This window comes from Phocoena sinus, chromosome 15 (genome assembly GCF_008692025.1).
Source record: "Phocoena sinus isolate mPhoSin1 chromosome 15, mPhoSin1.pri, whole genome shotgun sequence".
NCBI lineage: Eukaryota > Metazoa > Chordata > Mammalia > Artiodactyla > Phocoenidae > Phocoena > Phocoena sinus.
The window spans coordinates 71,655,529-71,723,235 of NC_045777.1; the positions used below are offsets into that span (position 1 = coordinate 71,655,529).

General features: G+C 49.6%; 6 protein-coding genes across 8 annotated transcripts in view; 2 read left to right on the forward strand and 4 right to left on the reverse strand.

The window, feature by feature from the left end:
• Positions 1 to 598, reverse strand: part of NUPR1 (nuclear protein 1, transcriptional regulator) — a 1,578-nt gene extending 980 nt beyond the window's left edge. Inside the window, exon 1 of the mRNA XM_032603767.1 lies at positions 196 to 598. Within this exon, the coding sequence (XP_032459658.1) occupies positions 196 to 307 (112 nt within the window). The 5' untranslated portion in view covers positions 308 to 598. The remainder of the gene's footprint in view (positions 1 to 195) is intronic.
• Positions 599 to 9,955: 9,357 nt separating this feature from the next.
• Positions 9,956 to 37,259, forward strand: SGF29 (SAGA complex associated factor 29). Its single transcript, XM_032604797.1, has 10 exons — positions 9,956 to 10,141; positions 24,508 to 24,602; positions 28,713 to 28,788; positions 29,445 to 29,517; positions 33,983 to 34,047; positions 34,944 to 35,073; positions 35,145 to 35,291; positions 35,532 to 35,567; positions 35,676 to 35,838; positions 36,897 to 37,259. The coding sequence occupies exons 2-10, from the start codon at positions 24,528 to 24,530 to the stop codon at positions 37,011 to 37,013; spliced, it is 882 nt and encodes a 293-aa protein (XP_032460688.1). The 5' UTR covers positions 9,956 to 10,141; positions 24,508 to 24,527; the 3' UTR covers positions 37,014 to 37,259.
• Positions 32,162 to 39,648, reverse strand: LOC116739907 (sulfotransferase 1A1). The gene is made up of 8 exons (XM_032604796.1): positions 39,467 to 39,648; positions 39,237 to 39,362; positions 39,068 to 39,165; positions 38,427 to 38,553; positions 38,228 to 38,322; positions 37,551 to 37,731; positions 37,297 to 37,422; positions 32,162 to 33,910 (listed from the first exon to the last, which is right to left on the reverse strand). The coding sequence occupies exons 1-8, from the start codon at positions 39,612 to 39,614 to the stop codon at positions 33,861 to 33,863; spliced, it is 951 nt and encodes a 316-aa protein (XP_032460687.1). The 5' UTR covers positions 39,615 to 39,648; the 3' UTR covers positions 32,162 to 33,860.
• SLX1A (SLX1 homolog A, structure-specific endonuclease subunit) lies at positions 32,164 to 44,526 on the reverse strand. Its single transcript, XM_032604798.1, has 13 exons — positions 44,025 to 44,526; positions 43,432 to 43,483; positions 43,010 to 43,339; positions 42,028 to 42,155; positions 41,779 to 41,866; positions 40,895 to 41,705; positions 40,425 to 40,575; positions 39,467 to 39,689; positions 39,068 to 39,362; positions 38,228 to 38,322; positions 37,551 to 37,731; positions 37,297 to 37,422; positions 32,164 to 34,025 (listed from the first exon to the last, which is right to left on the reverse strand). Exons 1-6 carry the CDS (start codon positions 44,210 to 44,212, stop codon positions 41,676 to 41,678), a joined length of 816 nt encoding a protein of 271 aa, XP_032460689.1. The 5' UTR covers positions 44,213 to 44,526; the 3' UTR covers positions 32,164 to 34,025; positions 37,297 to 37,422; positions 37,551 to 37,731; positions 38,228 to 38,322; positions 39,068 to 39,362; positions 39,467 to 39,689; positions 40,425 to 40,575; positions 40,895 to 41,675.
• Positions 40,284 to 45,364, forward strand: BOLA2B (bolA family member 2B). The gene is made up of 5 exons (XM_032604799.1): positions 40,284 to 43,193; positions 43,438 to 43,638; positions 44,479 to 44,732; positions 44,824 to 44,921; positions 45,221 to 45,364. The coding sequence occupies exons 3-5, from the start codon at positions 44,670 to 44,672 to the stop codon at positions 45,318 to 45,320; spliced, it is 261 nt and encodes an 86-aa protein (XP_032460690.1). The 5' UTR covers positions 40,284 to 43,193; positions 43,438 to 43,638; positions 44,479 to 44,669; the 3' UTR covers positions 45,321 to 45,364.
• Positions 45,365 to 47,417: 2,053 nt separating this feature from the next.
• Positions 47,418 to 52,962, reverse strand: CORO1A (coronin 1A). Of its 3 annotated transcripts, none has more exons than XM_032606310.1 (11): positions 52,800 to 52,962; positions 51,010 to 51,208; positions 49,733 to 49,855; positions 49,513 to 49,642; positions 49,241 to 49,425; positions 48,974 to 49,093; positions 48,670 to 48,774; positions 48,411 to 48,556; positions 48,238 to 48,295; positions 47,933 to 48,148; positions 47,418 to 47,631 (listed from the first exon to the last, which is right to left on the reverse strand). In XM_032606310.1, exons 2-11 carry the CDS (start codon positions 51,205 to 51,207, stop codon positions 47,527 to 47,529), a joined length of 1,386 nt encoding a protein of 461 aa, XP_032462201.1. In that variant the 5' UTR covers position 51,208; positions 52,800 to 52,962; the 3' UTR covers positions 47,418 to 47,526. The 3 variants fall into 3 exon arrangements, with proteins under 3 accessions (XP_032462201.1, XP_032462204.1, XP_032462202.1); XM_032606313.1 differs by lacking the exon at positions 52,800 to 52,962 and adding an exon at positions 52,571 to 52,764; XM_032606311.1 differs by lacking the exon at positions 52,800 to 52,962 and adding an exon at positions 51,835 to 52,519.
• Between the last annotated feature and the right edge of the window lie 14,745 nt (positions 52,963 to 67,707).

Below are 67,707 nucleotides of genomic sequence, written 5' to 3' on the forward strand. Positions count from 1 at the left end.
GAGTAGGACAGAGCTCACTGGATGAGGGGTTAGAAGGGGGTGACTTGAGGGCTCAAGGGAACAGGCTGGAGAAGGGTGGTGTATGGGCAGGAGCCCAAGGAGGGATCCTAGTTTGGGAAGGGGGGTGGTCAGGCCGTTTGTGAGGGTGGGCATTGGAGACAGAAGGACCAGGAAGGTGGCAGGACCAGGCCTTACCCAGGTAAGAATGAGCCAGGCTGTAGAGGTCATACTCATCCAGGTTGGGGTCTTCATCCTCTGGGCCTGGGGGCTGCCTGGACGGGCTGGCTGCTCTCGGGATGGTGGCCATGATGTCTGTCTCTGTCTCTGTCTCTCTCTCTCTCTCTCTCTCTCTCTCTCTCTCTCTCTCTCTCTCTCTCTCTCTCTCTCTCTCTCTCTCTCTCTCTCTCTCGTCTTCTAAAGCTTTGTTTGTGTCTGCTTTGCTGACACCTCCCAATTCACTGGCCCCAACTTACAAGGCCACAGTCTCCTCCTCAGCCCACAGTCTGGCTCCAACCCCTCAGGCCCTGTCTGATGCAATCTGGCCTTTTCCCAGAACCCAGCCCAGTAAACATCAGTCAGAGAGGGGAAAGAGTTGGTCCTGTGAGTCCCAGCTCCCCTAGCCCCCCTCCCTCTCACTGGGGCTCACCCAGCTGGGTATTTTTCCACTGAGGAGATCTCCGCCCCTCGGGGGTGGGGGGAGGTAAGAGGCAGGGTCTGGGCATAAACAGCCCTTGGGATGGAGGGCCTCAGGGAACTGAGGGCCTCACCTGGCTGACTCCTTCCTATCCATCTCCTGCCCTCTGCCACATGCCCCTCCTGGGCTGGGGTCATGGCCGCACAGCTGACCCTCACCCCCACCCACTTCTGGCTCAGACTCAGGACCGTGGTGGCAGAACATGGAGTGAAGAATGAGCTGGGACAGGGTACAGCACACTCTGTGTTGTGTCATTGGTTCTCACCCCGATCACACCCAACCCAACTTTTTTATAAGAAACACCTTGGAACCCCCCCTTAACATCCTGAAATGGGGGTCCCTAGGTAATCTCCCACTCCTGAGAGGGAGGCTAGCAGAGTGGTTAAGCTGATTCTGGAGCCAGATGCCCTGTATTCAAACCCTTGATCCATTACATGCTGTGTGACCCTGGACAAGTCACTTTACCTCCCTGTGCCTCCGTTTTCTCCTCTATAAACTGCGGATGATAATAATTGTATCTACCTCATAGATTTGGGGAGAGGATCAAATGAGATAATCCATGGCATGGCACCTGCAACAGTGCCTGCTACAGTGTACAAGCTGCACTGTGTGAGTTGAGCACATAGTTCCCAAACAATTCAATATAATGCCCTCCCTGTAATGTAAAGGAGACGTAGAGGAGATTAATTTAAAATAAAATAATATGTATTTCAAACCATAGATATACTGAGGTAGAAGACATTGTGAAGTAAACAGATGTTTGTGCTAATTTAATATGAATTAAAAGAAGGGGTTTGGATAAGAAACATGGAAAAGTGGAATTTTCCTCTTTTGCCTGAAGGATCTGACTGTGTGGGTCACATTGACCCAGAGAGGCCACACCCTGGGCTGCCCACTCATGCTTCAGCTGAGGCTTCAGCACCAGGGGCAGGGAAGGAAGCAGGCACAACATTCCACTTTTTTTTTTTTTTTTTAACTCTGTGGTTTCCAGTGCAAGAGGACCTTCTCAGCCCAGGGCAGGTGTTAATTCCCTGCTCACATTCCCACTTTGCTGTGAGCCCATCGAAACACTGTTTCATCTCAATGTTACTTAAACTCCATTCTTCCCCGAATAATAACCCAGTAATAACCCGGTCTCGTCCTCTGCAGAACAAGAAGCGTCACTTCGACTTGCTCTTCTCGCTGGCCTGAGCCAGAATTAAATTCAGCTTCTGTTTTCCAGATTTGGGTGATTTGTGAGTTCTTTAACACCCAGGAAATGAAAGTGAATGGGGATAATAATAAAAGGCCAGATGATAAGAGAAAGAGGAAAATAACCATAACTTAAACAAAAGTAACAAACACACTGGAACTTCCCTGGTGGTCCGGTGAGTAAGACTCTGGGATCTCAATGCCGGGGCCCTGGGTTTGCGATCCCTGGTCAGGGAACTAGATCCCGCATACCGAAACTAAGAGTCTGCATGCTGCAACTAAGACCCGGTGCAGCCAGAAAGAAAAACAAAAATCAACCCCCAAAATACAAACAGACCAGGCAATTTAGGGTGGAGAAATTAGGGAATACGGAGTTCTTGCAAAGTAGTGGGCTTTACCACTAAATGTAGTAGCAAAATCATTCCCTCTAGCATGACATGAGATGGGGTGGGGTCGGGTCACTGAAATTTTTTTTTTTTTAATAGCTTCGTGAATGTCTAGCAGGACAGTCAGACGTCGTACGGGATGTGGGACAATTCTGTGTGCGACCGACTGTCCTGCTCCGACCTGAGATCATTGTGACTACGGAGAACGCGCTCACAAATTCCCGAGCTACCTCTAGGGGACGGTCTTTCACTCATTCACTTCTGCCACCAGGACTCCGGGTTACCAGCTGCGAGATCCTGAGCCCACTTATTATTATTATTTTTTTTTTGCAGTATGCGGGCCTCTCACTGTTGTGGTCTCTCCCGTTGCGGAGCACAGGCTCCGGACGCGCAGGCCCAGCGGCCATGGCTCACGGGCCCAGCCGCTCCGCAGCATGTGGGCTCTTCCCGGACCGGGGCGTGCCCTGAATCGGCAGGCGGACTCTTCACCACTGCGCCACCAGGGAAGCCCCTGAGCCCACTTCTGAGCTTCAGTTTGCTCATCTGTAAAGGGAGAACGGCAACAGCCCCTGGTATGTGAAAGGGCCTCCTCCAGACCCGGCCCGCGGTATACTGCTATTTCCCCCAGTCTTCAAAGAAAGAAAACCGAGGCTCAGAGAGTGACTTGCTCAAGGTCACACGGCTGGTGAGTGGTGAAGGATTCCTCCCCCGGTCTACCTGACCCTAGTTCCGGGGCTCGTTCTAAGTCAGCACAGCTGACCAAACACTGGCAAAAGTTTGATAGCTGTGTGTATGGAGGCATCTGTCAGGGTTTCCTCCTTCCTCCCTTCCTCCCAAACAGTCAGTGCTTGCTTGGGACCAGGCCAGGTACTGAAGATGCACCGAACTACACACTGCGCCCTCTGGAAGCTCTGGGGGAGGTGGGTCTTCAGCAAGATTAGTGCACATTCCTATCCAGAATACCATGCATCCCCTCAGTACATTACCCTTTCATTTTACTTTCTCCAGGGCATTCAGTTATTACTAATCAAAAATCTCTTTTTTATTTGTTTACTTCTCTATGATTTGTCCCCACTAGAATACAATCACTGGTTTAGTTCAGTTAGCAGTTAAAGGAGTAGGCTCTGGGACTTCCCTCATGGTCCAATGGCTAAGATTCCACACTCCCAGTGAGGGAGGCCGGGGTTCAATCCCTGGCCGGGGAACTAAGATCCCACAAATGGCAAGCAGAGAGCCCGTGCACCACAACAAAGACCCAGCGCAGCTAAAATAAATAAATAAATAAAATAAAATAATAAAAAAATAAAGGAGTAGGCTCTGAAGCGGGACTGCCTGGGTCCAAACTTTGGTTCTACCAATTGTATGCCCTTAGACAAGTTATTTAGCCTCTCTGTGCCTCGGTTTCCTCATTTGTAAAATGAGATTAATAATTGTACCTACCTAGGAGGATTGCTGTGAGGATTAAGGGACCAGTTTTTATAAAGGCTTAGCACAGTACCTAGATCACAGTAAGCGTTAAATAATGTTAGCTATCACTACCATTATTCATGATAGCAGGAATCTTGTCTACCTTATCCCTGATGCCTGGCACACAGTCAGCGCTCAATAAATGACTAGTTGAATACATAGAGCTATGCTGAGACCAGTATTGGTTTTTCAGCTTCCAGATGCTCTGTTCTGAAGAAACAGAGAGGCCCAATCCTAGTCCCACAGAGGACTGTGAAGACACGCGACTGTCCTTCATGGAGCCAGGAAAGAAGGTCACTCTGGCCTTGATCGTGCACGTGCTGGAAGAATGAAGTCTAGACCCTAGGGGGAGGGGCAGGCAGGGGAGGATAACCCAAGAGAGAAGGGACTTTGGGGGACCCATCAGCTGGACCTATAGGACCCAAAAGATGACTCAGTGGGAAAAGTCAGGAGGTGTGTTTTCCATCCCCTTGCCTCCAGGTGTGCTTAGGCCATTAACCATAGGCCAGCCACAAGGAAGTTTATTTTCTTTCTGCTTATGACTATACCTTCGTGACATTCCAGGAGATTGCCAAGCATGCCTATTACAACCCAGTATGATCAGCCTGGAGTAAACACAGGGGGCTGGGGGAGCTCTCCGGAGGGCACCTAACCCAGCAGGGCATGGGGTGGGGCAGGAGGAGGGTGTTGTGAGAGGATCAGGGCAGACTTCCTGGAGGCAGTGAAGCTTGAACAAGAACCACTGTGAGAAAGACAGCATGACATGCCCAACTCCAGGAGTTAAACCATTCAAGTCGGGAAATCCTGGATAGCCTGAGGGATGTGCAGAAGTCTTTGGCTCGAAGGATCAGGAGCGTCCCTTGAAGGCAGGATATGTCATCAAGGTGAGTTGGTGACATCACTGTATACCAAGGGGACTCAAGAAGCTTCAGTGAGGTGAAACAAGATACCTCTGTATGACCTTATAGTCCCAAGTCCAGAGAAACCCTCAAGCTTGGCTGCTGTGCTTGGAATTATTCTTGACTGTGTGATAACCTCACCTTGAGTATAAATGGATGCAATATTGATAAAAATGCTAAACGCACATACCGCCTGAGAAGTCTTCTATAGAAATGCTCCCAGGTCTTCCCCGGTGGCACAGTGGTTAAGAATCTGCCCGCCAACACAGGGGACACGGGTTGGAGCCCTGGTCCGGGAAGATCCCACATGCCGCACATCAACTAAGCCCACGAGCCACAACTACTGAGCCCACGTCCTGCAGCTACTGAAGCCCGCGCGCCTAGAGCCTGTGCTCTGCAACAAGAGAAGCTACCGCAACGAGAAGCCCGCGCACCGCAACGAAGAGTAGCCCCCGCTCGCCACAGCCAGAGAAAGCCCGCGCGCAGCAACAAAGACCCAATGCAGCCAAAATAAATAAATAAATTTATTAAAAAAAAAAAAAAAAGAAATGCTCCCAGCCTTGTTTGTAGAGTGAAAAACAGGAAACAAATTGTCCATCGGTATGCAATTGATCAACACTCTTCTGTGAAATATTCTGTAGCCATTAAAAAAAATAAGCTATATCTCTAGCCCTGATGAGAAAGTTGTCCATAAATCATTGTTAAATGAAAAAAGTAGTCTACAGAACATCATGTATACTATAATCCAAAATTTTGCATTACATTTATTGAAATAATAGAGATAATGAGTAATACATTGTTGTCAGCGTAATACAGGTGTCACACATTTCTCCTGGTAACTAAGGAAGATACATGACCAGATAAAACAATAGTAGAAAACTTTAGAATAAGAAATTCTATTACTGGAAGTCTCCCTAGAGATCAGCAAACCCAACCCCATTTAACAGATGAGGAAGGAAGGACCAGAGAGGCTGACATTCTTCACTCTACATATGTTAGGGCATTAACCATATGCCAGGCACTTGCTTGGTGCTGGGACATAAAAGCAGAACATGGTACCCACACCCAACTAGCTCATAGACAGGCTAGTGTCCAACATGGTCCCATGCAGTGTAATAAGTAATGCGAGAAAAGCACATTCAAGCTGCAAGGTGCACCTAATCCAGACTTGTGAGTAACTCCCAGAGAAGGTCATGTGTTAGCTGTACTGGAAAGGATGAGCAGAAGTCAGATGGACCAGGAGATCGTGGAACAGTGTCCCAGGAAAGTCAAAGCGGGGAAAGTGTAGTGCATTTAGTTAACCAAAGGAGTTGGAGTACAAGGGAGTTTTAGTTCTTGATTTAGGAGACAATAGTCTCCTGTTTCCCAGTTCAGTGCTACTTTTTTATTTTTATTTTTTTTGCAGTACGCAGGCCTCTCACTGTTGTGGCCTCTCCCGTTGTGGAGCACAGGCTCCAGACATGCAGGCTCAGCGGCCATGGCTCACGGGCCCAGCCGCTCCGCGGCCTGTGGGATCTTCCCGGACCGGGGCACGAACCCGTGTCCCCTGCATTGGCAGGCGGACTCTCAACCACTGCGCCACCAGGGAAGCCCTCAGTGCTACTTTTTAAGTACTACCTGTCTCTCTAAGTCTATTGACAAATATATGATGATTCAGCACATCTGTCAATTTTCTCACATAGAGAAAATAAAACACACATAGCTCATGCTTACCCAGGTGTAGACGTTAAGATTTTCCAAACCCTGTTGCTTAAAATGTCTTTTTATTTTATTGAGGTATAGTTGATTTACAACGTTGTGTCAGTTTCTGGTATACGACAAAGTGATTCAGTTATTTATATACATATATTCATTTTCATATTCTTTTCCATTATGGTTTATTACAGGATACTGAATATAGTTCCCTGTGCTATACAGTAGGACCTTGTTGTTTATCCATTCTATATATAATAATTTGCATCTGCTAATCCCAAACTCCCAATCCATCCCCCCCACCCGCCTTGGCAACCACAAGTCTGTCTCTATGTCTCTGTTTTGTAGATAAGTTAGTTTGGGTCATTTTTTAAAAAAATATTTATTTATTTAAAAAAGTTTTTGCCTATGTCTCTTAGTTGCGGCACACTGGATATTTGTTGTGGCAGGTGGGCTCTTTGTTGTGACTCACAGGCTTCTCTCTCGTTGTGGTGTGATGGTTGGTTTTCTGTCTCTAGTTGAGGCGCGCAGGCTTGGTTGCCCTGAGGCATGTGGGATCTTAGTTCCCCGACCAGGGATCGAACCCACGTCCACTTCATTGGAAGGCGGATTCTTTACAACTGGACCACCAGGAGGTCCCTGGGTCATATTTTAGATTCCACATGTAAGTGATATTATATGTTATTTGTCTTTCGCTATCTGACTTACTTCACTTAGTATAATATGGTAATCTCTAGGTCCATCCGTGTTGCTGCAGACAGCATTATTTCATTCTTTTTTACAGCTGAGTAGCATTCCATTGTGAAGCATTCCATTGTGATATATATATATATATATATATATATATATATATCACATCTTCTTTATCCATTCATCTGTCGATGGGACACTTAGGTTGTTTCCATGTCTTATTGTGAATAGTGCTGCTATGAACATAAGGGTGCTTGTATCTTTTCAAATTAGAGCTTTGTCTGGATATATGCCCAGGAGTGGGATTGCCAGATCATATGGCAACTTTGCTTTTAGTTTTTTGAGGAACCTCCATACTGTTCTCCATAGTGGCTGTACCAATTTACATTCCCACCAACAGTGTAGGAGGGTCCCCTTTTCTCCACATCCTCTCCAGCACCTATTGTTTGTGGACTTTTTAATGATGACCATTCTGACTGGTGTGGTACCAGAGGCACCTCATTGTAGTTTTGATTTGCCTGAAATGTCTTTTTAGAGGAATAATCACTTCATAGTATAGATTTCCATTTAAGTTAAAATTTTTATATCAATCAGGTCGTGCCATAGAGCTCTTAAACGTGGAAGGGACGATAAGGGGTCACTTTGTCAGTGGCGGGAGGGGGCAATGGGAGCAGCCTGACACTCTAGTGCAGTCAATAAAGAGATCATTGTCTGTGAACTGACCTAAATCATCTACTTTTTTTTTTAAATTTATTTTTGGCTGCGTTGGGTCTTTGTTGCTGCGCGCAGGCTTTCTCTAGTTGTGGTGAGTGGGGGCTCTTCTTCGTTGCGGTGCGCGGGCTTCTCATTGCGGTGGCTTCTCTTGTTGTGGAGCACGGGCTCTAGGCGCACAGACTTCAGTAGTTGCAGCAGGTGGGCTCAGTAGTTGCAGTGCATGGGTTCTAGGGCACACACGCTCAGTAGTTGTGGTGCACGAGCTTCGTTGCTCCGCGGCATGTGGGATCTTCCCGGACCAGGGCTCAAACCTGTGTCCCCTGCATTGGCAGGCGGATTCTTAACCACTGCACCACGAGGGAATTCCGAAAAGAAATTTTTAAGTGTCAGTTTATTTCATCCCTTTCCTCCATTGGGTTCCATGCATACTATGCCACCTTCTGGTCATGATATGTTTTTTTTGTCTGTGTCAAGGAAAACCACCATTACAATATCTCCCACCTCCCTGCCACATGAGGTCAGGTTGAAGAGAGCTTTTTGTTTTGCTTAAGTGGGTGATGGGTGATCATGAACAGGGACAATCTGAGAGATTGGAGGCTGGCTTTACATAGAAGGTGCCTGAAGCAACCATGTAAAAAGCCAATCCTGAAGGGGGAGAAACCAAAGAGCAGAGAAGGATGTGAGCATGGCCCTCAGCAGTGGAACTCTGTGTCAAGGGAGGAATTTGTAAAGGGATTGTTAGGAAAGTATGGTATGTAACTCTCTCCCCATGCCCTCAAGAGACCGTCAGTGAAGGTTGCTGTGACTTTTCAAGGCTCTTTGGAAAAGCATTTCAGGTGTGTTGCTCTGAAGTGATGAGACTTAACGGATAGATGAAGAAGGCCCAGATTTCTTTGCCATGCTGTAGCTTTCTCACAGGACGGAACTATGCTGCCCAGACAAAGGGAGTGTTCTGGTCAGTTCCACAGTTCTAACTTTCTCCTATATGACAGTACCTGATACATAGTAAGTGCCCAACAAATGTGAACTGCAGACACTTAGTGATGGATTGAATATGGGCTGGGAAGGAAAATGTGATATCAAGGGTAACTCCCAGCTGCCGGCTTGGGCCATTGCTACCAAGTGGAAGGTAAGATAATGAAAACTGAGGACAGATGATTCTTTTGAGAAATCTGGATGTGGAGGGGAGGACACAGCTACCTCTTACAATATGGGCAACACTCTAAAACACTTTTAAAAATTAATCAAGTGATACATTTTAAGTGATACATGTTTATTGTAGGAAACATAAGAAATTAAAGTCAAACAAACAAAAAGTTGTGAGTGTCAAATCTCCCCTGAGGAGAATCTGAAGTTGGTATTTGACATTCAGGAGAAATAGCTTCTGAGACTCCTACAAACACGAAAATGTGAAATCCTTGCTAGCATAAGCCTCATAAAATGCAGGATATAAAGCTGAGACTGGGTAGATGGTCATGCCATTTATTGAGAGACCACAGAAAGAAAAGCAAGCTTGCAGGAAGAAAATGATGCATTAAGTTTGGGGCTGAAACAGTTTGTGTTGATGTCTGAGATTCTTCTAATGAATAAAACAATATTGAAGGCCTATTATATACCAGGCACTATGCTAGGTAGCTGGAATACATAGGTGACTAAAACAGATGATCCTGACTTTATTGAGCTGGCAAGTGTATCAAATAATCGAAAAAAATTATATTAATTAAAAAAATTTTTAATTTATATTAATTTTTATATTAATTATAAACTTTGGTAGGGGTTATGTAAGAAATTACAAGATGCTAGGATATAGACCATTGTAGTTAAATACTTGCTCACCCAACTGTAGTACATTCCTGGGAAGATTCCCTAAAAGCATGATTTCTGGGTCTACAGATCTGCTTGTTTCTATTTGTTTTTAAAGAATTTAAAAATAAACTTTATTTTTTGGAGCAGTTTTAGGTTTCCAGCAAAATTGAGGCAGAAAGTACAGAGAATTCTCATATGCCCACTGCTCCCACTTCAATCAACAATCTGCTCGTTTAAAAAAAGTATTATTGTTTTATAGAGGCATTTATTGGGGAATGGGAGAGGATATTGAAAACACACAAGGACCCTGGTTTGGTAAAATAAGGTTCAGTTGAGTCGGGAACAGTGTGTAAACTGAAAACTACATTTCCCAAGGGGCAGCGCGGCATGTCGGAGAGGAAGACAGCGCATGCGTAGAGAGGTCCTCCGCGCTGCGACCAAGCTCATAAAAGGCAAAAAAGCGTGTGTGATTTTCGCCCTGCCGCGAATCTTCGAACGCAAGCGCGTTGTTATCCGCAGACTTTGAAAAGCATTCGAGCGACCGCGCGCCCGCTCCCGCTGTCGCAGTTTCCAGCGCGACGTGCTTTTCCATTCGTAGCTCGGTAGGTGGCTATGGGTCGCGGTCTGGGACACCCCCCCCCCCAGCCTTCGCCCACCCCGCCCGGAGAATGGCGGGAGCGGAGGGCTGAAGATCCCCATTCCCGGGCCTTGCTGAGGCGGCGCTTGAGGGGCGGTGCGCACGCGCCCTGGGCGGGGAGAGGCGGGGCGCGGGGAGGGAGGGAGGGCTGGCGGGCTGGCGCAGACCTTCTGTAAGGTCTGCGCTTGCGCCCGCCCGCCCTGCGGAGGTGGGAAGCAGCCCCACGTGGAGCTTGGCTTGGTGGCCGGGAGAGGTGGGGTACCCAGCCCAGGTGCGAGAAGACGAGGGCAGAGGATGGGCCCCGAACCTTGGCAGCTTCTGTTATTTGCTCAAGATGTGCCCATCTTAACCACACAACCTCATTCTTCCTTCACATTCCTCCCGGTGGCTCATCTCTCTGCCCCTGTTTGCAGCCAAAATTTCAGCCTGTATTCACCAGCACCCTTTCTCCTCCAAACCCACTCCATTCAGGCCTGGCCCCCACCCCTCCTCTGAAATAGAGCCTTGTCAAAGCCACCGATCATCTCTAGGTCGCCAAATTCAGTGTTAAGTTAGTTCTGAGACCCCTAGCAGTATTTGATGCAGTTAGTCACTGTCTTTAATGGAAACGCGTTTTTTGTTTGCCTTGTGGAACATTCTCGTCTTTAGCTTCAGCTCTCTCTGACTTCTTTGCTGATTCTTGCTCTTCCTTACTTTTAATGGTTGTACTGCCCCAAAGCGTCATCCTAGATCTCTGTTCAGTGTTCACTTCCTGGGCTTTAAATATAAATACCGTCTACTGTGCTTAACTCTAAAATTTCTGCCTTCAAGTCATTGCTCTTCCTGAAATTTTGAGTTTTACCTTTCGCCTTGCTCAGTTTTCTCTTTCTTCCAGTTGCTTAGGCCAAGCACCTTGAGTTATTGTAGGTGTCTTTTGCTTCTTCTCTCTCCTCCTCCATCAGTCAGCACATATTTATCCTTGAGGCTTTGAAGTTTCACTCCTGGGTGTCCAATTGTAGGTATGTTTGGTATTTGGTCAGTTCTTTCTGCCTGAGAATTTCTGTTTTCATTTTTGGCGTTCTCTGTCATTTATTCAGATTTAGCCATTTGTGTATTCTGATCCATCCCTTTTAGAGTGTTTATTTCACCTACAATTAAGTATACCAAACTGTTTAATATCTGTGTTCCTTTCTGGACTGTAAGTTTCCTAAGATCAAGGCAGTGACTGTCTCATTCACTGCTGTATACCCCTCATGCCTGGCACCGAGTAGGTGCTTGATAAATGTTAATGAATGAATGAATGAATTTACAAAGGGAAAGTACCTTTTCTCCATAGGTGGTAAGTAGACAATCCCTCTTAAGAGGATATTGGTTACAACTAATTTGTTTTCTGCGGTCCGGGAGGAGAAGGTATTGAACAGCCCAGGTTCAGAATTGTTGCGGTGTTTCTAAGAGGTTTCCAGGATTCAGTTCAGTTCTGCAGTCTATTTTGAGGACTTGGTAGGTGCCAGGCCCTGTGCTAGTTGCTGGGAATATAAAGATAAATAAAAGTGCATCCCTCTCTTCTAAGAGGTGTGGCAGGAGAGACAAGTGAAACAATTAGTCGCCGGGTGTATGTGTGACAGGTGCCAGAACGGAAGTTGGTGTACCGTGTTTTGGAAGTTTCTGGAAGTTTTGGTTGCCCTTGGCATCAGGGCAGATGAGAGGGGCCTGGGACAGCCAGATCTCCCTGCCAGTTGTTTCTGGCTATAAGCAGCTTTGTCCTTCTATCCTAGTATGCCATACAAATAATGTGTTCTCTGAGTGCCATGGTTTGAAAAAGGTTGGCAAGTGCTGCTGTAAAAGTGTTAATTTTGCTGCCATTTGACTTGGACCCTGAAAAACGAGTAAATTTGAGAGATCCAGAGGGGAAGAGGGGGAAGGATCAAAGGCATTTCAGGCAGGCATAACAGAAGCATAAAAGTCTGTGCTTGTTTGAGGCTGGGGCCCTGGGATTTTTCGGCGTGGATATTGTAGGTCAGTTGAGAGGTGCCCTCCAGGATCTGAAGCAGTGCCTTGGAAGTGTTTGGTAAACCAGAGTGTCCATTTTATAAATACCTGGCCCACCACGAGGCACCCTTTTCTCAGTGGGTAGGTCCAATTAGAGTCCATAGTTTTAGAGACCAATTTTCTGGAGCTAGAAGCAGGGATGTTAAGTCAAAGTCCTTTTTTTCTGATTTCTAAATTTATATACAAAGATTCTTACAAAGGTTTTAAAAATGAATCTCACTTGGAATTTTGGTGAGTCATCTGCCTCGGAAAAAATACCCAATTTATGTCACTTCAGGATTTGTGGTCACTGTATCTGTGGAGAGGAAGGTCGAATGGTGAACACTGAACCAGTGGGAGTTGGATGTTGATACTAAGTTGTTTGAGCCCTTAAGGCTTAGGTTGCAGAGTCAGACAAACCTGAATTTGAATCCCACCTCTTCCACTTATTGTTTGTGTTTTCTTGGTAAAGTCGTTTATTTCTCCAAGACTCAAGTTTCCTCAGTACTATGAACAGTACTTTGCAGGATTGTTAAATAGGATAATCTACGCAAGAGTGCTTAGCACATGGTAGGTAATCAGGAATAGCTGTCATTGTTACCTTTATTTTCCTACCTCTTTTTTTTTCAGATGGCACAATGAATCACTGTCTTACTGGTGATACTTTCAGTGTAATCATAATAACCTAACAGTTGATTGGCAGTTTACAGTAGACAAATTGCTTCTACTTCCATGGTCTCTTTTGCTATTGAATATGCTGAAGTTGTGACAAAACTTAGAATTGGGAGGAAGAGCATAGATTTTATAGTTTGCAGACTTGCAATCCCAGCTCAACTACCTGTATTTCCTGAGTTACCAGCATAACTTAACCTGTCTGAACTTCAGTTTCCCCAGCTGTAAAGAAGGTGGGCTTGTAGCATTGATGTAGGTTTAAAGGAGAATCACCTGGGTAAGCTTCAGTACAGAAGCATGGTAGGTACTGGGCGGGGGTGGGGGGTGGGGGTAAGTGGAAATCAGCATCTTAATAACAAAGCTTTTATTGTCTTGAGTCCTGTGGGATTCTTTTTAGAGTGGTTTAAGTATAGGATGTTTGCATTTGTTTGTATGAGGCCTTGGCTGCTAGTAGAGGGTCAGAGAACAGTTTTAAGCTGGGTGTTTAGCAGCTGGTATGTGCTTTCCACCTCAAGCCTTTGTCCCCAAGAATTACCTCTTTTTAGTCAAACTTCCCAGTTGCAGGTAACAAAAAGGTAACCCAAACTAGTCTAAGCAGAAAAGGAGTATCTGTTGACTGTATCTGGAGTCCTGGGTGCATCAGCTTCAGGCATGGCTGTATCCAGAAGCCTAAACTATGTCACCAATATTTTCTGTGTCTTCTCAGCTCTGCTTTTGTCCATGTTGATTTCTCCCTCAGGCAGGTAAAAGCCTCCATCAGTTCCAGGCTTCCATGCTAGTCTTTTTTAAAAACATCTTTATTGGAGTATAATTACTTTATTTTTAAACATCTTTATTGGAGTATGATTGCTTTACAGTGGTGTGTTAGTTTCTGCTGTACAACAAAGTGAGTCAGCTATATGTGTACATATATCCCCATATCTCCTTCCTCTTGCGGCTCCCTCCCACCCTCCCTATCCCACCCCTCTAGGCGGTCACAAAGAACCGAGCTGATCTACCTGTGCCATGCGGCTGCTTCCCACTAGCTAGCTACCTATTTTACATTTCATAGTGTATATATGTCCATGCCACTCTCTCACTTCGTCCCAGCTTCCCCTTCCCGCTCCCCACGTCCTCAAGTCCATTCTCTACATCTGTGTCTTTATTCCTGTCCTGCCCCTATGTTCTTCAGAACCATTTTTTTTTTTTAGATTCCATATATATGTATTAGCATACGGTGTTTGTTTTTCTCTTTCTGACTTCACTCTGTATGACAGGCTATAGGTCCATCCACCTCACTACAAATAACTCAATTTCGTTTCTTTTTGTAGCTGGGTAATATTCCATTGTATATATGTGCCACATCTTCTTTATCCATTCATCTGTCGATGGACACTTAGGTTGCTTCCATGTCCTGGCTATTGTAAATAGAGCTGCGATGAACATTGTGGTACATGACTCTTTTTGAATTATGGTTTTTCTCAGGGTATATGCCCATTAGTGGAATTGCTGGCTCATATTCCATGCTACTCTTTTTTTTTTTTTCGGTACGCGGGCCTCTCACTGTTGTGGCCTCTCCTGTTGTGGAGCACAGGCTCTGGACGCGCAGGCTCAGCGGCCATGGCTCATGGGCCCAGCCGCTCCGCGGCATGTGGGATCTTCCCAGACCGGGGCACGAACCCGTGTCCCCTGCATCGGCAGGCGGACTCTCAACCACTGCGCCACCAGGGAAGCCCTCCATGCTACTCTTAACCAACAGAAAGAGGTTATCTTTTTGCAGATAGCTCTAGCAAAAGATCTGAAATTGATTTTGTCCAGATTTGGGTCACATATCTCTTCCTGAACCAGTCATGGTGGTCAGGGAGAATATAATACTTTCATGGGCCCAGGTGGTATACACAGCCTTGGAGCCAAGGTGAGGGGTGGTTTCCCAAAGGGAAATTAAGAGTGCTATTACCAGACCTAAATATTTACTTAAGAATAATGAATATGTGTGTTTAAAAAGAATCACATATGACTGCTCATAGCAGTTTTATTCATAATGACCAAAAGTGGAAATAGATGCTATTCAGAGAGAACAGGTAAACAAACCAGTTTGTTCATACAATAGGTGCACCTCAGCAATAGAAAGAAGCAAACTCCTGATACACACAGCAACACAGATGAATCTCAAAACACATTAAGTGAAAGAATCCAGACACTAAAGAATATGGATGGCATGATTATGTTTCTGTGAAATTCTGGAATAGGCATAACTAGTCTGTAGTGGAAAATATCAGAACAGTGGTTCCCCTTGTGGGTAGAAAAAGAAAGTGTGGCCATCTAAGTGGAAAAAAGAGGGTTCTAGGACCCAGAAGGTTTAGGGTACTGGGCCTTGCTTCAAAATTCATAAGAATTCTGAAACTTATAGGAATTACGTAACCTCTTCTTGGTTACAGGCTAATGCTGAGATCAGCTGGGACCCTTGGACTCAGATTATGGGCAGCTTGGGCTGAACATTCAGTTTCCTCCCAGCTGGGAGCTGCCTGAACTTTCAGTTAGATGTGGTCCTGAGTCTGCATTCTGGCTTTGCACCACCAGGCTTAGTGTCCTCAGAGTGGAGAACCACAGAAGCCTTTGCCTCTACTGAGAATGTGTTTTCTGGGGAAATTCAAGTTCACAGCTGACTGGATCCAGAGATAGCAGTAATTTATTGGAAAATCATAAAATGAGTTGGTTTTCCCAGGCAGGGCGCACCCAGTAGGCAGAGCTTAAGCAGGAGGGGGCCCTTAAATGGCGGGGGCAGTGATTGCTTCCCCAGGCTTGGGATGCATCAGCGTTTTCTGTTCCTTGTGCCTTTGACTGCTTTGCTCAACTTAACACAGTCCCTGTCTTTTTTCCTGGCAGTCCCCTGACCCACATCTACAGGTAAGGAGGAGGCGGCTCGTGTCTGCTAAGTGCACGCTCTGTGCCAGGCACTGTCTATCACCTTACTTGTGTGGTTAGTCCTCAAGTGGGTGCTCTGGTTTTTATAGAGACTCAGAAAGGTTAGAGCACTTTCTCAGGGTGAGAACTCTATAGCTCTTCTGTCCCCATTCCTCCCCTTGGAACACTCCTAAAATATGCCTGTCAGTTCATTACCCTGATGGCTGTATTGCAGGCAATCACGAGGGGAAACAACCAACACACCTACAACCATTCTGTACCTAGGCAGCCATTCTGTTTTTCACTTTCAGTGCAGTATTCAATAAATTACACGAGGGGACTTCCCCGGCGGTCCAGTAGTTAAGACTCCATGCTTCCAGTGCAGGGGATGTGGGTTCAATCCCTGGTTGGAGAACTAAGATCCCACATGCCGTGCAGTGTGGCAAAAAAATTAATTAATTAATTAAAAATTTTAAAAAATTTAAATAAATAAATTACATGAGATAGTCACTTTATTGTAAATAGACTTTGGGTTAGACGGTTTTGCCCAACTGTAGGCTAATACTGTGAGTGTTCTGAGCACGTCTAAGGTAGGCGAAGCTAAGCTATGACGTTCAGTAGGTTAGGTGTATCAAGTGCATTCTCAACTTATGATATTTTCAACTTCTAGTGGGTTGATCGGAACATAACTCCATGGTGAGTCAGGGATGATCTGTATATTATATATACAGAAGGTATCATACAAAATGAAAATCATTGTAGGTTGCTGGGATTTGCTTTAAGATATTCTTTGATGTTGTTGACTTTTCTTGTTTTTCATCTAAATTAGGAAAAATGGAAATAGAGTTGCGACCAGAGTACTTTGGAGAGCCAGGGGAGTTTCTGACTGCCTCGCTGGTTAAGGAGTACCCCAGAGAAGAGAGGGCACTGGAGTAGGAAGAACTCGCTGCCTTTTGTCAGTCAAGTCCCAGGGGAGGGGCCTCAAGGTAGTGGAAGCAGCTTGATGGTCCTTTCAGGGAGCTCAGTACCGACTGCTTCCAGAGACAGCAGTAGTTCATTGTATGATAAAATCATAAAATGAGGTTCTCCTAGGCAGGGCACTACCCAGTGGGCAAAGTGAGCCTCCAGAATCCTGGCACTCATCTCATTACTTCAGAATTATTGGGTTGGCCACAAAGTTCGTTAGGGTTTTTCCATAAGCTCTTTTTGGCCAACCCAGTACTTCACACTGAACAGAATTGAGGTGAGAAGAGAGCATTTTAAAAGTCACAAGTCAGTGTTTTTATGTGAAGGCATCCTGACAGGTCTCTTGTCAAAAACAGGGCCCTCCTTTCCCACCTCTGCCTTCTGATTGCAGGATTAGGCCCTGCCTGGCTTGGTATTTGACCTACTCCTTCCCCTCCAGACCAAGTAGGTCAACTTTTTCACTTTGGTTGGCTGAAAGTTTCAACGTCAATTTCATTGTCTGTCTCTGCATCTACTAATTGCAAAAGGTTTTATGAGATAACATACTTTTTCTTCTTGTATATACAACAGGGGTTGCCTCAAGGGGTGGGAGATTTCATTGTGTTTCTTTTAATCATTTGAATTTTTTTTACTGTGTGCATATATTATCTAGTAGTTAACGGTTTTCTTTTATTTCTTTTCCCCCTTAGGCGGAACAGACTTTGTGTGTAACCACAGTAAGACAGAGAGACAGATGATATTGCAGTAATGTGATGAGAGCCTAAACTAAGGCAGTGACAGGTGTGATGGAAGAGAAGGGTCTGGATTTAAGAGAAATTTCTGAGGCAAAATCAATAGAATTTGAATGGGGATTGATCAAGGGCATGGGGTTTGGAGATGAGCAAGGAGAAGACCCCAGGATTTCCAGCTTGGGAAGCTGGCTGGACAGTGATGGGCACCACTCACCCACGTCTGGAAGGCAGAGCCGTGCAGGGCAGGGAGTGTACGGTGTCTGAGGCGCATCATGGTTGGGACGTTCAGGCGGCAGCTGCAGGTCTGAGCTGGGAGCCTTGGAGAGAAGTCAGGGCTGATGATACTGATGTGGAAGTTTCAGAATATGGGTGCTTGAAGCTGGTGACAGTGCTCAGGGAGTGCTTAGAGAATGAGAAGAGGATCCAGGGTGACTGTCCACTGAGGTGGAGGAGGAGGGCAACAGAAAAATAGGGGAGACTGGAGGCCTGGAAACCCAGAGAACAGAGCTTTGAGGAGCAGCGTGTGGTCAGGTATTCAGTGCAGCAGAAAGTTCCAGGAGCTGGCAGGAGATCACAGGCACTGAGGGAGCGCCGGACTGCAATGGTTAAAGATTAAATGGGAGTAGAAGTGAGGATGGTGGGTACCGTGCCAGCCCTGTGCTAGGTACAGAGGATAAAGTGCTCCCCGCTCTCAGAGACTGGACACACTGGGGGAGGGGACAAATACACACACACACAGAATTGTAATACGATTTGATGGGCACAGTGGTGGAGAGCTGCACAGGGTATAATGGGGACACAGAGAAAGGTAACTTCACCCAGCTGAGGAGACTGGGGCTTTCTATGATTAGAGGAGGGGGTGACTTGGTAGTAATCCAGGTCTTAGAGAACAGTTAAATCAGGCAGAGGATTAGGGGTAATCTGCCTGCAGGAAGAACATCCCAGATAGAGGGAGCAGCACAACCTTAAGTTACACGGCGCCCAGTCAACAGCGGAACAGTTCAGTGTTACTGGAATATAAAATGCGAGGCAGACAGGGCTGAGCGATGTTGGAGTTGGGGAGACATGAGGATGGAAACCTCTTTGGAGACCTTGTGTCTTGTATTAAGGGCTTGACTTCTCCTGGCAGGGGGACGTGGGAGGGGATTGAAAGGTTTTGGTAGGGAAATGACACAGCCACACTTGTCTTCTAGATGGACAGTCCTGGAGCTCTGCAGAGGGTGGGTTTGAGGGAGACGAGAAAGCAGGGAGGAAGCCCAGCTAGGAGGCTGCCGTATAAGTTACGGTGAGACGGACCTGATACAGCCTGAACCAACGAGTGAAGGACGGAAAAGGAGTGGATGGAGGCCTGAAATACTGGGGCAGTAAATCAGCCAGAGTGGCGATTGGTTGGACATGAGGATCGAGGAAGAAGGGGGAGTTGGCAGTAACTCAGGTTCCAGCGTAGGCGCTGAATGGGCTACGAGCGGTGTGCTGCCGCTAGGGGTTTGGGGGTGGGGTGAGTAGGGAGGGGATGAGCTTGCTTTTGGACATACTGATTTTTTTTTTTGAACAGTTTTACTGAGATATAATTCACCTACCATACGACTCACCCATTTAAAATGTATAATTTATTGCGTCTTTTAAAGTATATTCGGAGTTGTGCAACCATTATCATCATCTAATTTTAGAATATTTTCTGGGTACATTGATTTAACAAAATTTCTTTTATTATGGAACATTTCTAACATACAGAAGTAGAATCACATAAGGAGTGTCTGTGCTGGGCAGAGTGATTTGGGGTCTCCTCTGGTGGAGATGTCCAGCCAACACGAATCGTTGTTACGGGAATTTCAAAATGGACCTAACTTCGGGGAGGGGTGGCAGGGCAGGAGAGAGGTGGTGTGTGAAGGAGTAAAGATATGAAGTTCCTGTCGATTTTCCAACACTACTTACCAGTGGGGTTATTGGTGAAAAGGGGTTGTTGATGACAGCAGAGATGACTGTTCTTGCCTGAGGAGCTTCCAGGCTGGTTGGGGAAGAAAAGATCTACCTACATCCACTGGCTGGAAAGCCAGTTTATAGGTCTAGGTAGGTTCCAGGAAAAGTCAAGAGAAAAGTTAGGCTTATTTAGGGATGGTCAGACAAGACCAGTTTTGATCTGGTTGTTGAAAAAAGTGTAATGTTTGTTTCCTTGGCAGAGAGGGAGAGCACCCTTTCAGCCTCTTTGGAGGGTAGGGTGGAATGGGACAAGACATCTGCGTTTGAGTGTGTGTAGATAAGACAGACCAGAAGAAATGTCAGCAAATAATGACAGATGACACTGGATATGTCTGAGGGCTGGATGCCACCCCTCACCCTCCGGCCTCTTCAGATGCAGTCCCATTCTCTCGTCCTTGGACTAACTGTTCTCAGTGTGCTCCCGCCCCTCAGCCAACAGGCTCACATTTCCTCCACCTGTAAATCCTCCTCCTTCTGCTTGGCCTCCCCTTCAAGGCTCCACCTCTGTCTGCGTCACAGCCCGGCTAGCAGGAAATTGTTATCTTTATTTGCTACTACACCCCTCCTGCATGGTGGTGGGTCTGAGGGCAGGAGCAGAGGTATTAGGAGGGAGAAGGCTTGAAGTGTCAGAATTCTCGGAAGGTAACTGATTTACCTGGCAGTGGAGTGGGAGTGCTTGCTATCAATGCTTGTATAAAGTAAAACCCACTGTCTGGCTGGGGTGGGGGGGCTTCCCCCAGTTCTACTTTTATTTTACTTTACTTTTATTTATTTTTGGCTGCATTGGGTCTTCGTTGATGCACGCGGGCTTTTCTCTAGTTGCAGCGAGTGGGGGCTACTCTTCATTGTGGTGTGCCGACTTATTGCTGTGCCTTCTCTTGTGGAGCACAGGCTCTCGGTGCGTGGGCTTCAGTAGTTGCGGCACACGCGGGCTCAGTAGTTGTGGCTCGCGGGCTCTAGAGCACAGGCTCAGTAGTTGTGGTGCACGGGCTTAGTTGCTCTGTGGCATGTGGGATCTTCCTGGACCAGGGCTCGAACCCGTGTCCCCTGCATTGGCAGGCGGATGCTTAGCCACTGCGCCACCACGGAAGCCCCATTCCCCCAGTTTTAATATGCACAGTGTAGGCATGTAAAAGGCATGGTTCTGACCAGGATTCTGCTTTATGTGGCAGGAGAGAACAACCCTTTTCCGTGCTGATCCGTTCCTTCCAGGGATCTTCCCACTGGACTCTTCTTTGGTCCACACCTTCACCTTGGTTGTGGTTCAGTGGGGCTCTTTCCCCCTTCCTCTTTGCTCGCTCAGCAGATCATCCCTAGCGTCGTCAATTCCCGAGACTTTAGCAACGACCTCTATGCTGATCATTCTCAAATTTATCCCCTTTGAATCTCTTAAACTCTAGATCCCTGATTTTGTGTGGTTCTAATTAATGCAGCCAGACTTTTTTTTTTTAAGGGACATGTTCTTCTCTAGGTTAGAATGCATTAGATAAAGCTTGTGGTGGTAAAAATAGTGTTGCACGTGTGAGGGAAAAAAGATATGTCACAAGCAGTCAAATGAAAATAAGTTGGACTTCATAAAAATTAAAAACATGTGCTTCAAAGGACACAATTCAGTAATCATTTTTTAAAAAACCAATTAAAAATGGCAAAGGGCAGTTCTCCAGAGAAGATACACAAAGGCCAGTAAACACATGAAGAGATGTTCAACATCATTAGCCATCAAGGAAATGCAAATCAAAACCACTGGTTACCATTTCACACCCAGTAGGATGGCTATAATCAAAAAGACTGAGAATGTCACATGTTGGTGCACATGCAGAGATATCGGAACCCTCATACGTTGGATAATACCACACTTTACCCGTTCATATCGTTTCTCCACATCCTCACCAACACTTGTTATTATGTCTCATTCTCATTATAGCCATCCTAGTGAGTGTGAAATGGTATCTCCTGTGGTTTTGATTTGCATTTCCTTGATGGCTAATGATATCAAGCATCTTTTCATGTGCTTGTTGGCCATTTGTATATCTTCTTTGGACAACTGTCTGTTCAGATCATTTTTATATATGGTCTGAGGTAGGGCCCCAAATTCACTCTTTTACATGTGGACATCCAGTTGTCCTTGCACCATTTATCAAAAAAGACTATTCTTTCCCCATTAAGTTGTCTTGGCAACCTTGTGGAAAATCAGTTGACCATGGATATAAGGGTTTATTTATGGTCTCTTGATTCTGTTCCATTCATCTTTATGTCTACCCTTATGCCAGTACCACGCCATCTTGATTACTATAGCTTTATAGTACGGTTTGTAATTGGCAAAACTTTTTCTAGATTATTTTGGCTATTCTGGATCCCTTGAATTTTTATATTAATTTTAGGATGAGCTTGTTAATTTCTGCAAAGAAGCCACCTGGGTTTTTTTTTTTTTTTTTTTTTTTTTGCGGTACCCGGGCCTCTCACCGCTGTGGCCTCTCTCGTTGCGGAGCACAGGCTCCGGACGCGCAGGCTCAGCGGCCATGGCTCACGGGCCCAGCCGCTCCGCGGCACGTGGGATCCTCCCGGACCGGGGCATGAACCCGTGTCCCCTGCATCGGCAGGCAGACTCGCAACCACTGCGCCACCAGGGAAGCCCCACCTGGGATTTTGATAGGGCTTTCGTTGAAACTGTAGATCGATTTGGGGAGTAGTGCTATTTTAACAATATTAAGTCTGCTGATCCATGAACATGGGATGTCTATTTATGTAGATCTTCTTAATTTTTTTAAACAATGTTTTGTAGTTTTCAGTATAAGAATTGTATACTTCTCTTATTAAACTTATTCCTAAGTATTTTATTCTTTTGGATGCTATTGTAAATTGAATTGTTTTCTTAGTTTCATTTTTGGGTTGTTCATTGCAACTGTATAGAAATGCAGTTGATTTTTGCCTGTTGATCTTCTGTCCCTTAACCTTCTTTGTTAGTTCTAAGAGTTGTTTAGTGGGTTTCTCAGGATTTTGTATATACAAGGTCATGTCATCTGCAGATGAAGAGAGTTTTACTTCTTTCTTTCCAATCTTGATTCTTTTATTTCATTTTATTGCCCTAGTTTGAACCTCTAGAGCAATGTTGACTTGTTGCTGATCTTAGGGGGGAAAGCTTTCAGTCTTTCACCAATAAGTATGATGTTATCTGTGGGTTTTCATAGATGCCCTTGACCAGGTTGAGGAAACTCCCCTCTATTCCTGGTTTGTGTATTACTCTTTTAATAAACAAAAGCAGAGATTTTTAAGAAGACATGCATATTTAAATACGTAGAGTTCACAGTTCATTACCGGGGGGTGGGGGACATGCAGTGTGAATCTGATCTTTGTGGATATGGAGATGTACTAATTGAATGACCTTTATAAGAAGGTAGGGTATAAAGTAAAACTTTCGGCATCCTAAAAAAAAGTTCTTTTTCTCCAGTCTACTTTTATCTTTAGGCATATGTCCAGTTTTACCTAGTTACAGTAGCTTACTTTTAAAAAATTTTTATTGAAGTATAGTTGATTTACAATGTTGTGTTAATTACTGCTGTACAGCAAAGTGATTTAGTTATATGTATATATACATTCTGTTTTCATATTCTTTTCTGTTATGGTTTATCATAGGATATTGAATATAGTTCCCTGTGCTATACAGCAAGACCTTGTTGTTTATCCATCCTGTATATAAAAGCTTACATCTGCTAACACCAACCTCCCACTCCATCCCTCCCCCAACTCCCTCCCCCTTGGCAACCACCCTCTATGTCCATGAGTCTGTTTCTGTTTCATAGATAGGTTCCCTTGGCAACCACCAGTCTGTTCTCTAGGTCCATGAGTCTGTTTCTGTTTCATAAATAGGTTCCCTTGGCAACCACCAGTCTGTTCTCTAGGTCTATGAGTCTGTTTCTGTTTCATAGATAGGTTCATTTGTGTCATATTTTAAATTCCACATATAAGTGATATCATATATTTGTCTTTCTGTTTCTGACTTACTTCACTTAGTAGGATAATCTCCAGTTGCATCCATGTTGCTGCAAATGGTATTATTTCGTTCTTTTTTATGGCTGAGTGGTATTCCATTGTGTGTATGTACCACATCTTGTTTATCCTTTCATCTGTCAGTGGACATTTAGGTTGTTTCCATGTGTTGGCTATACAATAGCTTACTTTTAAAATTACCTTTTATTGTCTCATTCTTTTTCTAATTACCTACTGTTGCATTTTATTTTCATCACAATACATTCATCTTACCTTAAGTCAGATATTTTTAGTAGTTAATTTCTCTTCCCTCTACAGTAAAAAAAAAGTAACAATGCTTTATAACTTAGAAAGTGTCTTCATATAAAATCTTATTTGAATCCTCATTTTACACATTAAAGAAAAAGGGGAAACCAGAATGCTTGAATCATTTGTCAGGATAGTAGCAGCAGAGCTGGGGCTAGGACATACTGCCTTTGAAGATACTTAACAAGTACTCCTGACTTGGTTGAACATATCGAATAGGAGCATCATTGGATTAGGGAGGAAATCCAGGACAACTTGCCGCTGTATCAGTTTCCTAGGGCTGCCATGACAAACGACCGTAAACTGGGTGACTTAAAAGAAATGTACTCTCACAGTTCTGAAGGCTAGAATTCCAAAATCAAGGGGTTGTATCAGTTCCAGAATCAAGGGTGGGTTCCTTCTTGGGTGCCCAGAAGGAGAGTATGTTCCGTGCCTCTCTCCCAGCTTCTGGTGGTTGCCAGCGATCCTTGATATTCCTTGGCTTGCAGCTGCATAGCTGCACTCTCTCTCTGCGTCTGTCACATGGCTGTCTTCCCTCGGTGTGTGTCTGTCTCTCCACCTGGCATTCTCTGTATGTGTGTCTCTGTTTCTTCTCTTATGAGGGCACCAGTCATGTTGGATTAAGGCCCACCCGACTCCAGGGTGACTTCATCTTAACATATATCTTAATTACATCTGCAAAGACCCTGTTTCCAAGTAAGAGGTACCAGAGGTTAGAACTTCAGCATATCTTTCAGGAGAATGGTTTAACCCACAACAGCCACTAACAAGGCTCTCTTCTGCTCCCCCTCCACCCCAGGCGCCCCCGTATACCACACCATGGCCCTCGTGTCTGCTGATTCCCGCATTGCAGAACTGCTCACAGAGCTCCATCAGCTGATCAAGCAAACCCAGGTAAAAATCCACAGCCCTCCACTCCTAGAGGGGAACGTGGGCTGTGATACTGAGCTGTGGAGGGGGCGGGGGTGGTTGTGTTCAAAGAGATTGGACATGCGGGAACCACGGTGATGTAATGAAGGTGGGAGGAGAAGGAGAATGTAGGATATGACTTCCATTCCTGTTGGATTTTCTGTCATGTGCAGGATTTCATGATTCGTTTTGTTTAGTAACAGCTATGTTGAGAGGTGTAATTCACATACCATACAATTCGCCCATTTAAGGTGTACAGTCCAATTTGAATCAATATTCAGAGTTGTGCAACGATCACCATGATCAATTTCAGAACATTTTCATCACCTGACAAAAATGCCCTGTACCCAATAGCAGTCATTCTCCTTGTGCCTCCACCTCAGGTAAACAGAGACACTCTTATCAGGCAAGATATTCCAAGCGTGTTTAGTGGTTATCTACTAAGAGCTGGTCAAGGGCCAGCCCTTTTTTGGAATGTGTAGTGTTGGAACACCCAGGCCTGCTGAATCGATCTTTAACTGCACCTGCCACCCCCCTGGCCCTTGGCCTAGGCTCTGTTACAGCAAAACAGTCATTTGAGCATTTACCTTCAGTATAGCATTTATATAACAGATACGGCAATAGTATCAGCATAAATATGCCTAACGTTGGCAGGAATCCTTATAGGGTAGGGATAGACTTAAAGAAACAACTAATCTGTCCTATAGAGCCATTACATACACTTTCATATTTTTGTACTAATTTGATTACCTGTTTTCCTCCTTCATCTACCACCATCTGTACCTTATGATAAATTTGTGTGAAACTGTTTAGCATAGAAATTAGCTGATGGTGAGTTAAATCCAGTTCTTCCTCAGGGCAGTCACTTTCCATCAGCATTACATTCTCAGAAGACTTTGACTCAATCTCCCAATACATTTGGTCATCAATATCAGTATTACCCTGTGACTGACTTACATAAGGTAGTTGAATCTTACCAACAGTGCCAGTGTGTTACACCATACTGAAGTATGGTCATGGTAAAATTCAGTTTCATTATGGAACAAATCAATAAGAATTACAGAGCTATTTGTTAGGCCTTTGCAACAGAATTGGCCCTGCCCATTTACCAGATTTTATTACGGAAAGGCTTTATTACAGTTGGCCATGGTTCAGTTATTTCTGGGTTCGAAGTCAGCTGGGGATAAAGCCAGTCACTCTGTCTCAGCTCAGGCTCGTACTGAGACTGGTTTCCACTGCATACTGTTGTATAGCAGAGTCCACCTCCCTCCTATGGGGAGGACACAGGTGGTATTCAGAGTACAAGCCCTACCTCTGCTAACTGGACTTCAGGATATGTCTTATTTTGATCTATTCTTGGGTCAAGGGTAGTCATGGTGCATTGATGTAATTGCACATGCCCCTTGAGGGCTTCCATAGGTTTAGAGGTCCACAAAATTCCCATAAGTGTGCCCCTTGGGGCTCAGCAGCTAGGATGGAGGGCCGCTGCTCATGGCTACTTATTAAAGTATTATCCATTTTAAAATAGTCAAGAAACCCTGGTGGGTCAAGGTGCAAGCCCTTTCCCAGCAACAGGTGGGTCCTAGAACTATCCACGTTACCTGTTGGGTTGGCCTGAACCACTTCACTAAAGCCTCATCATCTTTCCAGACTGACTCCCATCCCTTGCTTTCCTCCTACGAGAGAACTCACTTCTGTTTGTTTATTCTAATCAACGGTCTTTTCCCTCCGATTGCTGCTTCTCATTGAAAATGAGTTCAGCTTGCCCCACAATGAACACAACAGTACCTATGTCCCCTAAAGCCTTTTTCTGTCTATGGGCCAATGTTGCTTACTCCACTATGCATTTTGTTGCCATTGTGTACTAATGGCCTGGGTACTGCAGTTAGGATACATATTTTGTACCCAAAAATGTTGGGTGCCCCATACTAGGGTTAGATGAGTGGTAGTCGCACCTAGATGTAATTTAGCCTAAGTATATCATATGGCCTCTTAGGCCTCTCAAAACCTTCCTCGTCTAGGGGAGCAGGGGATGGGGCTGCTCCCCAGGGGAATTTGGACCCACCATGTGCCTACTGCTCTAATCCTGTCAGAAACCCACTTTTTCCCTGTTGTTTTTACTTGCTTTTCATTCACAAAGACAAGGGTGATATGTATTTGTGCAAGCATGCTGTGGCATATCGTGTCCATTATAACCAGGGACCTTTCTAAGCATCCCATCATCCAGGCTTGCAGTGACACGATGATCAGTCTGCTGGGAGCCGCCATACGACCCCATGGGAACAGTTTCCAGAGATTCCTTTCCAAATGGTATCCTTTGTAGTGGAATGTGACCTGAAAAATAAGTCAGAAGATTCTGGCACACATATTGCTAAGTGAAAACCCAGTCTGAAAGGTTTTCTATACTATATGATTCCAACTATATGACAATATGGAAAAGGCAAATCTATAGAGAGAATAAAAAGATCAGTGATTGCGCAGGGCTTGGAGGGAGGGATGAATGGGCGAGCACAGGGGGTTTTTAAGGGAGGTGAAACTATTCTGTATGATACCAAAATGGTGGATACGTTACATTTTGCATTTGTCAAAACCCATAGAATGTTAAACACAAAAAGTGAATCTTAATGTAATCTATGGACTTTAGTTAATAATAATTATCAATATTGGTTCAGTAATTGTAACAAATGTTCCACACTAATGCAAGATGTTAATAATAGGTGAAGCTGTGCAGGGGAAAGGAGGTGTACGGGAACTCTGTCTTCTACCTGCGTGATTTTTCTGTAAACCTAAAACTGCTCTAAAAATAGTTTATTAATAAAATTTTGAAGATAAAGAAAAAAAGATACTGGCACATTACTAGAACTCCAGTCAGTCATCAACAGTTTGTCTAGTTTATCATCATATTATATAACCAAAATGTCTCTCAGAGGGTTTTCAGGCTTCCATTTGACTTTGTTGGGGTCTAAAAGTAGAGGTGGTCTTGGCAGACACACGGCGTCACCTTCAGGGCATCTGGTATGACTGAGTTAAGAGTCAATGTTATTCTCTTGCTCTGAGCCTCTCTCAGGTATTAATGTAATACTGAATTTCCATCATTGCATAACCCATTTATTCATTCTTTTACCCTCAGCTACTCTTTCTCCTTCTCTGCATTTGTCATTGATTTTTACCCAGATTTTTCTACTCTGAAGGACGTTAGGCTCGGCCACCGTGCTGGTCCTGATTGCCAGCAACAACACACTAGTCTAGCAAGTGCCTCACCTTCCTCCGACTCTCCCCCTATCCCCACCCCGGCCCCCGTCCATTCCCATTCATGTAAGGTAGGGTTACTTAGGTACGGAACTAGTGGGCTGTTTTCACCACTAGGCATTATAGCTGCGTTCACTGTTAACTCCATTTTGCCAGATGGGGTGAAAGTACCTACCCACTCAGGCACTTAGAAATTCTGACATAAAGGTTAAAAGGTATAGTTACAGCTTCTTCCTTAGGAATCATCCCTGCTTCCGGCATCTTCATTTGCAGCCCTGGTCCCTGGACCACTGATGTGGGGAAGGATTGTATCAGCGTCCTTACCTGCCCCGCTTCCCCAGATGAATTGATCATAGATATACGTGTTAGTTTCTAGACTCTCGGCTCTGTTCCATTGACCTATATGGCAGCATCACACCATTTGACTACTGCAGCTTTGTAGGAAATTTTGAAATTGGGAAACGTGACTCCTCCGATGTTTTTTTGTTGTTGTTTGTTTAAGATTGTTTTGACTATTCTGGGTCACTTGAATTTCCATATAAACTTGAGGATCAGCTTGTCAATTTCTGCAGGGAAGTCAGCTGGAATTTTGATGGGGATTGCATTGAATCTGTGGGTTTTTGATAAAGGAGAGTCATTAAATGTATAACTTGTAAGTTAACTTTAATGCCTTTTGTATTGCTTTTGCATTAGTCAGGGGGGAAAATGCTTTTAAACTTACGGATTTGGAAGTTGGATTTACAAAATGAGGGTCATATTTATGGGGCCTCTGGCCTGGGCTGCAGGGTCATTGCCACAGCAGGGTAAAGGGCCTCCCCTCATGTCCTGTTGACCTCGTCCTTGCAGGAAGAGCGTTCGAGGAGCGAACACAACTTAGTGAACATCCAAAAGACCCACGAGCGGATGCAGACAGAGAACAAGAGTGAGTAGCTGGGCTCGGGAGAGAAAGGAGTGGGCCAAGACTGGGAACGTGGCGGTCATCATTTTCGAAAGGGACTTTTGCATGTATCTGCCTAACCCAAAATGAACTGCTTGCTCCCTAGCCCTGAGGGACCGTTTTCCCTGAGGCTGGGTGACCTAAGATGACCCAGGAGACAGATGACAGACTGTCTAGCCACTAAGGAACTTTAAAATCCCCCAACTCTGAGGACTGGGAAGTCAGGAAATGACGCTGCGTCCCGGGAACCCCCTTACAGCGCACAGGACCCCCCAGTTAGCCGGCATTTTCTAGAGCTTCCCTACTCATGTGCCCTGCACATGCCCTGAGGTCAGGCTCCCGGGCTGGTGCTTTCCAACTCTGAGGAGCTTGGAGAATTGTTTTCTGTTTGCGTGGGTCACACTCTGGCAGAGGTTAGAGAGTCCTCTCCTAGGTGTTGTGATGGCATCTGTACCATATGAAAATGTGAACATGGAGGTATCGGCCTCGTGGGGCACTTCTGAGCCAGTAAAGCTCATCATACCTCAGCCCATGGCCCCTCGGTGCCTCCCAGAGTCTGATTCCGGCGGACTGGAAGCAGTGCCACATTGCTGCCAGCTGCCCCTCACCCGTGCATCTTTCTCCCTTTGTTTATTCTGCAGTCTCTCCCTATTACCGGACAAAGCTGCGTGGCCTCTATACAACCGCCAAGGCCGATGCAGAGGCTGAGTGCAAGTGAGTACCGTCCCACTGCCCTGCCATCGCCTCCCCTCCACATCCAGGTGCTGGGCTGTAGGAGCCTGTGGACCATAGCCCCAGCCTGCCTCTCCTCCCACGGATAAGCAGATTCTGACTCCCCAGCTTCTCCTTTAGGGCCCACTTTCCCTAGAGCCCACTCTGGCCTCTCTTCCCTGGCCCTGCTGTTTTATAGATGGCAGAGAGGTGTGGATCAAATCCCAGGGATGCCTTTTTCTAGTCACTTGACCTTGGGCAGTCATTTCAGCTGAGACTCAGTTGCTCCGTCATTAAAATAGAGATAATACCTACCTGTAGAATTGTCAGCGTAAAATGCGATAATGCACATAAAGTGCCTAATACCAGTATTTTTCAAACTCTTTTGACCATGACCCATGTTTATGCCTGGTGTTGGGCAGTCTCCATAGAGAGAGACAAGGATAGTGAGATCCTGCCTTCAAGGGCAAGCAGTCCAGAAAGGAGAGACACCCTAAAAACGTTACAGGACAGTGTAGTTGGTGGCCCAGCCGAGATGGTGTTCACCGTGCCTGGGGATCTGAGACCCTCTCAGGGAGGAGGAGAAACTTGAGCTGGGGATGGGTAGGCAGACAAGTCAGAGCGCCCAAGCGGAGGACAGAGTGTGCCAGGGCTATGGAGGAGCGCATTTGGGGAATGAGAACTAGTCCTTGCCTGGCTGGGGGAGGGGAGGGCAGGATGTGGAAGACCTCCAATACCTGGACGTTATCTTGGAGGCCATAGCGAGCCAAAGGCGATGTAAGAGCAGGAGAGAAACCCCTGGCTGCCGTACGGAGAGCAGACTGGGTGAGATTCAAGGCTAGTTTGGAGACCAGGCAAAAGATAAGTGACGGAGTTTAGCTGAGACAATGGCAGTGGGGATAGAGAAACAAGGGTGGATTCTGAGATCAAACTGGAGGACGAGTTGGGAGAGAAGATTTCCAAGGTTTTTAGCTTGAACAAAGGGGTCTGATGGGGCTCCCTTTGCCAGGGTGGGGCCGACTGGCGGGGAGGGGACACGGCGAGTTCTGGTTGGAGATGTTGCTTGCTTGGCTTTCCAGCCAAGCCTTCCCCACCCCCATCTTCTCCCTGATTTGCAGATTCATCGGGTAGCCATAGTTGGGCCCTTTCCCATTAGTGGGCCTGGAGTTTGGCTTGTATAAGTCAGACTGACTCGACGCTCATTTGAAAGTAAAAGGCAGACTTTCCCTTCCCAGCTTAACTGCCGGCAGAGTGAGACAGCTGTTTCTGCAACCAGCTGGTGCGAGCTCTTCTCTGGCATTGACTTAACTAGAGTTTAACACTTAAAGCTTGTTTCATAAGTGCAGGTCCCTTGCAGTTCTGCTGTCATTTCACTTTTTCAGACTCTCAGACCTTCGTACGTTCATTCACTAAACAATGAATAAGGTGTCCTCACCTCCAGATACCATGCTGGGAACAGGAGAGTGGGTGAGACAGATAAGATGCCACCCCTACCCACAGGGAGCTCCGCGTCTGGCTGGGGAGAACATGGTACTGTGTGTGCCTGTGGCACTGACCCAGGTGCTGCAGCACCTATCAGCTCATCTTCTAAATATTTGCATTAAACCTCTTGGGAAAATGAAGAGGGGCCAAGAGCCTGCTTCATGAGCTAGCCCAAGCCTGTGACGCTTTGCTGTTCCTTCTGTCCAGTCCTGGCTGCTTTTCCTCCTCCTGCTTTTGCAGAAAACAGAAAGGAACCCTTGTGTCTTCATTTAACAGTCATCTCTTTTAGCAGCAGGAGTCAAAGGGAAACAGATCAAAGATGTCACTTTCTGTGTTCCAGTGGAGACGGGCAGCCATTCTGGGTGGGAACAAGATATTTTCTAACATTGGTTCAGAAGGCACTTCTCCAGGTGCGGCTCTGTGAGGGCGCAGGAGAGAAGGCCCACAAGGAATTATTTTTCACCCCAATCAAATAATTACTGTGTATTGGTATGCAGCAGTATTGGATTACTTTAAAGAGCCCACACCATTTAGCCCCTTACGAATGGTTGGGGAGGGGGGCCGGGTTTTGGGCGGGGCGGGAGGTTAAGGCTCAGGGTTCTTGGCTGAGGACGCTTCAAAGGAAGGCCAGCCAGCAAGAGGCGTTTCCTCTGCTGTCCCAGGTGAAGTGGGGCTCTTGGGATGGCACCATCCCTGAGGGTTGCTGACGGGCTGGCAGGCTGCCTCCCAGAAGGTAGGGACCCACGCTTCGCTGGGTGGTCATCCTGGTTGACCTGAAGCCTGTATGGTTCCGAGATGGAGAAGTTTCAGCTCCAGAAAACTGCTCTTTAAATAGGAAATGATCTTAAAACATTGTTTCCTCAGATCTCTGCAGTGGCACTTCAGTAACTTTAGGAAACGGAATATTACATTCCTCTCCTTAGAGATTCACAATGCAAATTAAAGCACTGAAGTATTGAAGTACTGAAGTATTAAAGTATTGAAGGCTCTGCCAAGTTCTGCAACAGCAATTTCTTTAACTCAGTATTTCACAAACTTACTTGACAGTGGAATACATTTATACACTGGTTCTCAAGTCTGGCTGCGCCCAGAGGTTCTGCTTTTACTGAGGTGGAGTTCATGCATTGATGTTAACTTTCTACATAATTTCAGACTCACAGAAATGTATTTTTACCACAGTTGCTTTATCACTCTAAAGATATATGTATTTACAATCTTTTTTTTCCTGAATCATTTATGTTGCAGACATGATGCATGATGCCTCTTGACCTCTAAAGACATCAGTCGGCATTTCCTAAAAACCAGGACATTCTTAAACAACCACGGTACATTTCTCAAAATCAGGAAATTACAGATATAAAACTATTAACTGATCTACACATCTTATTCAGGTCTCAGCACTGTCCACTGATGACCTTTACAGCAAAAGAACAGAACATTTTTATAGTGCAGGTCAGCACTGCGTTTAGTTTTCATGTCTCTCTGGTCTCTTCCAATCTGGAACAGTTCCCAGGCTGTCCTTGCTTTTCCTGACCTTGACATTTTGAAGATTACAGGCCAGTGTAGAATGGCCCTCAGTTGGGTTTGTCTGATGTTTCCTCACGATTAGATTCAGGTTTTACGCTTTTGGAAGTAATAGCATGGAAGTGATGTCGTCCTCCGTCATCATATTACAAGGCCAAAAGACTCCCACTGGTTAAGGTGGGCTCTTCCAGGTTTCTCCTGTGTCAAGTTATCGCTGTTGTCCGTTGTGTGGTTAATAAGTATGAGAGATACTTGGAGACTGTACATATCCCGTTTCACATCAGACCCACTAGTTTCGGCATCTGTTGATGATTCTTACTTAAAGCAATTGGGATTCTTTTTAAAAAGCTCCCCAGGGCGTTCTGATGTCCAGCTAGGGTTGAGAACCACTCCATTAATATCTCACAGAATACAGCTTAGGACATACTACGTAAAAGGATGTCCTCCAAACAGGCCCAGCAGCAATGATCAGACTTTGCAAGTTCCCTTTGGCCTGCTGGCTTTTACCTCCTCCTCTGCTTTGCCCCGTGTACCAGTGCTCACGCACAAGCCCGAGGTGGCTCTGGCTGAGTCATCCTGGCGTCCGACACCAGCCACGCTGAGCTTCAGTGCTCCAAGCCTGTCAGCGTGGTGTTCATCCCTCCCTGCTTCGGTTTGCGCAGTTCCCTCTGCCAAGGCTGCCCCTTGCCCGATCTTCTGGCCTTTCTTTGCCTGATGAGTCCGCAAGAGTCACACCCTCTGGGACACCTCCTGTGACACTGTTGTGCTGTGTTCTCACGGGTCTGAACCAAGGCCTTCAGAAACACGTGGGCATTTACTAAAGGTTTAAGAGAGGAATGTGCTGGAGAATAAATGACCTGAACTGGCTTCTCTGCTGCTTACTGCTGTTGAGATATTCTTTGGGGGAGGTTCCCAAAGGTCTAGGATAAAGAAGCCTTCTTCCCGCAAGGATCTGTGTGCACTTCTGCCAGGTTGCTTGGGTCCCAGCCACCCTGGAACCCCCGTAATCGAACTCCAGAGGTTTCCTGGGGCTGCAGTCTTTCAGGGATGAGTTCCCTCCACCCCCAGCCCTGCTCTGAGCTGAGACAACTCCCCACAGTCCTCTGGAGTGTCTCTTTTACAGGTGCCACTAGGGCAGACCCCAAGTTTTAACTTCTGTCCTCCGAATCGCGAGAGGTTGTTAGAGTCCGCTGGCACCCAGCAACACTTCTTCAGGATTTGTCGGATGCACTGCGGCCAAGGCAGCTCTCTGCTTTGCTTACCGCTCCAGGACCCTCTTAGGTTTTTTGGCCTGCCACTTCCTCTTGCCTTTTATGCTTTTAAGATTAAAAAACACGTGCTTAGGGTTTATAGTTTCCAGCATCAGGGTTGGTCTGAGCTAGCCAGCCTGCCGTAACGAGAAAAGGAAGTCTGCGCTTTATGCTTCATCCAGACCTCTTCTTTCCCTTCTCCCTGCCCTCAGCATCCTCCGGAAAGCCCTAGATAAGATTGCGGAAATCAAGTCTCTGTTGGAAGAGAGGCGGATTGGTGAGTTAGAGACGACCAGGCCGGCATTCCTGGACCAGGCGGAGTGAGGGCTCCTGAGAGCAGCAGTCAGGTCTCCCTGTAGGGGAGCCTGTGACCTCAGTCTGGTGGGATTGTTCCGGGGGCTTCTGACAGAGAAGCGCCTGGGCAGCCTGGGTGGGGAAGGGAAAGGGGATCATCCCCAGAGCCCCCTGCAGACCACGCTGATTCCCCTGCTCCCTCTACTGCCGGGGTCAGTCACCTCCCTCCTTCCTACTGCCACCCACTCCCATTTCTTGCTGTGGGGAGAACCAGAGCTGCACCCTGGGTGTCTTGAAGCCAGCCTTCCACATGGAGTTCACCTACACGAGGCACTGGCTTCCAGAGCCCTCAGGCTGCTGTGGCTTTCCCACCTCTCTTGCCCCAGTGAACCCCCCATGTGCAACTCCTCACCCATCAACAATGCTGTCACACTGCCAGCTGGGTTTGTATGAAGTGGCTGGGTGTGTTGAACCATGCCTGAGGAGGTCAGGGGTCTGTCCACATTTGAGGGTTTGTTTTTTAAACTTTTTGTTGAATTACAACATAGATTCATAGAAAAGTACACGTAAGTGGACATACAGCTCACCGAAACTTTCACTAACTGAACATAACGGATGTGACCAGCACCCCAGAATCCCAGCTTTTGCCCTTTCTAGTTCCCTCTCCCTAGGGCACCCACCCTCCTGGTGCCTCACCATCTGGGCGGTCTGACTGTGGGCATCTGGTGGAAGGGGCAGGATGGCACCTGGGCCCCTGGTGCTAACTTGGGCGGTGGGGCTGCAGGCTGAGCTCTGACAGCCCGATGCAGGCAGGCTAGGGTGGGCCTGGGGGCGGGAACCCTGTCCCTGGTGTCTCAAAGGCTCGCTTCTTTCCCACAGCGGCCAAGATCGCGGGCCTGTACAATGACTCGGAGCCCCCTCGGAAGACCATGCGCAGGGGGGTGCTGATGACCCTGCTGCAGCAGTCGGCCATGACGCTGCCCCTGTGGATCGGGAAGCCTGGTGACAAGTGAGGGCGGGCCCAGGGCTGGGGGCGCTGGCAAGGAAGGGACTGGAAGTGACACTTTATTCCTCCCTCAGGCCCCCGCCCCTCTGTGGGGCCATTCCAGCTTCTGGGGACTACGTGGCCAAACCTGGAGACAAGGTGGCTGCCCGGGTGAAGGCTGTGGATGGGGATGAGCAGTGGATCCTGGCCGAGGTGGTCAGTTACAGCCATGCCACCAACAAGTGAGTGGACGCCCAGCCCTGTGGGCTCTTCTCCCGTCACCACACCCACGTGGGCTGCGACTCTCACCCGTCTGCAAGATGGGAGAAAAGCAGCTTCCCCTGGGTGCCGGTGGGGATGGTGTGTGAAGTGGGCTCCTGGGCTACTTCCCTTCCCTGCCCTCCTCCCCCGCTTCCTCGGGGCTCCCTGACTTGGACTATGCACCTCCCTGCATCCACCGCTTTCCTTTTGTTTACCCACAGGTATGAGGTAGATGACATTGACGAAGAAGGCAAAGAGTGAGTGAGCTCGTGGGGGTGCTGTGGAAGCCTGGGGGCAGCTGAGCTGCTGGGATGGGGCCCCCACCTGGCCATGAGTTGACCTTAGCTCCCCCTCGCCCCCACCAGGAGACACACCCTGAGCCGCCGGCGGATCATCCCACTGCCGCAGTGGAAGGCCAACCCGGAGACAGACCCCGAAGCCTTATTCCAGAAGGAGCAGCTCGTGCTGGCCCTGTATCCCCAGACCACCTGCTTCTACCGTGCCCTGATCCACACGCCCCCGCAACGGGTAAGCCAGCCTTCACGGGAGAGACACTGGCCCCGCTACAAGGACCAGCTGGGTCATGGAACATCTTCCCACTTTCCGTCCCCTTTTCCTTATCTTACAGCCTCTCTGAGCTAGGAGGGTCCTGCAAGTTGGCCTTTGTCTTCTGCTTAGTCTGCCCTACAGCCCTGCCCTCTAGGTCAGCACCAGCCAGCCCTCCTCTCTCCAAGCTTCAGAGCCTTAGCAAGCCCTGAGCGGAATGGACCCGAAGCATACTCTAGTCTAACCTCGCTTTTGCACTGAGATGGGAAGTTCGATGCCCAGGGCCTGTTTTGGACCCTTGACTCCTGCACCACTGCCCTTTCCTTGGCTGAGCTGCTTTCTCTCGAGCTCCTGACATTGCTGACACCCTGGTCACCCATCACCTGATGGGAGTTTAAAGGCTGTTCTCCCCTCTTCCTCCAGGATACCTGCCTGCTGCCCTCTAGGCTTTTTTTTTTTTTCTTTTTTTTTTGCTGCGTTGAGTCTTCATTGCTGCGTGCAGGCTTTCTCTAGTTGCAGCGAGCGGGGGCAACTCTTCGTTGCAGTGCGTGGGCTTCTCATTGCGGTGGCTTCTCTTGTTGCAGAGCACGGGCTCTAGGCACACGGGCTTCAGTAGTTGTGGCGCACGGGCTTGCTTGCTCCGAGGCATGTGGGATCTTCCGGAACCAGGGATCGAACCCGTGTCCCCTGCACCGGCAGGCGGATTCCTAATCGCTCTGCCACCAGGGAAGTCCCCCTCTAGGCTGTCCTTGATCCCTTTAACACGGGCTCCCTGGTACCAGACCCTCCAGTTATGGCCCATCCACGTAGGTGGCAAGTCTCCCTTCTCCCTGCTCTTCATCCCTTACCCTTGGCCCTTTGTTGTTGAGGAAAGAGCTCTGTAGTAACAGGGACTAGGTTCAAACATCTAGACTTCGTGAGTGACTACGAGGACAGGAGAGGCTGGGGGCCCACGAGCCAGAGGTTCCTGTCTATCTAGGTTTGGGGGGGCCTCGCCTGGAGGTCTCTGACCAGTCACTCCCGTCTGCCCCCTACTGCAGCCCCAGGATGACTATTCGGTCCTGTTTGAAGACACCTCCTATGCAGATGGTTACTCCCCTCCCCTCAACGTGGCCCAGCGGTACGTGGTGGCTTGTAAGGAGCCCAAGAAAAAGTGAAGCGGCCTAGCGGACTCGCAATCTCCTGACACCCTCGAAGGGGATGCAACACAAGATTCTGTGATCAATAAATATTCCTCCTCCCTTGTCCATGTCTCCTGGGTTTTACTTTTCCAGACCCTTCCTTCCCGCCCAACTAGGGCGAGCTGGAGGCCACCAGGGAAGATGGCCTCACTTGGTCCCAGTGGGCATGTACCCTTTTGGCTCAGGTTCGTCCTTTGCTTCCAGCAGAGGCTGTTTAACACACATCAGATTTTATTGTTGAGGCCTGGTTCACGCTCACCCTGATGAGCACCACTCAGCTCCCAGCAGAAGTGGAGGTGGCAGCCTGCCATCTTCACAGCATAGTCGGCTTCAAAGCGCTCATTCTGGGCCACAGTGAAGGTGGATTTCCAGTCCCCAGTGATGCCTGGGAGAGACAAAAGGAGAGAGGTCCCCGTCGCAGAGGAGGCCCTGACTGGCTGAACGGCGGCTCTAGCTGCTGCTCCCCCACTCTCTCCCCAGATGCCCGTGCCCACTCCCTGGGGCAGCTCTCACCTTTCCTCATGAAGGCAGAGATGCTGTGGTCCATGACTCTGGTGGGTATGGTGCTGTAGTTGGTCATGGGGTTCTTCTTCATCTCCTTGAAAGACGTGTGCTGGACGATGTGATCCACGGTTTCCTCTGGCAGAGAGCGCCCCACGAACTCCAGGATCTTCTGGATCTCCCTTTTGGGGTTCTGGAGCAGCAGAGGGGCTCCTCAGTGGAGGTTTGCATTGCTTGCTGAGCAAACAGAAGGGAGGTCCCTTTCTAACCCTGTGGGGATCTGGCCACTTCTGCTTAGAGACCTCAGACCCTGTTCCTTGACTCTGGTCCTCTTTCCCTAGGGCAGGTTTGATTGCCTTCTGCCCTGTGGTCCTTTATTACAGATGTCTGGTTCCTGCTGGATGAGAGGAGGGACAGTCCTCTTTCATAACCGTGGCCCCAGGAGAAGCAACAGCAGTAACTAGCTGATGGATGAGTGCACGTGTTGCTGACTCAAGTGCTAGGAGATAAGAGCTATACAGGGCACTGCTGCAAGGGGGCACTGCTGCTCAGTCCTGCGGAGGGGATCCAGGAGGACTGGGCTGTGGGCTGTCATAGGGGAGGGGGGCTGAGAGGGCCTTGGCAGGTCACTGTGAGGTTCCTGCCTCTCTGCGTGTGACATGGAGGGACGCAGAAGCAGGCGGCCTCACCTGCTTTATGTCCTCGTAGAAGAGGTAGAGAACAGGGTGGGTGTGACTCAGCTCCCACCACTCCTGCACGTGCTGGTACCAGGACCCGTAGGACACTGGAGAAAAGGGCAGGGGGCATGGACACAGAGGTTGGCATAAGTTGTAGCTGGTGCCCCTCAGCTCCACCCCACCCCTTTCCTTCCTCCAGAGTCAGCCCCACCTTCCCCAGCCATGAACTTCTCCAGGAAGCTGTCCCAGGTGCCAGGGTCAGGGTGCACCTTGGCCATGTGGTAGAAGTGGTAATAGGAGACGGCCACATCCTTTGCATTGCGGGCAACGTAGACCACCTGGAGGGGCAGATGACCCCACCCCCACCCCAGCACCATCACCACACAGCACACTGGGCACTAGGTGTCCCACCCTTCACAGCATCCTTGCCAGGGAGGTTCCCTCGGTTTGGCTGAGGGAGAAACGGGTCTAGAGGCTGACTCACTTACAGTCCCATGGTGTGAGCGAGACTGAGCTGGGGCTTGAACCCCGCTCTGATGCCGAACTCTGGGCTGCTCCCTGAAACCATATTTTATACTAATCTAATCCCCTCAATGCCACTCTGCCTGAATTTGGAACAAGGCATGCTGGATTCCCACCAGCCCCTCTTCCACGGGCTTGTGAGCCTGACTCTGCACAGAGGAGTCTCCTTTTCACCAGAGTATCTGACCCCACTAGAGCCATCAGGCAGATGCCCCCCGCCTCCCTTAAGATGAGACCAGGCTGAAGGAGGTGAGGAGACCTCCCCAGAAGGTAGGACCAAAGCTGGGATGGCCCCAGCAGCCTCCTTCCCTGGCTTCCTCTGCCATTCACCTTGACCTTCTGATCCAGCAGGGTCGGTGGAAGCAGAGCCAGCGGCAAGTGTGTCTTGATCAGCCGTGGGGCTGGTGTATCTTCCAGAAGCTCAGCACCTAAGCCATAGGTAGGGAAAAGCCGGCTGAGCTGGAGCCCGAGTCCTACCTCCCAGCACCCCGCCACATACCTGTGGGAAGGCCAGGGACCCTGAACTCAAGGAAGGGCACCCGGACGAAGATGGGGGCTCTTTGACACTTCTCCAGGTCGCCACCCTGGTAGATCAGGTCCAGGATCTCGCTTACCCAGGTGGTGCCTGGAGAGAGAGGGAAATGGGAGATGAGCAGGGCTGAGCACGCCCCTCCCGGCCCAAGGTGGGGACTGTAGCCCAGGAGAGGCATTGGTGCCCTCATCACCTACCGGATTTGGGGTAGGTGCTGATGAGCAGGTCATTGGGCCAGGCTTGGAAGCTCTGCAGCGGCCCCAGTCCCTCTGCAAAGTACTTGATGAGCGGGATCCCCTTCATGTACTCCAGTGGCGGGCGGGAGGTGTCCTGGACCAGCTCCATGCTGCCACGTCAGGGTCCAGAGTGTAGCTTCCTTCCCTTAACAATATCACAGTGGTGCCAGCTGTTGAATTCCTGCTTTAAGGTAAAGGAAGCTGAGGCTGAGGGAGCCACGTGCCCACGCTCACAGAGCTAGCGAGTGGTGGGGCTGGGATTCAAAGCCAGATCCAGTGCTCACGCAGTGGGTCACACCCAGGCTCATTTTTATTTGCCTGCAGAGCTTTTAAAATCCCAAACCAATTAAAACACTCTCTGGGGATGGGACCCAGATAGCAGTTTTTTGGAAGCTCTCCAGGGGGTTCCATTGTGCACTTGAGAAAACCCACTCTAGGTCCTGCCTGTCTGAACTTCCTGCCAGCCCCCAGCTTGCTTTCTCTTCCTGCTTTGCCTCCGGGCCTAATCCTGGTGGGCTCCTCCCTGACGTCCCCTCCTTCAGCTCCCCTCCTGGCCTCTCACATATGTTGGAAAACTCCAAAAAGGCCAGTTGGGCCTGAGACCCCGCTTGCCCAGCTACCCTCCCCAGCTTGGAGAAAAACACAGCCAATTGAGCAACTGTCTGGGGAGCCGGAATCTGGTATGTGAATGGGCAAAACTCATGACTCACTGGAGGAGGGGGAGAGGAGGGAGCAGTGAAGTGGGAGGGGAAGGAGGAGGAGGGGCATTATTCAGGCCAGGCTGTAGATTGAGATGGGCAATCCATGGGGAAAGGGCAGGGTGTAAGAAGCTGGACCAGAAAGCTCAAGCGACAGGATAAGAGCCAGCAGCGCAAGCTGAAGGAGATCCAGCCCAGCCGGCCCACCACCTCGCTCTCACCTGACTTCTCTGGATCTTGGCCTCCTGACGTCTGCGTGCTGCGGCTTAGAACGTAGAACGGGTGTGGTATGGTGAGGGCAGAACTGCTCTCTGAGCTGAAGGTCTTGTAGGTCCAAAGTGGGAGGGATCTGGAGCCAGCACTGGGACTTGGCTGTTGTCCAGGAAGGAAAGGGTGAAGTTCGTGGTGGGAGGGCCCCTCTGTGCTACCCTGCTCAGTGCCCAGCTGGAATCAAGCTTAGACCGGCCTGAAAACCTAAGATGTGGGTTTAGTGTGTAGAAAATAGAAGACTGAAACTAGACACAAGGGTGCAATGGTTTTCTTTTTTGTTTTTTGGTGTTTCGAGCTGTAATCCTGGCTCCTGACCTGCCCTCTGAACTCCACCCCTGAAAAGGGGGCCAAAAGACAGCTTTACCTAATGGACCCAGTCTAGAAAGGGCAGAGGAGTGGAAGGGAAATGTGGGACACTCACCCTCCTGCTGGTTCCCGGCCAGTCTTGAAGAGGCCATGGGTTCAGGTGGAAGGCAGCTCAGAGGCCCCCAGCAGCCCAAACATTGTTCCAGGAACTTCTGGCTCTGACCACGAGGCCAGTCCAGAGGGATGTGCATGGGCCGGGTCATGGGGTTTGCGGCAGAGCCGAGCAGGGCAGGCTCTTTTCGAGGCAGCAAAGGATAGGAAAGAGCCAGAATGCTTAAGTCGAATAACCCTGGGAGTGAGCCCCAGCTCCACGGCTCCCGTGGGAAGGCGGCTCCCGTGGGACAGCACGGAGCCTCACTCATGGTTGGTAACACAACAGCCCCCAGAAGGTGCTTTTTTTCTGTGGGTTTGAACAAGGCTCTGCAGACAGAGATGAGAAGGAGTTGGGGCTTAGAGGGCCACAGGACCCCGTGGGGCAACAGCAACCCCCCTCTCCTCCTCGGCCTTTGTCCTTACTGTTTGGATTAAAGTCTGGAGTCAAGCTGGGCACCGGAGGTGGGTGGGCTCTGTGTGCAGGGTGTGAGTCTCCCAAGCCCTCAAAGGACCATGTGACTTCAGAGGCTGGTCCGTGCTGGGGCCAGTGGCCGTTCCCCACTCTGTCCTCCTCAGGCCCCAGTGACTGGCAGGGCCTCTGCCTCCTACCCCACTCTCCCACCCCCCAGCAAACACCAGAAGGTACCTTAACTCAGACTTTTTATTGTACTCAAGTAAAAACTGCCCAGACCCACAGAGGGTGGCACAGAAAAGGAGTGGGCAGAGGTTAGAGACGCTGAGGATCAGATCTCCAGCATGTCGGTCCAGTGTTCCTGTGGAGACAAGAGGGTTGGTGAAAGGCAGCCCAGGAGATGGGGTGAGGCTGGGGCCCAAGCCACCTCTCACCTCTTCTAATTCCGAGTCCTCCTCTTCCTCCTCGGTGCTCATCCGGCACAGCCAGATCAGGTCTCCCCACAGCAGTGAGTTCTTACAGCTACCAGGGGTGTGGTTGGTAGGAGACAGAGTCAGGATCACAAGCCTCCTCCAGGCCAGGACCTGGGTGCTAAGATGAGGACTACCCCAGGCCTGGACTTGGACAACTGGGCACCATCTTCCCAGAGCTAAACCAGGCTGGAGTAGGGGTGCTGGACTCACCCAGGGCATTGGCCCTCTAGGGGCAGAAGCTGCCCTGGCTCCTCCTGCAAGAACTCCTGTGCCAGGCAGATCACATGAGCCCTCAGGGAGCAGCCAGGGTGGGGGCAACACAGGGGGTCTTCTTCATCCTGTCAGAGGTGGCAGGCAGGTAAGAGAGAAAATGGGGAGTAATGACGTAGTTAGCAATGGTGAAGAATTTCTATGGACTAGACACTGTTCCAAGACTTTACATAAAACCACCTTATGAGACAGGCACTCTTGATACTATTATTTGTATTTTATAGATGAGGAAACTGAGGCACGGAGACGTTAAAATACTGGCCCACAGGGACTAAGCTGGCCAGTTTTCTCTGAGTGTTAGCAGCGATTACATAACACCATGGCAGGGCAGCCAGACCTAGAGTTCCTTAAAGGCTGAGCAATCTCAGGCAGGTCACTTAAGCTCTGAATGGCAAGAGCTCAACTTACATTTACTGAGGGCTCAGTAGAAGCCAGACTCATCATCTCAATTAATTTATTAAATATTTATTGGCAATCTGCTCTGCACTAGACCCTGTTCTACAGTAGTGAAAAGGAACTAAATGCCCCAGCAGAGTTTAGAATGGGCGGGGGGGGGGGGCAGAAACTGATAACAAGGTAAATAAAATATATAGTATGTCAGACAATAATAAGTGTTAAAGGAAGCCAGGGAAGTGTACAAGAAAGAGTGGCAATTTCAGATGGAAAACCAAGGAAAACCTCACGGAGGAAAAGTGGCAAGGTCTAGGGAAGAACCTTTCAGTCAAAGGGAAAGGACAAAGGCCCTGAAAGGAGAATACTGGCGTCGAGGAATGGCCGCAAGCACTATGATCCCCGTTTTCGAGATGGGGGCAGACTGGCCAAAGGGTGTCAGTGGGCTGCCCAGTCCCTCAAGAAACAGCTTGATCTTGAGTCCTCTGAATCCTAGACCGCCCTGACCCGGAGACCAGGTGGAGAGTCTTACCTGGAGCACACGCGCGCACAGGGTGCAGCGGGTCTCGGCGTCATGCTCCAGCTCGGACTCGGTGTCAGCCGCGCGGCGCCTCGGGGCTAAGGCCCGGGGCGGCGGAGGCCCGAAGGCCAGCGGCACGTGAGGCGGCGGCGGCGGGCAGAGATCCTGGCGGAAGTCGGCGCGCAGCCAGCGCAAGGTGAGTGGGAGTCGCGCCCAGGGCGGCGCGCGCAGCATGTGCGCCAGCACGCGCAGGTGAAAGGCGAAGGTTGCCTCACCACGCAGGCGCGGACCCACGTGCGCCAAGCGGCGCGAGGCCTGCGGATGCTGCCAGGCCCACTCGAACTGCAGGCGGGGAGTACTGAGCTTCAGGGCCGTCCGGGGAAGGCCCTAAGCCCTAGCCCCCGTCCTCCCGGCACCCCCGTCTCTTTTCTTACCCGAAGGGCGGCCACTGCGGAGGGGAAGCCGTGTACGATGAGCACCATCTCCCTGGGGAAGAGAATGAGGGGCGCGGCCTGTGAGCCCCTCGTCCCTCCCCGTGTCAAACCGAATCCCCTCGCCATGGTGCGCCTCCGGTCCTACCCGAGAAGGGAGTCACACCCCGCTTCAAGCCTAGCCCACGAGGCTCTGCCCCCTTCATGGAGGTATGTCCCCTCGCACCTGCTAACCTCAGGCCCCGCCTCCAGTCACCGGTATTTAACAGCCCTCCTCAGTTCCTCTCCCTTCCAGGCTTTCTCTATTCCAACCCAGCCTTGTTCACCAAGCCCCGTGTCGGTGGACCAAACCTAGATCATCAATCCCCTTCCCACCCAACCCCCTCCTCTGAGACCCACGGCCCAGACTCATAGGGCTCCGCCTCCCCACTACCCCTTCTCCCCTGCGACAGTCCCCCCCTCGTCACTAGGACCCCGCCCGCAGCCCTGTTTTTCAGCCCCCACGCCGGCCGCGCCCCTCTCAGCGGGCCTCCCCTCCGCCGGCTCCGGCCTTCTCCTAGAAGCCCTTCTCCTGACAGTGACCCACCGCCTCTTACCAGGGCCCGCGTCCACTGGTCCGCCAGGCCCCGCCTTTTCTGCGGCCCGCGTTGTGCTGCTGCACCCGACGAGCAGGGTTGACCGTGAACCCTACGTAGACGCGGCCCCTGTGCCGAGGGTTCAGGCAGTAGAGCAGGTAGACGCCGAAGAAGCGCCCGGGCCTCGCCGCGCCCCCTGTGGGGCCCATCGGAACTTGGGGGTTGATTGCTCTGGCCTGTGAGCCCGGGGAGAGCTGGGTTGCCAGGGACGCAAGATGCTTGTCTCGGAAAAAGCGCTTGGGGGCAATCCCGAGGTACCCTAGAGGCCACAGCAATGCAGGCTCGTGCACCTCCTACTAGCTGGAGCTAGGGTGTCCAAACCGGGGCGCAGAACCCGGGCTGCTGTGCAGGCGGCGGGTACCAATTAGCGTCCGCCGGGGCCTTATGCAGACTCTGATTGGCTGACTGATGGTAGGTGCAGAAACCGGAGACTGTTGGAAAACTGGGCTTGCAAGAGGGCGGAAGTGCTGTGTTTACTGACGCCTTAGTAAGGGCGGAAGTAGAGACCTCAACGGAAAGTGGCGCTAGTAAGGGCGGAAGCAGTGTGGCAGGGTCCGGGCAGGGGTACTGTCCCCGCTGGGCCGTCAACCCTGTTGGGCTGCCACAATGGAACTCAGCGCCGAGTACCTCCGGGAGAAGCTGCAGCGGGACCTGGAGGCGGAACACGTGGTGAGTTGAGCGGCGTGGACACTCGCCCAGCGAGGGGAACAGGGCTCCTGAGGGGCGGGCTTGGCACCATCCACCTCATTCTGCCCCATAGGAAGTGGAGGACACGACTCCCAACCGTTGCGCATCTAGCTTCCGAGTCCTCGTGGTGTCGGCCAAGTTCGAGGGGAAGCCGCTGCTTCAGAGACACCGGTGAGACCCCAGGAACACCTCATTCAGCGCGGCCCCAGCTCCAGGACCACATCCCCGGCCGCTCCCCGAAACCTAACTCACCCCCACCAATGCGGCCCAGCACCGCAGACCACGACCCCAGCGATCCCGCCTTCATGGCCTCTGCTTCAAATATTGAGACTTCAGCCCTCTACCTCTCTTGTTGCCAGGTTCCAGGGACTACAACCTGGGGGACACCTCCAGTCTCCCGGCTCACCCTAGCTTCGGGGTCTGCGACCCAGGCCCCAGCCTGCCGTTTTCTAATCCCATCTCTCTCTCAGGCTTGTGAACACTTGCCTAGCAGAAGAGCTCCTGCACATCCATGCTTTTGAGCAGAAAACCCTGACTCCAGAGCAGTGGACCCGTGAGCAGCAGAAATAAGGGACCCGGACCTGCACATCTATTAAATTACGAGTCAGGCCCAGCTTCTGTGTCAGTGTGTGTTGTGGGTGGGAGGTGTGCAGAGGCCGGGTCTAGGGCCTGGCTTCTCCCTGCCCTCCACTCTCCATTGTTTTACTTTGGGCAAGTCCCTCTTCACACAGAGGCCTTCGTGTCCCCACTTATAAAGTGAAAGTTCAGTTCTTAAAGTCCCTTCCAGGGTGGGCCTCACAGGTCTTCTTTGTAATCCTTGGTGGACCCCCTAGGGGTACGGCCACTACCCACCCGACCCACCCATTCATTGACCATTGCTGGGGGTTCCTGCTCTGTCCTCCTTCAAGATGCATAGATGAGAAGTGCTCACGGTTTTAGGGCCTTGGGCAATTTAACAAACCTCTCCCTCTCCTTAATATTATCCCAATGTCAGAGGCATTATAGAAGATTCCACACTTCCCCTGTTGGTTCCCCAAGCCCTTCACAGCCTCAGGGACCTGGTACCCCAGCAGGGGCTTCCCAACACCTGGAATGGCAGTGTTTTCTGGCCCCTGGAGAAAGTCCAGTAACCCTTTGGCCCTGGGCTTGATGTGGCCACAGCTGGTCCTGGAGAGCTGGTGAGGTTTTTCAGGAATGGAGGGGTGGCATGGGCATAGGGTTACAGCAGGAAAGTAAGGCCGACCAGAGCCACAAAATTGGGGCATGTGATGCCCTAGAGTCGACACAGGTGCCAGAGTTGATTAGGCCTTGCATAGGTGAGGGCTCTGAGACCCAGGAGGAATAGGAAGTGTGCTAATTGGGGCCAGAGCTCTTTGGGGGTGAGAAATTGCAGATTTCAACCATCCCACCCACCCTGTTCTCCTGTTTTCAAGGCCGGTTTCTTGGCCCCTAAATTACCCCCACCCCCACCCCCATCTCCCTCTCTTGTTTCTCTCAGAGGAAGCTGGAAATCATGGTGAGTAGGGGCTAACCCTTCTGAATTCCAAGGATCCTTCCCTGAACTTTTTTCCGTTTCCCTGGGCCAGGAGAACTAGTGACTACCCACAAGTCTGCTTCACTAGGAGGGCCCATCATCCCTTTGTGTGGGAGACTGAGGCCCAGGCTCCAGATGGTCTCCTTCTCTCTGTACCACACCCCTGATTGGATCCACCCCCTGGGTTCACAGAGCTGTGGTGGAATCCCTCCCCATTCTCTAGATGAGCAACTGAGGCGTGGAGAGAAGTGACTTGCCCAGGGTCACGTGGTTTGCATAGAGATTGAGACCCAAATGGGCAGACAGGGATATTTGTACAGCATGCCAAAGGGGAATGGGGGTTCAAAAGGGACATTTAGTCCTTGTTGTGGTCCCTATGTGGATGAACAAAGCCCTGCTGTGGCCAGGACACCCATCCCCAACAGTCCTGTGTCCCAGCTCAGGGAGGACCACCTGCTAAGTTGGCCATTGGAAACCCATTTCCAAGTCCCCCCTTGATAGGGCTTGACAGATTGAGGCCAGACCCAGGTGGAAGCCACAGACAGGGTTCAGGAGGCAGCCACGTGGTGCAGGGAAGGCTCTGAACTAGAAGGGGAGACTTGCATCTTGACTCGGGATCTGTCCCTCAGCAAGCCCAGCTTCTGCTCTCAGCCTCAGTTTCCTCGCTTGTAAACTAGGGTCAGGGCCTATTGCTTTGATTTGAAGCTTTCTTCTTACAAAAGGACCCCTTATTTTGATCCCTTGGGCTTACAGTTTGAAAGACGTAAGTGCTGGTTGCTTCATCTTCCCCACAAGCAGGCAGCAGTGTCAGGACAGCTGCATGCAAGCTGGTGTTGTGGTTGACTAGCAAAGGCAGATTTGGGGTAAATAGAATGACCGAGGCTCCAGGCTAGATCCCTGAGCAGCTTCGACCTACCAGCTGGAAAACAGAGCAGGCTCCCAACCCACATCACCACAGGATGGCTCCCACCCGCAAAGGCCTGTTCCTGTCTGTGGTCTAGGGCATTCACAGGCATCTCCCCAGCCCGCCCCTGCCATGGGTCAAGCTCATCGAGGCTATGGAGGGGGAAGCCCAAGTGCAGGTCAGTTCAGCAGACCCAGCATCTGGTGACCAGTCACTGGAGTCTGAGAGGTACCAGAAAATAAAGCCATTTTATTAGTATTTTCTTATCTGCCATTGTGGCCTGAGGAGTGGGAGTGGAAGGGAGGGAGGCGATGCCGTTGGCCTCAGCCGGTGGTCCTCTACTTGGCCTGGACTGTCTCCTCCAGCCTATCCAGGCGCTTCTGTAGCTCCTGTACCGTGGCCTGGAGCTTCCTCATCTCTTCCTCCAACCGGGATATGGCATCCTGGGGGATCCAGGGCTGCATTAGGCCCAGCTCCTCCCTGGCCACTAGGCCTCTTCCCAAGAGCCCCAGGGCTTGGGCCCTTCTGTCTCTCAGCCAGAGAGCTGCAGGCCTATAAGCCTGAAACCTGTTTTCTGAGGCCTCAGGATTACCCACTCCCAGCCCCCAAAGGATCCCCAGCATTGTGAGTTTGGGCTGCCCCAAATGCCAGCCCCGTTCCACTGGGTCAATGACCACATCGGTAGCAGCCCCTGCCCTACCCCATCTTCCTGTCCTGATTCCCGGGCTCCCATCTGCCTCTCACCGAACTGGGAGCGCCACTGGCCTCAGGTGCCATCTTCTTGCGCCCAGTGTCCAGGCCCCGGTTGATCCTCAGCTCCCGGCTCTTTGGGGGCACGTAGCCATCCTTGAGGGAAATGAGGAGGGGCCCGGCATCCCGACCCCCTAGCCACTCCTCAGCTGTGAGGGCAGCGTCAGGCCCTGCAGTGGGCGGGTACAGGTCCTCCTGGAACAGGTCCGACTGTGGGGCAAGGCCAAGGCTGGTTAAGAAAGTGGGCCACACCACCACCCGCCACTCCGAGAGCCTGGGGAGGGACCCTGGAGCATCACCTTTCTAGGCACCGTCATGGCGATGGGCTCACACCTCCGCTCGTGCAGCTTGTAGAATCTGCGGAAACAGGAAGGCGATCAGCACCCCCAGCATGGCTGGGCTGGGACTGAAGCTCGGCGTGCGGTCGGCACTGCCCAAGGAGCATACTCAGGTCAGGGGCAGGGGCAGCTACCTGGCAATCTCACACTTGTTCACCTCCAGACCACGTTTGGGCATGTAGCCCATGCCACGCTGGGACTCCTTGGAACTGAACATGGAGAGATAGTGCAGGAATGGGGCCTCGGAAGTGATCTCGAAGTACCGGATAGAGCTGTCACCCTGCAGGTGGTGGATGCAAGGGAGGATCAACACGGGCAGATGCCTCCAGCCGTGGTCCTTTCCCAGTCTCCCTGCCCACCTCGCTCCCCCGACCCCCTGCCCAACTGGGCCACCTTGCCACAGAGGTAGACAATGTTGGTGTCAGGGTCAAAGAAGGGCAGCAGGACACCGCTGCTCGTGTCCAGTTCCTGCAGGGACAGCGGCTCCTCCAGGTGCTTCTGTAGAGACGGGCAGGGGTTTATAATGAGCTGGACCACGTCAGGCCCAGGTGCGGTCCAGTGATGGAGGAGTAGGGTGGGGGGCTTATAGACCAACCGGCGGAAAACCCCATCTCGCGGTGGGTAAACTGAGGCCATGGCCTTCCAGCCACACACTTGGCAGGGCTGGGACTAAGCCTGTTCCCCGCCGGGCACTCACCGTGTCCCACAGCGCCACCTGCCGCTCACTCATTCGGCTGAAACCTGTGGTCAGGATGTTTCCATCTGACACAAACACGGCACGCACCGGCCGGGTCCCCTCGTGGGGACGGTCCTTCTCCTGGAAGGAAAGGGAGGGGACCGGTCAGGCATCCGCACGCACCCCCTAAGGGCCAGGCCCCAGCTGGGAGTGGGTAGCATCTAGGGGCCTGGTTGGTGGTGGGTAGGAGGGGCAAAGCTCTCAGGGTCAAGGGTCAAGGCAACTCACAGCTACAATGGTGCCTTTGCGGGGCTCAATGATGCGGAATCGCTTGTCGCGGCAGGAGGTACAGATGAGGGCGCCATCTCGGCTCCAGTCCACGCTGTAGATTGTGTCCGGGTGCACGTCCGAGCCCAGTGTCAGCACGGCCGCCCCCGTGCCCACGTCCCACACCAGGATCACATTGTCGCAACCTGGGCGATGCCCCCAGTGTCAGAAGTCATGAGCCTCCCACCCTCGCTGTCAGGGGACCAGCCCTCCCTGCTTCTCCCCCCGGGCACCTGCACTGAGAAGCACGTTCTGAGCTGTGGGGTGCCAGGCCACAATGCCCACGCGCTTGGTGTGGCCCTCCAGGGTGACGACAGGCTCCCGCAGGGGCAGCACCAGGCCCCCATCAGGGATCTCCCACACCTGCAGAGAAGTGGCGAGTGAGTCTTGGGGGCTCCAAACGTCAGCTCCAGTGCTGGAGCCCCCTCCTGGCCCGTGTGTCCCCACACTCACCATGACTGTGCAGTCCTCGGAGCCGCTGGCAATGACATTATCATTGTGTGGGCACCAGGCGATGTCCAGCACTGGGGCCGTGTGGCCACAGACCATAGGCACGTTCTTGTCCACACGTCCAGTCTAGAGGACACAGCAGGACCTCTGAGGGAGGTGTTTTTGCCCTCCAAAGCCGATCTAACCTCCCCACTCCCCTCCACGAGGCACGGAGAGAAAAGCTGTGGGGTCCCTGGGAGGCAGAGCAGGGCCTGGGGTGGGAGGGTTTGGTCCTCTGCCCCTGCCCCAGAGTTGTCTGGGCAACTCAGTAGTGCAGGATGGGCACAGGGGGCTGGTCCTGCCTTGCCGTCAGAGCCTTGCCAAGTTTCTGCCATCTCTAGCTCAGTTTTTCATCCATGCCCCACGGCCCGGTACTCCCATCCCAGCTTCCCCAGGTGAGGCCCCCATGGGAAGACAGGCCAGGGCCCTGGGCATGGGACAGGCTGGCGGGGGGTAGTTATACTGGGGCTGGAGTTCTGCAAGGAAGTATGTGTGAATGATGGGGCTGTAGGGATGCGTCCTTCCAAAAGGACAGGGATGGGGAAGTCTGTCATAACCGGCCCCCCGGCAGGAGCAGAGGTTTGGAAATGGGCTCTTCCGGGGACAGCTGCTGCAGCAGGGCTTCCTGTGTGAAGAGCGGGCCCAGCTCTCACCCCGACAACCACTTCCTCTTCTCTTGTTTCCATCGGCCCTTTTAAGGTAACAGCTGAGGGCCTGTCTCCCCTTCCTGTCTCACCACCCAAGAGCACAGGGGTGTGCTGGGGGTGGGGTCAGCAGACAACAGGGCAGGGGAGGCGAGATCTGACGGAGGCCGGGTTGGGGGAGCCAAGAGGGTCTCTTACATCACCCCTGCCTGTGAGCGGGGAGCCAGAGCTTGCTGCGTTCCCAAGGGCTCCGAAAGGTCCCTCCAAACCCTAAGAGCACTTGCCCAGACTCCATCCCAGCCCTTTTCGTGCTCCCGAGGGGAGAAAGGTCCAGGCTGAGAACTGGGAGGCCTGGCCCTGGGTCTGCAGGACTCACTGTACGTCCCTTCCCGTGTCATCTCCCCTCTGAGCTTTAGCTTCCGTCCGCCCACTGCGTGTAGGAGCTGAAGGAAGCCTGAGGTTCATCTGGCTCAGCTCAACTTTACAGACAACACTGTGGCCTGGGAAGGCTTGGGGACAGTCAATCACCTCATCAGGACCCCCAGGGGGCCACTAGATAACCAGAGCCCCCCCCCCCCCCGGGCTCCAGGGGCTCACCTTGCCCAGGGGCAGCACCAGGAAGGCCCCTCCCCCACTGGCCTCACAGATCAGGGCCACGAACTTGGGGTTGACAGAGCAGAAGCCACTGTCCCAGGTGTTCTGTGAGACGCGCACGTCCTCATAGCACTGGTCAGCCTTGGCCGGCTGTCCAAACACGTGGCGGAACTTGCTGGAACGGACCACCTGCCGGCTCATCCTGGAAGGCACACAGGTGGAGGGCTTTTCTCCCTTCAGGTCAACTCTGACCTTACAGTGGCCCCCATCTCCCCCAGGACACTCCTCAGCCTGGCAGTCACGGCCTCAGCTGACTTCCCCAGCATGTCTCCCCGGCCCCTTGCCGCTCTCCTCTGTAACTGACATCCTGCTACGCTCACACTCGCCTTGCCCACACCTCCTCACCCCTGGCTAACCTGCAAGGCCCACCTTCTCAACCCGCCCCAAGCCTGGCTTCTGTACCCTCAGCCTCCCCAGCAGAGCCTGATGTGGGGTAGCACCTAGTGCCGATTTGACCACAGAATGGTCGATGGACACAGAGCCCTTCCTCTCTGACAGGTCACACTCCGGGACCTCAGTGCAACAGCTTGGAGGGTGGGTTCTCTCAGCCTCAGTGTCCAGACCTCACACCCTCACACCCACATGAGAAGCTGCCTAAAGGCAGGGGCCCTCCCCGCCTCCAGGCCCAGGGTTGGACATGCTGAGGGAAGCAGCGTGTAGGTTTGCCTGGGAGGCATGTCCTCAGTGGCAGGAGGGCTTCCCCAGCAGGTCTCCGGGCTCCAGAAACAAGCGGCTGGCTCGGGTCCCAGCATCACCTCCTCCACGCACCTCTGCTTCTCGCCTCTGCTTAAGTAGGTGCCCTTCAGTGCCTTCTCCAGTCCCAGTGGAACTGTCCTCAGGAAGGGAGAGGCCGGCACCCACTTCTCAGACGGAGGTCCAGCTAGGATGGTTTTCCCCCCGGGCTGGGTGACAGCGAAGCCAAGGGGCCTGCCTCTGGCTCCCCAGGCTCCAGGCCCCCATCCTGGCGCCCAACAGCATCGCCTTCCAGCTCACCGTGGAGGCCCCCCCAGGGCCTCTCCTCCACGGCCCCAGCTTCACCCTTTTGCCCCCCCTTCAGGCCTAGCCCTTCTCACTGGGGGCTCCAGCCAGCCTCGCCCATCCCGTGACTCTCCAGGAGGCTCCGGGGTCCACCCGCCCGGAAAGCAGGTGAGGAGCTTGCGTGAGGAGAAGCAGTCTGGGGGCAGGGGATCCATCCCAGACGGGAAGCCTGGGTCTGGGGAGAGGGAGCCGCAAATCGGAGGTTGGGAGACAGGAAGCCATCGTGCCACCCCACCTCCTTCCCCACCTCAGGTACCAGGCCCGGAAACCACGGAAAGGGGAACTTGGTCTTTTCTTGTTTTGCTCTCAACCCCTTCCTGTCTCCAAGCTCAGGGCAGCAGCTGGGCTCACCCCACCCTGCCCCCGACGGCCACCCCAAAGACTCCCATTCTGGGGAGAGTCCGGTCGGCGCGTGTCCTGACCGCCGGGCTCCCCCACCACCATCTTGGCTGCGGTGGTCCCTCACCCTCGCCCGCTCCCGGAGCTCTCAGACACGCAGACGGACCCTCCTCCGCGCACCCACACCCCAGGCGAGTCCCGCCACGCGGGGCGTGAACGGGCTCTGTCCCCGCCTCCGAGCCAGCTCGCTCTGACAGTCTGTCGGCCCCCGCAGAGGGCTCCTGCCAGGCTCCCGCCTGCCCCACAGGTGGCCCAGGGCAGCGATGCCGAGTCCCGTCCCCGGGCTCCAGCCTTACCTGCTGCTGAGAGATGAGTGACCCCCCAGACGGAGGAGGGAGAGGAGGAGGAGGAAGCAGTTGGAGGAGCCTGCGACTGCCGGCTGAGGATGCTCTTGTCAAGACAATGAATGAGAAGCGGCGGCGCCCGCCTCCTTAGGGATGGCAGCGCCCCTTTGGGCGGAGCTCTTAAACGGGAGAGCCATTCCCTCCGCAGAGGCGCCGCCTCGCCCCAGCAGCCCGCAGCCTCCCCTCCCCTCCCCTCCCCTCCCTCCGCGGAGAAGCTCAGCGCCTTAGCTGCCAATTCGAAACCAAAACAGATGCTGCTGGCCCGTCGCTGACAATCTGATCTGCACTTTTTAATGTCAAAATGTAAAAAATACCCGTTCCTTCTTCCCTCCTTCAGCCCACCCCCAGCCTACTCGCCATCCTTTGCCTGGCATTCATAAAAGGGCCCATCAGTCCTCCCAGCGGGCCTTGGTACAGCCCCCCCGCCCCTCCCCCCCCCGCCCTAGCTAAGGCTATGCTCTGCCATCTCTTCCCCCACTGACGACGCTCAGGGAACAGGAAGGCGGGGGGGACAAGGAGGAGGGAGAACCCTGCACCCACCTGCACCCAGGAAGCCTGGGGCCTCTCCAGGCTCCTACATTTACAAGCAGGTGGCCTTGGGAGAGTCACTTAACTTCTCTGGGTCTGTCCTCACCTAGGAGCATCTCTGCCTGCCTCACAGGGGCGAATGAAATAATTTGGTGTTATGGAGAGCCTCTTTGCGCAGGGGCTACGAAAGTGAAAAAGTCAGAGTTGAGTTCCTGCCCCAAAGAGCTCTCAGTCTACTGAAAGGAGAGGCACAAATAACAGCTCCAAGAGCTAAGTAGAGGCCGAAGCCCAGACTTCAGACTAAGAGGAAGGAGTTAGTTCCCATCCTTGGCATCAGAGTCTCGGAGGTAGCAATGCGGAAAGACCCGCTCTAGAATCAGACTGCTTTACGAGCTTGACTCCTGGCCGGCCGGCACACCTACTGAGTGACGTTGGTCAGGTTCCTTAACCTCTGTCAGCCTCAGTTTCTCTTTCTGTAACAGCGTCATACCTACCTCCTGACTTTATTGGAACAGAAAGCCTTCTGCACCTCATCCAAAGTGTAGCAAGCACTTAATAAATGTTGCCTCTCACCACTGTTACTGTTTAGAGTATTGGGATGAACCTGAAAGGATGAGAAGGGGCCAACAGGTGTGACCGGAGGAGGTCTTGTCAGCAGAGGGGCAGCCTGAGCAAAGTCCCAACGATGTGATCCTTCAGCCCCTGGTTCAAATCCTGCCTCCACCACAGCTTGGCTGCGTGATCTTGGGCAAGAGGTCTAAACCTCAGTTTCTTCATCTGTAAATGGAGGCTAAATATGATTTGTCCCGTCCAGCTCACAGTTATGAGGCTCGAGCGGTTATAAAAGTGTCCTACACACTTTTATTCCATTCAAGCATCCAATTGTAAGAATCTCTGTGTTGTATTTCACCTGAGAGCCTGCTACTGGACTGGACTGGACGGGGATGGGCAGGGATTGTGTCTCCAGCGGAAGTGATGAGAATAACGGCTGGGATTTACTGAGCACCTACTGTGTGCTGGGCACTGCTCTAACACTATAAATACGCTGCATTCACTTAGTCCTCACAACACACCCAGGGGGCAGGTACCACCTCTAATGTAAGGAGAGGAAACTGAGGCACCCATGACCTTCAGTCCTGGGGCACCTCATTTCCAGGCAGAGGACAAGCACGTTGGGAGGGGCCTGAAAACCATGCCCCCTGAGGCAGAGCCTGACAGGCATGGAGAGGGAAAGGTGGGGATGCGCAGAGGCTACTTTCTCATTCCAGCTGGTCTGCTGTGGGGCGGGGTCACAGACGCGAGGCTGGTAGTGGAGGCTGTGAGGCAGCAGCTGTCCCAGCAAAACAAGAGTGAGCGTTAGTTCAGTAGCGGGTGCTGAAGGGCCCTGCCATGCGGCTCTTCATGTGGTTAAGATAAGGCTGATCCTTCCTGTGAGGGGTGTTGGGAAGGTGTTCCTGCCAGATGCCACTGGACCAGCATCTTACCATCCCCTCTTTCCTGGAAGCTGCATCTGGGTTTTCCTTGAAGAAACCAACCTTTATGCACTGGCAATCCTTGAGGTTTGAGAGGGTGTCCAAGGTAGGCACACAGTCCACGTTTCCCCAGTCAAAGCTACCTTTTTTGATTGGTTCAGGGGTGGACACTTAAATCAAGTCTATGCATGCAGAAGCAGATTCACTGGAACTGCTAGGAAAAAGAGCCCTCTTTCCACAGGGGGTTAGTAAGCTAAAAGGCTGTAAGCCCAGGACTACTAGTGACCATCCTGACACCATGCAGGAAAAGCCACCCAGAATGAGCCCACACAGAGGACTGCAGACACAGGATGTGAAGACAGCCATACTCTTGACATCATTTGAGTATCGGGGTCAAGCTGTGCCTGAGTCCCTTAACCTTTCATAAGTTCCTTTTTCCACATAAGTCACTACGTTTGGGTTGGTTTCTGGCATTTACAGTTGAAAGTGTTCTGACTGGTACACCCACCATGGAGGGAGACAGGACCGGAGGCCCTTCCAAGGTGCCAGATACACAGAGTAAAGAGGGACTGAAATGCTGAGCACAGGATAAAGTTCAAACTCCTTAGCAAGGCCCACAAGACCTCCTCTGGTCTGTCCTGCCCTAAAGATCTGTAGAGCATGATGGCGTCAGCCCCAGAGAACCTTTCCTTCATGGTTCTCCTGCTGCCCCAGCGCAGTGATGTTTCCTCACGAGTAAAGGTGCACAGCACTGCTCACTTACACTAGAGTGTGTACCCATCACCCAGCTTCAACAAGTACCAACACATGGCCAATACTCGTTCATTCCTTCTTCCACATTATTTTCCTGGCATCTATTAAAAGAAATCCAAGACATCATAACATTTCAACTTAAGTACTTCTGCATTTATTTCCAACAGATAAAGACTTTTAAACTCTTAGAGTTTTTAATAAAATTGCATTAACTTTATAGATTAATTTGAGAAGGATATTAAGACTTCCATCCATGAATATAGTGTATTTCTCCATATATTTATGTCTTCTTTTATGTCCCTTAATATGATTTTATAATTTTCTCTATAAAGGTCTAGTATATCATTAAATTTCTCCCCCCCAATAGGTGTATTATAGTTTTGTGGCTATTTTGAATGGATTCTTCTCATTCTAGTTGTAACCTTATTTTATTTCCTTTCAAAAATCAACTTTATTTACATACAATAAAATACATCTTTATTCCCATACAATACAGCACACTCAGTTTAAGTGCATGGTTCAATTAGTTTGGACAAATGTATATACCCAAGTAATTACCACCATAATCAAGATATAAAATATTTCCATCACTCCTAAAAGTTCACACCCTTCTACAATCAGTTTCCACCCTCAGACCCCGGCAACCACTGACCTGCTTTCTGTCAGTATAGATTAGTTTTGCCTGCTCTAGAATGTTCCATACAAATGAAATCATACAGTATGGGTCTGTCTTTTTCCATTCAGCATAATGTTTTGAAATTAATCCATGCTATTGTATGTCAGATAAGGATTTTTATTTTACCCAAGCACAATACCACTATGTAATACATAATTATACCTAAAATGTTTAGCAATAATTTCTTTTTTTTTTTAATTTTTTAATATTTATTTCTTTTGGCTGCGTTGTGTCTTTGTTGCTGCACGTGGGCCTCCTCTAGTTGTGGCGAGCGGGGGCCACTCTTCGTTGCGGTGCGCGGGCTTCTCACAGCGGTGGCTTCTCTTGTTGTGGAGCAAGGGCTCCAGGCGTGGGGGCTTCAGTAGTTGTGGCGCACGGGCCCAGTTGCTCCGCAGTATGTGGGTTCTTCCCCGACCAGGACTCAAACCCGTGTCCCCTGCGTTGGCAGGTGGATTCCTAACCACTGCGCCACCAGGGAAGCTCTCTTATTTTTAAAAAAAATATTTATTTATTTTTGGCTGCATCGGGTCTTACTGGCGGCACATGGGATCTTCCTTGCGGCATGCGGGATCTTTCGTTGCGGTGCACGGGCTTCTCTCTAGTTGTGGTGTGCATGCTCAGTATTTGCGGTGTGCGGGCTTAGTTACCCTGCGGCATGTAGGATCTAGTTCCCCAACTAGGTAACGAACTCGCGTCCCCTGCACTGGAAGGCGGATTCTTAACCACTGGACCACCAGGGAAGTCCCTAGCAATAATTTCTTAACATCATCTAATTCCCAATTTATGTTCAAATCTCCATGATTACCTAAAAAAAGAAAAGAAAAGAAGAACCCAGAAATGACTCTTAACATCACCAAAAGTAGGACACCCAGATATTACATGCCTCCCATAAAATGATATAATAAGTATGTAGCATCACCTTTGCAGTATTCTTGCCAAAATCATCACCATCGTCATCATCATCATAACCAGCCAGAATCTAATGGAGCCTCTAGATCTAGCTATTAGTTTATAGGAAATAAAAGGGATAGAAGACCAGGTTAAACAATACCAGGAGGAAGCAATTACCTAAATCTATAATGTAGACAATTTTATAGGATAAACGATCTGTCTTCAACAAATAAATGGCATTCAAAGGAGGGGAAATATATTAAAAGAGCCTTAAGAAACATATCAACTAACGGTAACATGTGAACTTTCTCTGGATCCTGATTCAAACAAATCAACTGTAAAAGGAGATTTTTTTTTTTTTTTTAAAGCATGAGTTTTAAAGCAGGGAGACCCTGGTTTGTTTATTCATTTATTTATTTTTTGTCTGCATTGGGTCTTCGTTGCTGCGCGTGGGCTTTCTCTAGTTGCAGCGAGCGGGGGCTACTCTTGGTCGCAGTGCTCAGGCTTCTCATTGTGGTGGCTTCTCTTGCTGCAGAGCACGGGCTCTAGGTGCACAAACTTCAGTAGTTGTGGCTTGCCAGCTCTAGAGCTCAGGCTCAGTAGTTGTGGCACATGGGCTTAGTTGCTCTGTGGCACGTGGGATCTTCCCGGACCAGGGCTCAAATCCATGTCCCCTGCATTGGCAGGCGGATTCTTAACCACTGTGCCACCAGGGAAGTCACTAAAAGTAGATTTTTAAAAATTAGATTCTGTCACTTACAACCAAGAGTCCTGAATGATCCAAGCAGCACTGGGTCCTTGGTGCTGCACCAACATTCCATCATTGAAGAGTCTCAAGAGCTCTGTGATGTGTTTTATTGTCCCTCTTTTACAGATGACCAAAATGAGGCTCACAGGCAGTAAATGACCTACCCACAGTCACACAAACTGGGATCCAAATACAAGTCTGCGTGACCCTTGAAACCCATGAGTCCATTCACGGTTTCCGGTTGTTTTGCCGAAAGCCTGCTTTCGGTTTTAAGGGTTTTAAGGTTCGTTGGATTTGTTGACAAAATAACCACTCGTTTCACACAAATAAACAGCTTTAATCAATTCTTTAATGAAAGGTGATTTAACTTAATTTTAATATACAATCTTTAGAAGGAAAGGAACAAGAATATTAGAGAAACATAACAGGGTATATACATCACCGAATTGGGCCGACACCTACTTCCAGATCCAAGTAACAGCTGGGAAGTCCCGAGGGACAGCAATCTGGAGCCCCAGTTGGGAAGGGTCCCGGGCAGTGCGTCCACCCCACGGGTGAGACTTCAGACTGGAGTTCTGGGGGCTTCCGTTTATAATTCCAGGCCGCAAATCGATACGATCAGTTTGCGTGCAAAGATGGAGCTCTGAGTTTACTTTAATAATGCTGTTGGTTTCACCATGTGGGTCACAAGATTTTCCAGACCCTGGGGGACTGGCCCGGTCCCCAGGGCTCAAGGAATTCCAAGACCCACTCCCTTTCTTATCGTAAGCGCTGCTTGACTTGCTAGCAGCAATTGTTGCGTGTGCAAGTAAGCCCGCAGTCCAGGCAGGGTCACAGGTCGGTCAGAGGCCTGCTTCTACCTCTGAAGCCTGAACAAGACTGCTTTATTAATTTCCGCAACACCAGTTGACCTCTCGAAGCGGAGGAGGGCACAAAAGCCAAGAGCAGTGGGATCTAGAGGGCGAACCAGGATTGAAGCATGGTCCGTAGATGGTGGTGGAACGGGTGAATGAAATTACACTTATACTGGGTCTTGAATAAGAGTTTGCCAAGCAGTGAAGAGAAAGGAAGAAAAGCAAGGAAGGGACAATGACGTTTTAAGGGAATGGTGAGCTCTTCACCATGGCTGGAGCTCAGGTGCTTGGGATGAAGGGGAAAGTGGTGAAGCTGGGGAAATCCCCACGAGGCAGCTCATGAGGGACCCCAAGCTGTGTCTTCTCAAGGAGTTTGCTCCCTGTGCAAGTCTCTAAGTAAAGAAGTGACAAGGTCTCATTTGCAAGAAGTTACTCTGACAGCCTGGACCCTGCCCCTGTGGCCCCCAGGCCTTCTCACAGTTGTGGTCCTCCATCCACCTTCAGGCTCCGCCCTGACCCACATTCAGGAACAATCTCGGAGGCAGGAGGCACATAATCATGCCTTGTCCACAGGCTCAGGTCTAAGCCAACCTTGCCGGCCACTTCTCGCCAGCCACCTCCTCAGGCTGCCTTCCTTACCTTTATGAGATGATCACTGCTCCTATTTTATGGAGAAAAGAGGCAAGAATTCTTTCAACCCCTTTACTCCCAACAACAACATCTCCAGCTCCTAGAAACAACCATAGACTGTCGTTACAGGGGAGGTGTCCTCCTAGGGCCCAAGGCTGATGCCTCCCTCTTGGGACACATTCCTTCCCACTTCCTCAGTGACCTCACTCCATCGTTTAACCCCTTTCTCCTGCACTGCCAAGTTCTCCTCTCCACAGACCCTCTCTCTTCAGTATCTGAAAACAAGCTGAGTTCCCCTGTGTCTTTGGGGGAACCTCTCTCAACTTGGCAACCTCAAACCACTTCCCTATCTCTGTCTTACCGTTCACAATCAAGTTTCTTGAAAGAGTTGTTTACACTTACTGTCTTCACTTCCTCATTTCCTACTTAGTCTCATGAGTCTGGCTTCTGTTCCCACCTTTCCCCACAGACGTGCCCTTGCCTCAGCCACCAGTGATCTCCTGATCATTACGTCAAATGAGCACGTTCTGGTGATCATCTGATGCTACCTACCACTCCCTTCCTCTAGAATCTTTCCTTTCTTTTGTGTCTGGGCCCCACGATCTCCTGGTTCCCTTCTCTGCTCTGAAGTTTCCTCTCAGTCCCCTGCAGGGTGTCTCTCCCTTTGCTTAACACAACTGTCTGTAGGATGCTCCCAGGACACCACCTCTTCCAATGCACCCAATCTCCCTACACCATCTTTTCCACATCCACAAGTTCAAACTTTGACAGTCCCCAGTCTGTCTCTGTGGCTCATTCCTACTGCCTGTGCTCCCTAGTTCTGACTAGCAACTCCATGGCTCGACCGGCATGTCCCATTAGGACCTCAGGGAGAGCCTCACAAGAGGAGAAAGTCTTGACCTTGAATCTCTCCCTTTCTCTCCATGCCCACCACCACCGCCTGAGCTGTGCTGCTTGGACCATTGTGCTAGCTCCCTGACCGATCGCCTTCTTCTGATTCATCTTCTACCAGGGACTGGTTTCGTGGAAGACAATTTTTCCACAGACCGGGGCGGGAGGGGATGGTTTGGGGATGATTCAAGCACATCACATTTATGGTGCACTTTATTTCTATTACTTAAACTATTGTAATACATAATAAAATAATTATACAACTCACCGTGATGCTGACAGGAGGCGGTAATGTGAGCGATGGGGAGCGGCTGTAAATACAGATGAAGCTTCACTCGCTCGCCCTCCGCTCAACTCCTGCTGTGCAGCCTGGTTCCTAACAGGCCATGGACCGGTACCAGTCCGTGGTCCAGGGGTTGGGGACCCCTGTTCTACAGCATCACAAGAGTCACCTCCCCAGTCATACTATGCCGACCTTACAAAACGCTACCAGCTCCTGAACATTTCTGGGAAAACTCTGAAACTCTCTCAGCATGGCATCAAAAGCCCTTCATGGTCTTCCCCCATCCACCCTTCTGGCCTTGCTGTTCATCATCACCCAAGCTGAGGAGGCTGAGCCCTCAGATGTCTACAAGGGAAGGAGTGGAGGTGGGTGTTCCGGTTACCTGTACGGAGTAATCCATTCCGAAACTTTGTGACTTAAAATGATAACTGCTTTATTAGCTCTCGTTATTTTAGAGTTTGGAAAGGGAGTGTCCTGAGAGAATGCTCCAAGAGGATAGGCCTGTGATTTGCATAGGGTTACTTCCACCACATTTTTTTTTTTTTTTTTTTTTTTTTTTTTTTTTTGCGGTAGGCGGGCCTCTCACTGTTGTGGCCTCTCCCGCTGCGGAGCACAGGCTCCGGATGCGCAGGCTCAGCGGTCATGGCTCTTGGGGCCAGCCGCTCCGCGGCATGTGGGATCTTCCCAGACCGGGGCACGAACCCGCGTCTTCTGCATCGGCAGGCGGACTCTCAACCACTGCGCCACCAGGGAAGCCCCCACCACATTCTTTTAGTTAAGCAGTTACAGGACCAGCCCAGATCCCAGGAGAGGGAAAATTAACTCCTCCTTTTGATGCAGAGAGTTACAAAGGATTTGCAGCCATCTTTAAGCCACCATGGGTAACACGAATTGCTGATGCAGGCCAGGTGAGTTCTAATAGGGACTGGAGGGACTGCAGCTGCTCTAGCCCTTTGTCACTGGGCAAGAATGAGGGCACTGTGTAGCTAAACCTTCTGGTGCTTCCGGTTTTTCAAGACAAGTTAGAAATATGGATTTTTAAATGAAAGCTCCAGATCTTTTTACATCGGCAACCAATTCAAAAATTTCTAAAAATGTTAGATGAGCAAAATTAAATATATCTTTGGGGCTTCCCTGGTGGCGCAGCGGTTAAGAATCCACCTGCCAATGCAGGGGACACGGGTTCGAGCCCTGGTTTGGGAAGATCCCACATGCCACAGAGCAACTAAGCCCATGCGCCACAACTGCTGAGCCCGCATGCCACAACTCCTGAAGCCTGTGCACCTAGAGCCCGCGCTCCACAACAAGAGAAGCCACCCAATGAGAAACCCGCTCACTGCAATGAAGAGTGGCCCCCACTCGCCGCAACTAGAGGAGGACCCCGCGCAGCAACCAAGACCCAACGCAGCCAAAAAAAAAACTATATATATATATATATATATATATATATATATACATATCTTTCGTTTGGATGTGGTTTTTCTGGCCAACAATATTTCTGGACTCTATTCTTTGCCTTTGGCGCAGGCCTGCAATGTCTTGGGTCCTTGTTTGCTAAGGACTCATACCTCCCTCCCCCACACAGCCACTCCTCAAATGCTTTCTTTTCTCCCCTGTACTAGTGGCTTCCGATGCATCCCTCTCTCACAGTGATTAGTACATTGGATAGTAATTGTTTACAGGTCCAGCTCTTCCACCAGACTGCCAGGCCCAGGGCCCAACTCGTGGTTGGCATTCGATAAACAACACTTCTTTCTTTCCCAATGCTGCTAATCAACCAGCAACTCTTTTTTTTAAACATCTTTTTTGGAGTATAATTGCTTTACAATGGTGTGTTAGTTTCTGCTTTACAACAAAGTGAATCAGCTATACATATACATATATTCCCATATCTCCTCCTTCTTGGGTCTCCCGCCCACCCTCCCTCAACCAGCAACTCTTTTCCACTCTGCTGACACCAATTTCTTTCCTGACTGATACATCCTCCGTCCCAACTGCCATTACAGGAAGTCCCCTACATATGAACCTTCAAGTGGTGAACTTTCAAAGATTCAAACGTGTTCGCACATCCAATCACGTAAGTTAGTTCACGTGAAATTGCAGCTTGCCCTCCGTCTCCTATTGCTGACAATCCTTCAGCTCTATCATCTCCTCCCTCTTCTCCCTCCTGTAGTCAGTAACCCTTCTTGCCTGTTCACTCGAGGCCAGCCCCTGTATGCCAGCTGTTGTAGTGCACTGCTGTACTTTTCAAGGTACTGTACTGTAAGATTAAACATGTTTTATTTTTTGTGTATTGTTTGTGTGAAAAGTATTATAAAACTATTACAGTACAGTACTATATAGCCAATTGTGTTAGTTGGGTACCTAAGGCTAACTTTGTTGGACTTACAAACGCTCTTGGAACAGAACTCGTTCCTATATAGGGGACTTACTGTAGTCTATTTCAACCCCTGCTCACTTCTGCCCAGAATGATTCCAAGAGCCTCTAACAAGTCTCTCTAGCTCCATCTCCTCTGTTGCCCCAATCCCTGCGCCTCAGCCAGACTCCTCCCTAATGCACAGATCTGACCGTCTCAAATGTTTTAAGATTCCTCCTTTGTTCCTCCGAATAAAATTCAAACTCTGCGGACAGGGTTAGTGGATGGAGGTTTTGTGCCTCTTCAGCCCAGCTGGTTCAGGGGTAGAAGCAGGGCCATTTAATGTCTGCCTTGGGTCTTTTTCTGGAACTGCTGGTTGCCATTTCTGTCTCCATGTGGGGAAAGCCTTCCTGAGAATGAAGCTGACAGGCAAAAACCAAGTGGGAATGAGGAGTTGGGGAGAGAGAGACAGAGACACAGACGGGGAGAGAGAAGAGGAGAGATTGATTTTTTTTTTTTTTTCGGTACGCGGGCCTCTCACATTGCGGAGCACAGGCTCTGGACGCGCAGGCTCAGCGGCCATGGCTCACGGGCCCAGCGGCATGTGGGATCTTCCCGGACCGGGGCATGAACCCATGGCCCCTGCATCGGCAGGCGGACTCCCAACCACTGCGCCACCAGGGAAGCCCGAGAGATTGATTCGATGACCTTGTTGAGCCCCTCGATGTAGTTTCGCATGATGCCAGGCTCATCCCAGGCTTTCCCAGTTCTCAGAGTCAAGGTGAGATCAACAGCCCGCTGGCTAGACTTGGGGGCCTGGTTTGACTGGTCTGAAAAGCAGAATTGATACGCACATAAAACAAGGACATTCATCAAAGAATGCCCACATTGATTCATTTCAACCATGCTGCATTTTCAGAGAACCACACCCACCACTGATCCACTTCCATTTTGGAATTGACAAACCAAGCCTCACCAACCCTAGGTAGGGTCTCTCCACGTGACACAAATTTCTCCTATAGCCTCCCTTGGGAGCTCTGCAATAAGATCTTGGGACATTAATACTAGAAGGAATCTTAGTCCAGCTGCCTCTTTTTATGGGTCATGAAACCAAGACCCAGAGACCACAGTTAATTAGACAGAGTCACAGAGTCTGAGCTGTGGGCGTGGATTCCCACAGTACAACGTTACCAAGTTTGAGACAAGATCTTTGTTTCTTTCTCACACCCAGCTGCAGCTTAGACACAAAACAGACACCCAGTCTTCAGGCTTTTTCAAAGACCCATAAGGTGTCCTGCTTCCTTGCTTATGGTAGATAAAAACAAACAGGGAAAGAAAAGAGGGTGCACTAGCTATTGAGTAAACTATTTTTTTCACTTCATATGAGGCTATTTCTGAACCCATTTCCTTTTGTCTATGTCCAGATTTTACTCTCATATTTATACAGCATCAGGGCATCTATTTCAAACTGTAAGCAAGGAATTTGCCTTTATTAGCCAGGTCTCTTTGGGTTACAAGTTACAGAAACCCAGCTTAAATCAATATAAGCCAAAAAAAAAAAAAGGAATTTAGGGGTTCACACAGCTGACAAGTCCAGAGACTGAATCCAGTTGCTCAAATGATGCTATCAAGATCATCAGGATTCTCTTTCTTCTTTCTTATGCGTTTAATTCTTGGGCAGGTTCTCTCCATTGATACCAAAGACGACCACCAGAGCTCCAGGTTTATAGCTTAACAGATGGGCAACCCTGGAAAAAGAGAGATTCTCTTTCCCAGCAAAAGTCATGAGACCAACCTGGGTCACTTACCCATCCTTGAACCAACCCCTGTGGCCAGAGGGATGGAATAGACTGAGTGGCCAAGTCTCAGTCAAGTGCCTACTTCTCAGGTTGGGACAGTGGAGTCAACAATGTTCAAAGCACTGGGACTGAGAACAGGGGCTTAGACCAATCATTTAAAATAGAATGAATGTTGGGAGGCAAGTATGACCACTACAGTTCCCCAAGTAAAATCAGGGCAGAAGAAAGACTAGCACTTAGCAGGCAAAAATACAGACCAAACTGCGTGATTTAGGCAGCTTTTATTACTCAGTCACCTATGTTTCTGATGATATAGGAGTCTTACGGTACATATATATCAGGGTAATAAGATTTTGAATGATAGTTACCGAAGTTGTTTTTATGTCCTTCTCTGAGTTGCAGAAAAGCATGTGAGCTGTTTTCCATTGCTAGAAGACAATATATATGCTAATTGCCGTATTTCAAAACTGGAAGGAACCATTTTATTGGAAGAAACTAAGGGCCTGGAATTCCCTAGTGGTCCAGTGGTTAAGACTCCGCGCTGCCACTGCAGGGGGCACAGTTTGATCCCTGGTCAGGGAAATAAGACCGCAAGTGGCACGGAGTGGCACCCAGTAATGTAGCGGCAGCGTCCAGTAACCAAGTTAATGGTTTTTCTCACCACATTGCAGCTGTTTCTGCTGGCGAAGGAGATACCTGCTGTTTTTGCCTGATTGTCATCTATTCTCTATTCTATAATAGGAACTAGAATTTCCTTTGGAAGTCCTTTGTGATGATATGATCGTTGCCTACCTAACCTCCATTTCATTCCAATGACTCGTCTAACTCAATCAGGGAAATCCTATTCCTGTGCCAGTAACTGGTTCAAAGATGGACATTTGCCTCAAACTGGCCAATGAGACCAGAAGAAGTCATTAGCAGGTGCTTCATGTAAAGATTTCCTTGCTCATAAAAAAAGATACACTGGGGCTTCCCTGGTGGCGCAGGGGTTGAGAGTCCGCCTGCCGATTCAGGGGACACGGGTTCGTGCCCCAGTCTGGGAAGATCCCACATGCCGCGGAGCGGCTGGGCCCGTGAGCCATGGCCGCTGAGCCTGTGCGTCCGGAGCCTGTGCTCCGCAACGGGAGAGGCCACAACAGTGAGAGGCTCGCGTACGGCAAAAAAAAAAAAAGATCCAACACAGCCAAAAATAAATAAATTAAATAAATTTTAAAAAATACTGAATTGTATTATATATATATTTCTTTATATATTTTGGATATAATTCCTATATAAGATGTACAATTTGCAAATATTTTATTCTGTGAGTTGTTTTTCACTTTCTTGATGGTAGTTTTTGTCTCTCTAGGACTTTGTCCATTCCATCTAAGCTATCTAATTTATTGGCATATAATTGTTCATAGTATTCCTTTATAATCCTTTTTATTTATGTAGTTGGTAGTAATGTCCCCCAAGGTATCTAATGAGAAATTGGCTTCAATTAAATGGAAGCTGAAATAAATCATTTGAACCTAAAATAACTTTTGAGGGGGTCAGATACTATGTTTTCAGCCTCTTTCATTTTGCTGACAAGAAAAGCTACCTGCAAAAAATGGAATCCAGAAATTAACTAATCGGGTTAAGCAAAAACTTTACATGTGGCCTGTCCGGAAAAGGCAAATCCATAGAACAAAAATTGGATCAATGGTTGCCAGGGACATGGGGTCTGGGCAGGGGATGGAGAGTAACTCCTTATGAGTATAGATTTTTCTTTTTCTTGGAGATGAAAATGTTCTGGAATTAGTGGTGATTGATGCACAACTTTGTAAGTATACTAAGGACTAAAACCACTGAAATGCATACTTTAAAAAGGTAAACTTTATATAATATATAGTATATTTCAAGAATGCTGTTTTTTAAAAAATAGATTATATGTGGCCTTACTCTAATTTTCCTAATGTTAAGGAATTAAATGCTATATTTTTCTACCATTCAATGAAAAGAGATAAGGACTTTTTGCTGGGCAAAAAAATAACTTATTTTACTGCCCCTCTAAAATATAAACCTTTTTTTAAACAAGAATTGTGAAATATATTTTAATAATTATGAGAACTTATTAATCACAGTTAGTGTAGGAGTTTAGTGATATTTCATTAATTTTCTCCTTCATCATTTCAGATGATCCTGATTTACCATGACATTTGTGAGATTTCCCATTCAAAATTTCTTTTGTTCCTTCAAACTGTAAAAAGCTGATACAGCTTTTAGTTTTTGAGATAGTCAACACAATTTTCTATCTTCCTTCTGCAGAAGTTAAAAAAACAAGTTTAATTAAAACAACAAAAAACAGTACCTACGACATTTTCTAGACCTATCTAAACATATCTCTAAACATATCTTAGAACTTTGTTAATATTTCACAACTACTGCACGGCACTATTTTGTATTGGCCTTGCCAACATTCCTAAAACTGGTTTTCTCCTGAAGTTTCTATCTCAGAGACTCAACTAAGAAAACAGAGTGTGTTCCCTGAGTCTGGCCTCGACCATCTGAGGACCTGGATGTGGACTGACATCAGCTCACCTGCCCCTCAGGGTCAGACGATGACAAGGAGTATGAGAAGTGGGGCCTTGGCATCTACCTGAGTCTGAAGGGTCTATCACAAAACATTCAGGTGGTTCTCTTGCTCCTTGGCATTTGAAGCACCTCTTTTAATGTTCAGCCACAGAATAGTAAAGAATTACATATTTAATGTTTTCATAATTAAGCATTTTAGTCTCAGTAGTAACACATGCTAATTGTATATTAAATCCCAAAAGATACATAAAGAAAAAGTCATTTCAACACTAACCCTCCATTCCCATTGCCCTCAGGTAAACTATGTCAACAATTTGATGTGTTTTCCTGCACACCTGGCAAAGAATATGCTAAGTGTGGCTATTTCCCAGAGAGCCAAAGAAAGTCTTGGATAACATAAGCACGCAAAGGAGCCTAGAAAA

Excerpts from the sequence above, each read along its gene's own strand:
- SLX1A (XM_032604798.1), bottom strand. The coding sequence starts at position 44,212 with ATGGGCCCCACAGGGGGCGCGGCGAGGCCCGGGCGCTTCTTCGGCGTC. Across the intron at positions 43,340-43,431 it reads CCGCAGTGGCCGCCCTTCGG|TTCGAGTGGGCCTGGCAGCA; the intron begins GTAAGAAAAGAG and ends CCCCGCCTGCAG. Across the intron at positions 42,156-43,009 it reads TGTGCGCGCGTGTGCTCCAG|GATGAAGAAGACCCCCTGTG; the intron begins GTAAGACTCTCC and ends CACCTCTGACAG.
- SGF29 (XM_032604797.1), top strand. The coding sequence starts at position 24,528 with ATGGCCCTCGTGTCTGCTGATTCCCGCATTGCAGAACTGCTCACAGAG. Across the intron at positions 35,292-35,531 it reads TACAGCCATGCCACCAACAA|GTATGAGGTAGATGACATTG; the intron begins GTGAGTGGACGC and ends GTTTACCCACAG. Across the intron at positions 35,568-35,675 it reads ATTGACGAAGAAGGCAAAGA|GAGACACACCCTGAGCCGCC; the intron begins GTGAGTGAGCTC and ends CGCCCCCACCAG.
- BOLA2B (XM_032604799.1), top strand. The coding sequence starts at position 44,670 with ATGGAACTCAGCGCCGAGTACCTCCGGGAGAAGCTGCAGCGGGACCTG. Across the intron at positions 44,733-44,823 it reads ACCTGGAGGCGGAACACGTG|GAAGTGGAGGACACGACTCC; the intron begins GTGAGTTGAGCG and ends TCTGCCCCATAG. Across the intron at positions 44,922-45,220 it reads CCGCTGCTTCAGAGACACCG|GCTTGTGAACACTTGCCTAG; the intron begins GTGAGACCCCAG and ends TCTCTCTCTCAG.
- CORO1A (XM_032606310.1), bottom strand. The coding sequence starts at position 51,207 with ATGAGCCGGCAGGTGGTCCGTTCCAGCAAGTTCCGCCACGTGTTTGGA. Across the intron at positions 49,856-51,009 it reads TGGTGCTGCCCCTGGGCAAG|ACTGGACGTGTGGACAAGAA; the intron begins GTGAGCCCCTGG and ends TGTGTCCTCTAG. Across the intron at positions 48,296-48,410 it reads AACAAGTGTGAGATTGCCAG|ATTCTACAAGCTGCACGAGC; the intron begins GTAGCTGCCCCT and ends CTGTTTCCGCAG.
- LOC116739907 (XM_032604796.1), bottom strand. The coding sequence starts at position 39,614 with ATGGAGCTGGTCCAGGACACCTCCCGCCCGCCACTGGAGTACATGAAG. Across the intron at positions 39,166-39,236 it reads GGTCCCTGGCCTTCCCACAG|GTGCTGAGCTTCTGGAAGAT; the intron begins GTATGTGGCGGG and ends CCTATGGCTTAG. Across the intron at positions 38,323-38,426 it reads GAAGTTCATGGCTGGGGAAG|TGTCCTACGGGTCCTGGTAC; the intron begins GTGGGGCTGACT and ends CCTTTTCTCCAG.